Source organism: Halichoeres trimaculatus, unplaced genomic scaffold (genome assembly GCF_033239565.1).
Source record: "Halichoeres trimaculatus isolate MK-OKI-2021-1 unplaced genomic scaffold, fHalTri1.1 fHalTri1_scaffold_20, whole genome shotgun sequence".
Taxonomy (NCBI): domain Eukaryota; kingdom Metazoa; phylum Chordata; class Actinopteri; order Labriformes; family Labridae; genus Halichoeres; species Halichoeres trimaculatus.
This window is the reverse complement of record NW_027437198.1, coordinates 9161016-9233104: the sequence shown is the minus strand read 5'-3', so window position 1 is coordinate 9233104 and position 72089 is coordinate 9161016. Positions and strand designations below refer to the sequence as shown.

At 40.9% G+C, this 72089-nt stretch overlaps 2 protein-coding genes across 2 annotated transcripts; one reads left to right on the top strand and one right to left on the bottom strand.

Moving 5' to 3' along the window:
• The first annotated feature begins 11814 nt into the window (after positions 1 to 11814).
• LOC141809342 (proline-rich protein 15-like protein B) lies at positions 11815 to 12632 on the top strand. Its single transcript, XM_074696328.1, has 2 exons — positions 11815 to 11889; positions 12251 to 12632. Exons 1-2 carry the CDS (start codon positions 11882 to 11884, stop codon positions 12630 to 12632), a joined length of 390 nt encoding a protein of 129 aa, XP_074552429.1. The 5' UTR covers positions 11815 to 11881.
• Positions 12633 to 15239: 2607 nt separating this feature from the next.
• On the bottom strand, positions 15240 to 70735 carry igf2bp1 (insulin-like growth factor 2 mRNA binding protein 1). The gene is made up of 15 exons (XM_074696955.1): positions 70013 to 70735; positions 68884 to 68941; positions 32135 to 32183; positions 28862 to 28913; positions 28651 to 28714; positions 27148 to 27441; positions 26905 to 27039; positions 26590 to 26712; positions 25175 to 25310; positions 24952 to 25059; positions 24729 to 24845; positions 24546 to 24620; positions 24284 to 24415; positions 23987 to 24100; positions 15240 to 21877 (listed from the first exon to the last, which is right to left on the bottom strand). The coding sequence occupies exons 1-15, from the start codon at positions 70185 to 70187 to the stop codon at positions 21737 to 21739; spliced, it is 1773 nt and encodes a 590-aa protein (XP_074553056.1). The 5' UTR covers positions 70188 to 70735; the 3' UTR covers positions 15240 to 21736.
• Between the last annotated feature and the right edge of the window lie 1354 nt (positions 70736 to 72089).

The window sequence follows — 72089 nt, the reverse complement described above, 5'->3', positions numbered from 1 at the left end:
CGAACAGGCAGTCTTCACCTTAATCTTCATAATGGAAGCTAAAGAGGACTAATGATAGCGTCTCTCTCCTCCTCCCCGTCCTCCCTCCACCCTCTTTCTCCTTCCATGTTTCCACTCCTCCATCCTTAACCCCCTGACTCTCTCTGCCTCTCCATCTCCATTCCTCCATCCTCTCTCCTCCAGCACAGCCAGGCGTTACCACGGTGACAAATGGATCCTGGGATTCTGCAGCGTGGCTTTGTGTGTTTAGTAATATATCGGGTGGATTTAAGCTATAAGCAGGGTGTGGAGCTCATGTGTTACTATATCTTTATCTGCATAGGCATGCATGCATATGAAGACATGTATGTGTGTGTGAGGGTGTGAGGGTGTGCATATGTGTGCGTGTGTGTAAAGGCTGTAGCTCTGTGACAGTGACTGATAGCACGGCGTGGTAAACGATGCAGAACTTTCTTTAATAGCAGATACAAGAGGTGGTTAAAAATCCAGCCTAATGGAGAAATATGACAAAGATAGAAGGAGGGAGGGGGAGGGAGGAGAGGGGGGAGTGAGAAAAAAAGATGGGAAGGAGAATCACGCAAGGGAAGGGGCAGCAGAGGAAAGGATTAGCAGGAGGGGAAACAGAGGAGAAAGATCAGAGCAGCATCTTCCGGTTTAAGGCCCTGTTTACACAACAACATTTCATCTGAAAACGCTAAAACGCAGTGAAAACAATCTGCGTTCACACGGAAACGCTGAGGGACTGAAAGCACTGTAGTAAGCATGCTAGGCCTGTAGTCGACGCTATAACTGTCCTGTCCAGAAGCCGCTTTTGGGAGATCTCAACCAAAGTAGAGTTGGGCCTGTCATCGGGTGTATTAGTAAAAACCAAAAAATGGACATCCGCTTGCTCGACTAGAGGTGAGGTCTCCACAAAAACTGCTCCCCCTGGTGGCTGGCTGCAGTATAGGTTAAAAAATCCAGCTTTCCAGTCATTTCAGATGGGCTGTGGACAAACTTTAAAAAATGAAAACTCCTCGTAGAAATGTTTCTCACGTCTGATTATTGTGGTGAATTGAAGATATCATTTGGCTGCCTTGTATTCAAGTCCTATTTTTTTTTCAGAATAATTTTGTTTTCATTAGTTATACAAGGTTAAAAACAAGGCTTTAGGTAAGGTTTAACGATGATTGACAGCTGCTGTTCTCATGTATTTTTTTCGTGGATTGTAAAATATGTCTGGAGGTAGAGTCTAGAAGTGAATCTACGAAAGAAAGAAAAAAAAAATGTAATATTTTTGTCACCCAGCTCCACTCAGATTCTTCCAGAATCCCTCATTGTCTCTACTGCACAGACTCTGCCCTTACGAAACAAAAATATATGTACCAATATATTTTTTGAAATGTATTGTAATATATTGTAAAATATACAAATGATTGCCGCTTTCCATATATTGCAATATATTGGAAAATATAAATACTAAATCTCATATATGGGAATATATGACCTAATATATGACAAGATATTTTCCAATATGCTGCAATATATTTTTCTTTCGTAAGGGTGGCTGCACAACTGCTATAATGGCTGCGCCTGTGACGGTGGAATTTTGGCTTCAAACCCCTACAGCCACACTGTCCACTCTTTAAACAGTCTATGGTAAAAACTAAGAGCAAAAGTGGAGCAACAGATGTACATTTTGTAAAAACAGTCAGCAGATTGAGCAGCACAAGCACAACACAGTAGTTCATGGTGATCGTTACAACGGTACTGTTGTCCTCTTGTATACGCTCGCTCGCAGTGGAGTGTGACGTCAGTACTTCCACTGAAAAAGCCGGCTTACTGTTTACAAAGCAATGGTGTAGCAGGCAGCGTTTCAGAAAAATCCCACTCTGGGGGCCGTTTTCAAAAGTTTGCGTTTTAGGTCGGCTAAAACGCTGTTTCTGTGTAAATGCACGGCTAAAATGCATCAAAACTTTTGCGTTTTACCCTAAAACCGTTGTTGTGTAAACGGCCCCTCAGAATATGAAACGATGTATAAGTGCTAAAATCTGCTGTTTCTTGAGTGACTGCTTGAGGCTGGCTCTTGTTGTTCTGGAAGTCACATACACACTAAGCCAAAAAAAGACGTTATTTTCAAAGCAGAAATTAACCTAGCTACAGCCTGGTTCAAAAAAACATCTCCTGTCTGGATCGCTAATTTCACCATCGGCACCGGCACACACTGTACAGGGGGAATTTTTTTCTAACTCGGCCGTTTAGAAGATATTAAGAGTACGAGCTCACCCAATGAGAGGCACAGTTCAGCTCACGTGACTAACAAGCACTCTACTCAAAGCCCCCTCACTTACGATAGCCAATTTGCTTCAAAAATCTGTTTCAGAAACCTATGGGTAACCTTAGGGAGATTACTACGTCCATCAAATATACAGTCTATGGAAAAGATGGAGGACGTGTGTTCTTGGGGTAAATTTGTATCAGATTCAAAAGTGTAAAAAGCTGCAAACAAAAATCCCCAAAATTGGGACATTGTATAAAATTTCAGTAAAAACAGTAATGAAAGTAATAACATATCAAATGCTAAAATTGAGCATAAGCATGGATTCAGTCAACATTCTCACTTGGAGATGTAATTGTTTCCACAGAGTAACTTCTATCTGGCAGTATGGCTCTGAGATACAGTTAAACATGATGTTTTTAAGATCCAGCAGGTGTTGAACAGGCAGTTTATCAGAATCACCACAAGGGGGCGATGTTTGACAAACAAACTTCACCTCATCAGGTGATACAGAGAGAGCAACAGATTTTCAAATCAGGATACCTTTATTTTCTCATCTTTGTTTTCTGCCTTATTCCATTATTTCCTTCACTGCCTCTCTTTTAGTCTTTTTTTAAATGTTGTTTTCTTCTCCTCTGTTCCATTTTTCATTTAAACGTCTACGGCAGACATACCAACCTCTGATTCATCACTTGATTTAATTACAGTCTCTCACAGGTTTTAGTTTTGGTGAATACTGCTGTCTCTCTTCATGCTGTTATCTCCGTCTGTAAATCCTTTTCCAGGTTCATTTTAATAATACATGATAAATACAAAGAGCAAAGAGCGGCCCACCTTCTGTCCTGACATTTAGATCAGAGGTTATTTCAGTGATTTGGTTATAGAAACAAGGACACGTTGATTAAGATCACAGTCGTACTATTGTTCCTGATTTGCATTAAGCTTTTTTTTTATCAGCACATCTCGCAGCTTTGACTCCAGCAGAGACCGAATCAGCAGACAGTGAGTCCCTGCTCAGCTTACTGTTGGAATTCCTGTTGTTTGGTTCAGACAGTGATTCAGTCATGGGTTTTAGTAAACAAATATCTATTAGAAAAAAGAGTTGTTGGGTAAGCTGTTCACAGTTTTCAGGGTCTCTGACGGTCAACTTGCCTGGTCAATCACACTTTCTGGACATGATCCATTCTCTCTTTCAGTCCTGATTGGTCTCTTGAGGTAAAACGGTGCCCTCTAGTGGCCCAGAGGTATACATGATCATCAACCAATCACACATTGCACCTTGATTTTTGTTTTAAAAGTATAAATTTTCCGCCTTCACTTGACACTGTAATGACTCTCCTGTTTTTGCTTCTCATCACATCACTGCACAACACTGTCAAATCAAAGAGTCACGAACTCCCACAAGGCATCAGTTCAGTTTCATGGGGACGACCTCCCTTGGATATCACCCTGTGTTGTTTTTCCAACTATAAAAGCAAGAGTGTTTGCAGAATGACATTTGAAGACGTGAAGCTCGGTTTCCAAATGTGGAGTTTGTGTGTTTCCATGCCACAGATATTAACTCTGTTACTCATTAGCTCCTGTCCTACTTCCTGAAACAGTCACAGAGATATGAATTCATACAGGACACAGGGCGGTTTACCCGGAGGCGCCGTCATTCATTTACAGCAGGAAAATCCCCGTGCGGAGACTGCAGGGTCAAAACGTTGCCAAAAAATAAGGCTGACAATCCATTCCAAGTCTTTGATGTACACCTGATTCTCAAAAAAATGGAATACACCAAAATTAAGATACTGAGAGCAAAGTTTTAAGGGTTATGTCTGGAGACATCTAAGACATTTCCTTACCCCTTTTAACTTTCTATCCTTAAAAAAAAAATTAAAAGAGAGAAAAATATCACTTTGCAGAATATGGGATATGGTACGACTGGTTGTTATTCTACCCCTCCCATAGATAATCTCATTTTCATGATAACCAGCTAATCATTAAGCCCTAAAAAGCTTCTTTTTTAAATTAAGTTAAATTAAGATAGCTGTATTATTGTTTACCTATTGTTCACCACACCCCTTTGACGAAAGCTGTGATTTTACCTCACAGAGCCAAGGAGTTGTTTGTCTACTCTTGCCTCCATCTTTCAGTTATTGTGCAGCTATAGTGTATTAAATGATTGTTCAAGTCTAATACCACAATTTTTCAACACAAAATGAACAAGTAAGAGAGGAAGTGGTAGACGTGCAAGTCTGCACCTTAAAAATGAAGATCTTACAAATGGGTTTGGCAGTTTTTGAAAGGTGATTTCTACCTCTGTGAGAAAAATCTCTGTCTCTGCAAGAATCAAGGCGCCGCCCTGTTGGCTATGGCTGCCTTTTGTACCAACTCTCTCTTCTCTGTCCGTTTCTTGTAATTTTTTGTCTCTTTTTCGTTATCTTTGTACTTGGAGTGGATCATTACTTTGTATGGTTCATTTGTTGGTCATAGACACCAAACTTTTTGCGGCTTCAATTATATTTTTACAAATTTTTCTCCTCTGGAGATCCTACATGTAACCATGGCTGCATTGTTTACATGTGAAATCAGCTGTTAGCAGCCTGTAGCATGTCAATGCTAACTGGTGAACTGGTGTAAGGCCTGATGTCTTCCCATAAGGTGAGGAGAAGGAGATGAGGACGACGTGCTGGTTCTCAGGTGTGAGCTAAGAAGTGACGACATGGACCTGTCCTTTCATCCATTGTTATTGGGAACTTAAGATCTATCTCCAATAAGATGGATGAGCTAGCCATGCTAACCCAGCAACAGAGGGAATACCAGAGGGCAGAGTAGCATCTTGCTATTCACAGACATGGCTAGCGGAGCTAACATCAGACACCAACACCACTTCCACATTGGAAGAGCTTCATCTGCTGTGAACAGACAGGATCCAGGAGACAGAGACTGAACAGACTGCTGAAGAAGCTCAGTCCTGGACCCTGTGGAGGTGGAGGCTGGCTGAACTGGACAGTGATGGACAAGCTGTCAGCATCTATTTTCTTATGGAGCTTTTTGCACTTTCTATACACTTTCTTACTTTTGTTTTCTTGATTGCTCCTGTGACTTCAATTTCGTTGTACTTGTTACAATGACAATAAAGTTCTATTCTATTCTATTCTATTCTATTCTATTCTATTCTTTCTCTCCTGTAATGTTTTCAGACACCGAGGTTAACAATCTGAGCCTGTCCAGGACAAAAACAAGAACTCAGAGGACAGATTTTCATCCAGCCAATCAGTTTCATGTCTACAAGTGCAGGAAATGTACTGAAAGCTGAAACTATTTGTATTTATAAGTTGTAAGAAAGTTTCAAACTAATACGACATTAAATAATATCTTATATACTTAATAATAATCACAATCATTTAGAGAGTGACTTCACGTAGTGTGAAGAAAAAAAGCTGCAACCAATCCTAAAACTAAGTACTCAGCACAGTGCGGTGTGTATGTGTGTGTTTCTGTGGGTCAGTGGGAGGAGCAAACCACAGCACAGGTGTAACACAGCACTAAAGAGGAGGAGGAGAAGACAAGAGGAAAAGAGGTGAAAGGATGAATCATTAGGAATCAGAGGGAAGGAGACCGTGCTGAGGACAAACAACTCTTCTCATTCACCAGTTCTGCTGTTACAGCCTCTTAACCCCGCAGAGGATTGGACCACTTCAAGAAATACACTGTATTAAGTTGAAAGTTACTGAAAAAAAGGAGGATAAAAGTGTTTTCATCACCTCATGACACTGCTGCATCTCCTTTGCCACCTCTGGTTGAGTTGTGATTTGGAGCAATGGATTATGGACTCTCCTCTGTGAAGAAACAGGGATTAAAAACTGTCAGGTGAGACATTGATTTCAGGAAGCTTATTATTAACCAACCTGCTGCAGGCCGGTGATACTTCTGAGGCCTAACACACGTCGCGAGGACGAGAGTGAAGAGGCCGGACATTGATCCTGAGACCTGCTGCTGAGAGGAAGCATCTGTTTGAAGCAGGTGAGTCTGTTTGTTGAACATTGTTGGCTTTTACTTATGCTTTCATTCCACTTTGCTTCAAACATTTTCCTTAAATCAAATTGTTTTTAGAAGTAATCCTGCTGGCCCTGTTTTTTTTGTACATTAATCTAGATACATCACTATTTTGCAGTTAAATTATTAACATCTGGTTCATATAAAGAAAGATTAGAAAGATTCCAGTAAGATATCTTTTCCTTATTGCCGTAATTGTAAAAAAAAAAAAAAATTACATTTTTGTGACAAGAAGTTCGGCTCTCAGGAGGATTCAATTGTCAGATCACCTGTTTTATTATTTAAACCAGGTTTTGATTTGTGAAACTAAACTTGAGACTCTTGCTATAATTCATACATTCATTCCTGTTCTTATTTTTATCAACACTGTAAAATGCTTAAAGCTTAAATATTAATGTGTTTAATTATCAATGATTCAAAGTTCCTGTAAGGCTGAGCTGTCTTCTTATCCATCCTGTCTCTGTTTTGTGGTGTATTAACATGAACAGCAGGACAGTGTAACATATGATTAACCTCCTCCAGGGCATCTCTGTTGAGTACATCCTGTAAGTCCAGTAGCTGAATATGCCCTGAGCTTTCTTCAGCTATCCACCAAAATAACAAGTAATGCATGCTCAAATAAATCTACTATTACACTCATGATGCAGCTTGATGTGAACACAGACCCAAGGCCACACAGCGAGTAAATCTCCAATTCAAGAACTATACTAATCTACATGACACATAAACAAGTCAACAGGTAAATCAACCACCAGAAGGACAAAAAGTATGACTCATGTTTTTGAGGGAATCGTCAGGGAGGAAACACTCTCAAGCTTTTATAGATACTTTCACGTGCTGACCCAGCAGTTTGAGCTCTAACAAGGTGTGGTGTGAAACATTTACAGTATCAGGTGCATCCACAATAAAAAAACAATAAACTCTGTCCCTAATAAACATATCAAATGTCTTACTGTAACCAGAGCTGCTGTTTCTGAACACGTTTCCAGGCAGAAGTGTGACAGTGCAGGAACATTATGACTCCTCAGGTACAAACACTCAGGAAGACAATGGCCTTTCGGGTTTGAGTAGAAAATGACTCCTCACCCAGTCTCACCCCCTCCTTTTCATGTGAACTGGAGGAATCTGAGAGGTCTTGTTTCAGTCCGTGTCTGCAGAAACTAACCTCTCTGACATGATGTGAAGCAGACAGAACGCTCACTTTATCAGATCTTCCCCTCCTGTCCTGCAGCCTGAACATTTCATCTGTTAGTCTGTTTTGTCATCATTGTTGCCGTGAGTGTTCTCTCTAACCTGTGATGTCCTCAGATTTTTTTTGTTGCATGTGATTCAAAGCTGTCATTTGGACATGAAACCCCCGATCTCTATGGGCTCCAGGCTTGACTTATCGGCCTAAAGTAGGGGAGACCGGGGATGGTTGTAACGCTTTCAGTTTGGCCAATCAGAAATGAGCTGTGATGTCATCAGTACAGTCCATGCCCATTAGGGATGGTTACCAAATTAGGTACTTTTATGGGTACCAACCGAATTACCGAAGTACCATGTTGCTAAATGCATCATTGCGACTGTGAAGGAATGGAAGAGTAGGCAACTTTCCGTACTGAACATGGACACAGTATTGCAAGTTTATATTGAGAAATAAAGGTGTTAAATTGAAAAACTGAGATATTATTATTAAATAAATTATCTATTACCACATAAACACACACAAAAACACTGAAAATTTGTACCGTTGAGTACCAGTACCGATTGCCAGGTACCGGGCATTGGTACCGGATCGACTCAAATGTAAAAGAAACCCATCCCTTGTGTCCATGCATAAGTTGAGCTCACTGGTCAAGCCCCATGTTTCAGAGATGAAAACTGTCTGTTCTGTAGCTAAAAAAAAAAAAATTGAGTTAAGAAAACAAAAATTTTCATCACAAATATTTTTTGAGTAGTGTCAATTGTGTTGAAGATATAATTGTTCCACTTACATAAGCTCAAGTAGTAGCTTCTGTAGTTTAATTTGATGCATTGGATTAGTGATAGCTTTGAAGCTAAATGCTAAAAACAGTTAGCTTCTTAAAGGCTGCCTGACACGGGAGCGTTGTAACTGTTCCCAAGCCTGCTGACACAGAAGATGCAGACTCTTCAGACAATAAATTGTCTGCATTGTCTGCTTGGAGCACTTTGATAACTCACGGCTAAGAGAGGTATGGATCAGATTTTAGCACTGTAGATTTCTGTGCCCATGAAGACAGCACCAAAGGCAAGGACAGCTACATTTGGCACAACTGTCTTACTAAACATATGGAGAATGTTTATGTAGTTAATAGTTACTAAGTACTTCTGCACCTTAACTGCATCAGTTCAACTGTTAAAAGACTTTCGGTACTTACTAAGTACTGAGTGAAGCTTTGCAGCTCACTGTTCAAAAGTGGTGTGTTGATTGTTCCACAGATCTCCAAGTGTTCAATTGCTTTTTCACATGTAACGGTTTCAGGCTACAAAACACACAACAGACCAAGTTTATACTTTATTCTTCTTTTTTTTTTTTACGTGATCTCGATCCACACGTGTACGTCTCATTTCTAAACACAGACAATTCTTAAGCATTTTATTTTATGGGTTACATTGTAAAAAAAAAAATGCCTCCTAAACGCTGGCTTCTCCTTCAACCAATGGCAAAGTATCTTTACTACACCTGGGCCTGCTGCAGCTTGCTCACTTTACTTGAATGACTTGAGAGCAGCCGCATTTAACATCCTCTATTTTTCCCCAGCTATCTTAAGCTGCGTTTCCACCAAGCAGTACGAGTCGGTTCAGTACGGTTTGGGACGGTTTGGGACAGTAAAGTCTCATCCCGTTTGCGTTTCCACAGCAAACTGTGCCCTCTCATGGTGGGCAGCGTGTAAGCCGCATGCCGGAAGCCACAGCTGGTAAACAATAGCGTGACGCCGTAGCAGCTTACCCCGCGATTAAATCCAACAAAGAAGAAAACACGACACAGTAAACAAAGAGCACGGATGGAAGACATGCAGCATTTCGTCCTCTCTGTGATTTTCATGTAACTCTCTGTTACAAAGTGCAATCAAGCTTCATTTCAGGGAAGACTGTGTGCCGCCAGGAGAAATGCAGCCGCTGTCGGGGTGAGTGACGATTCTTTTGACCAATCAACCGTCTGCAGTGTGTTGCTCCACCTCCCGAGAGCGGATCGGTTCAGTCTGGCACCCATACGAAAGGGTCCCAAAAAAGTGGGACGGCTCGTCTCGGTTTTTAGGGATCCATCCCGGGATGAGTCTGCCGCTAAAAGCGCACCGTACCGAGACGAACCGACCCGGACTGCTTGGTGGAAACGCGGCTTTAGCTTAGCAGATACAGTTTCTAGAGGTGTCCCAGTCCGATATTGATATCAGATATTGGTCCGATATCAGAAAAAAAACAAGTATCTGTATCGTATCGGAATGCATCTAAAGTCTCCGATATAAGCAGTTTCTGTTACCCATTGGTTAATAATAAATGGGTCAGTTTTTTCTCATACCTACTGTTGCTGACTACTGTTCTTTGTTTGAATAATATCACTTAATCAAGCCTTTTCTAACATGGCAGACATACTACAGAATAACTAATAAAAGTTTGCATTTTTAATGCTGATATCGTATCGGATTAATATCGGTATCGGCCAATACTCAATGATGCAGTATCAGTATCGGTATCGTATCAGAAATGAAAATGTAATATCGGGACATCCCTAACAGTTTCCCAAGAACACTCTGGTTCAGGATTTCTGCTTTATGTTTTACCTAAGAAGCACAGTAAAATTCAACATGTTATATCTCCTAATGTACCAAAAACAAAAGAGAAAACTTAGCACTGGCTTGATGTTATCGTACAAGGTAAACTGCATTGATAAGCTAGCGGTAAGCATACCTCATTACAACTTAGGTTTTAAACTTTCATTGCAGGAGCAAATCACAGTTAGTCTTCATGTACAATACTGACGACTCCAAATGTCAAAATTAGGGATGGGTACCGAATGAGGCACTTTTATAGGTACCGACAGAATTCTGTCTGTAGTACCAAGTACCAGTTCATGTAAAATCAAAAGATGTTTAGGTACCCAAATGCATCCTTGTGACTGTTAGGGTGTGGAAGAGCAGGTGATTTTCCATACTGGACATGAACACAGCATTTCAAGTTAATATATTGGGAAATAAATGTGTTAAATTAAATAACTTTGATATTTTTTCATCACACAAATTAATATTTATTACCATATAAACAGACAAAAAGTACCAAAAATTGGTACTGATGAGTACTGATACCGATTGCCACGTAATGGGTATTTGTACCGTATTGTTTCAAATGTGAAATGTACCAATCCTGAGTCTAAATACTAACAGGGAAAATGTTTTAAAAACAATAAGATAGAAGAAAAGTTACTGCAAGCTCTTGGCGGACTGCATAACTACAACTCAAAGCAGACACAAGATGGCTTACTTTGGTCAATAACATAACAAAGTAACACAATGATTTCAGATGACTTAAGATTTTTCCTTTTTATTTTATTTTTTTATGTCCAGAGATATATAGATTATTTGGGCAATTTCATATTTATTCATCAATAAACTCAATTAAATGTTGACACAGAAAACCTGTAAAGCTACTTTCTGTTCACACAAAATCCACAGGTGGAATTGATAAGGGAACCAATAAGGAATCATGTTGAGAAGCGGATTTGATCATTATTACTTTTTGTAGTTTTACAAGTTTATGGTTCATCTTTGTTATTCGTTAAAGTGCTTCCATTCATCAATTAGTGTGGATTGTTTAAAGCATAATAATTCAATTGTTACATCCATCCTCAGGTAGTATAACAACTCACCCTGGTACTGGGTTAGGTTATACCAACATACCTCTGTGTAATTGGCACCAATTTACAAAACCTGTGATGGTGTTGTCGATGTCCAACCAACGTTATTTTACAGCAGACAAATATGCATACCACATGTCAAAATTTGAGATCACTGGCTCAAAGAACCACTTAGTTAAACTTGCTTAAACAAAAAGTGTTACTATCATCCCTAGTCTCCCCTACTGTAAGATCTCTGTGGACTATGACTGACTTTATGAAAGTCACTCTTTCCCTGTGTGCAAAAGTGAAACCATAAGTGCCCTAATGCCATGCTCCTTTTATTAACTAAAACACACATAAATCAATAACTTGATGATTCTTTTGTTGTGTTTGTTACATTCTGCCCTCTGTCATAGCTGTCCATGGTCTTTTCTATTTGTTAATTTTAAAATGATAAAATTCATTTTTTTTTTCTGATTCTGCAGACACACCACCACTAGAGCGATCAGTAGTCTTAGCTAAATGATTGGTTTTAAGAACTTCAGCTCCAACTTTTTTTCTAATTTTCCCATAGACAAGCAAAACTTTTAAAAATAATCTCATGAGTTTGAGTTTTGTTTCTGCACCACCAGTATCAAACCAGCCGCTCCCCCTCCACCCTTCCTCTGAGGGAAGTCAAACACAGAGAGCTGCTGAAGTCGATACTCGCCGTCACATCAAAGTAGCTAACAAGTAGATTCGACATGAAAAGGTACAAAGAGAGCAGAACAATAATCAGTAAACCGAGATCACATCTTTATGAGACACAGAAACAATAAAACAATGTGCTTCAGTTTCTGTTTGCTCAGCTGCTTTTAGACCAGGCCTCAGGGCCTCCAGGTGATCAGGAGCTGACCTGCTGCGTGTTTGCACGCGAGGTCAGAGTTTAACCAGGTGACAGTGCTCCTACAGGCTGTGGTGGGAGCTGATACTCAAGCTGTTCTGGCTGTTGCCAGACAATCATTTCTGCAATACATGTGCTTTACTGAAAACAAAAAGGGGTTTGTTTGGTGGGGACTTAACGCTGTGTGTGATCAGTTTAAGGTGCACCAACCTCTCTCTGCTCTCCTCAGGTCTCCATCCATCATGGCCGACCCCGCTCCCGGCTGGTGGAAGCTCACCTTCCTGAGGAGGAAGAAGTCACAGCCCAAAGTCCTGTATGAAATCCCCGCAGAGTTCGTCTCAAACGCCTCCGCTGCTCATTCCGGGTCAGGCACGGCGTCAGGGTCCGTCCACTCAGAGGACACAGGGCACGACCCACAGCTGGACCTGGACGCCCGGTTAGAGAGGATTGTGGATAAGACCACAGCCAGCAGGGGGCGCCATGTGAAGGTGTCTCACTCTGGGAGGTTTAAGGAGAAGAAAAAGGTGCGGGCAACTCTGACGGAGAACCCTCAGGTGTTTGTAGGGGAAGCGGTGAGAGATGAGAACCTGAGGGACACGAGCAAGACATGATGTCTGAACTTTGAATACCCAAAGAAATTCATACAGACTGCTCCTTTAGTTGTGGATCACAAATTAAGCTGTGAAGTTAAGAAATGCTGACAGGATGGAGAGACTGACAAGGAGCACCTGTAGTCCACTGTGTAGTAAAACCTTGAAACTTAAACTCAAACCAGGACTTCCCACCCACCATAGAGGAAAATTGATATTTTCAACTTTAACTCACCTAATGTGTAAAAACAATTCCAAGGGTCAGAATGAAAAATGCCTTACAGGTTGTGCCAAAGATACAGAGTATTGTACAGAATTTCTGCTGTTCTTTTGTTAAACCATGATTCACAAAGTTTGCCAAACCAAGTGAGAACAACTATTATTTCCAGGAAATAAAAAAAAGCATTGTAAAAGTGCAACAAACCACACCATAAGAAACAAAAACTTTTACTACAGCTTTGCTGATCCTAAAGCTCTAAGTGAAACTCTTTCTAAAGATTGAATGTTTTATTTAGGTCTGCATTATCCTTTTAAAGACACAGAATTATGGGAGTAGTTACTATAATTGTCCACAAGAGGGAGTTGTGGAAACTAATAAAGTTGAGGATTTACTGAAGAGTGATGTGTCAGCCAGCAGAGGGCAGCATTGCTTTTGGAAGAAAAAAACATCATCTCTTGTACATTCACTGCTTTTCTTTTTTTTTCTTTTTCTTTTTTTTTTCAAAGCAGCTAAAAAAAAAATCCTCTTTGACAAAAAGCGAATATTATTTTAAAAATTTAAGACTTTACTTTTCATCAAAATCCACAAACACACAACAGACTGTCTCATTAAATCTATTTTGTTTTTGTTGACTTTATGTAAAATGTAATTTTTTCTGTTGCTCAGATCCTGACACAGTGTATCATGTAAACCTGAAATCCAAAGATGGGAAAAAGTTGAGAAACATTTGATGGAAATCCATGTAAATTATTTTTATATGAATAAAAAGTCTGATTTAAAGCGTAAAAGAAATGTTCCTGCTGTTCTACTTTGTTTTCTCTTTATAGCAACACCTGCATAAAACCCTGTGACAGTGGATCATGGATGGATTGATCAATGGAGACCAGCACAGAGCTGCTGTGGTCAGTTTGGACCACAGGGGGGCGCCATCACCTAATCTTCAAACTAAGTTGAAGTCTTAGTTTGGAAACCCAGTGGGCCTTTAATACTTAAAAAAAAAAACCTTTATCACATTTTATTTAACAAACTCAGAGATGTAATCCTGCTAGACCCTCTGAAAACCGATTATTTTAAGGCTGAATTATGAAACACAAAACAGGAGTTGAATTGATTCCCTGAATGTAGGGTCAGCACCACCCAGAAAACAGAAACTGAACTGTTTGTTTTTACTGAAAATTTGCTTTATAATGCAAAGTGAAACTGATGTTATTGTTTTAAGGGAGTGCTCTACTTCAAGTAAGATTTCTTTGAATGTGAACAACTAAAGATTCTCATGAGTATTCTTAAAGGTGCCGCATTAATAGGATGAATTGCTATGAGTTAGTAAATTTATGTATGTTCTGGGTACACTGCAGGGTCTGAATTGCTAAGACTACATACAGGGATAAATACAGTTGTCTGGATCTGAATCTAATTTTTTTTTTTTTTTACGGTAGGGTCTGAAGGATTTAAAAACAGAATGTCAACTCTTACAGGAATAATCCTGCTCAATCATCACCTCTGAGCCTCTATACATGTGTGTCAGTGTCTGTGACTGCTTCAACCCCCTCAGCCTACTTGATGATGTTCTGGTTGTATTGGGTTGAAGAGGAGACGTGGTTACATCAGCCAATCACGGCACGCCCAGAGTGCAGGTGAATTTGCGTGTTGATGGCGAGTGGAAAAAGCAATTTGGAGCAGCTACAATACTGGAAGCTTGGCTCGACTTTCACTCACCGTCAGGCACTTGATAGCGGCATAGACGAAAAGCAACAAGAGTTGACTTCCTGCTAACCAACCAGGTATGTGTCAAATACCCGTGATTAGCTTGTGCTAACATGCCAAGCTAGGTGCATGGCTGTTGAGTCTTTCCCACAAAGAAACAAGATGCTACAGGTGGTTGCTCGGCTAGTGTGTGTGTTTACATAGTTGCAGTTGGAGGCTGTGGCTCTGGTCCAGAGAGGAGGAGCCCAGTTTGAACGCTGTGTTAACTAACAAGTAACAAAAATTCCTGCATGCCCTACCTTTACGCAAAGAAAAGGAAATCCAAAAAGTAGCTCATAGACTTTGGAAACTTCTTGCTACTTCAGTTTTAGTGTTGAGACAGTATTTGATTTGTAGCTACTCTGTCAGTACTTTGTGAGACTGTCATTTTCACTGGGCATCTTCATGACACTGAATATGCAAAGACATAAATATTAACCTTTAAAATACACAAGAGGGTGTAAGGAGGCTGCAGATGTTCCATTAAGTGGAAATGTTTGAGAAATTCACTATTTATTTTACAAATATGGTTGATTCAAGACAAAATGCCACACTCAAAGAAAAGTCTGAAAGAGGCTGGAAGAAAAAAAGTGACACAGAAAGACGAGGAGGAGGCGACAGTTTCCGTTTTCTCATCTTTAATAACACATTCATATCTATGCTCTGTTTTGTTTACAAGAAGTTTAAAACAAGTGTTGATGAGGACTAAAGGAATCAGGCAGGTAGAGGGTGAAAGTCCATATATTGTAAAGACCAAGAGCGCCACCTGGTGGAAGGAGGAACACGCCTCACATCTGGAGAATGAAGAACCTTGTCTCAGCAAACAGAATATCTTTATCTCTCGGTTTGTTTGCTGAGCTCAGGTCAGATGAGCGAGCTCCCTCCTCCCACCCGCAGCTCCACAGTCACTAAAAACAACAACAGGTCCTTTTGCTTTTCAAACGACTCATCAGAAGTGAAAATAGATCATTGATCAGTGAAGAAGGTCCTCGCAGGGCGCTCTAACTCATGTAGGCTTTTTCACAGAGAGAAAGAAAATGCTAAATGCACCCAAACACAAGAGATACAATCTGCTGTCATAAAAAGAGAGAAAATAATCAACCGAAATCAAACATGAAGAAGAGTTTTGAAGTTACAAAGTGTAAGTTGAATGAAATGAACACAAAGAAAAATGCAAATTGGATAAAGAAATCTCATTTATGTTGGGTTTTTAAAGAAGAAAATTAAACACAGGTGGTAAGTTTCTGTCTCCCACTTTAAGATTCAAATTCATAATCTTCTGAAATATAAACTAAGAATGGAGAAAGAAAAAAATCATCTTTGGAAGAAGTAAAAGTTTTTCCTTTAATAGACTATCCACTACAGTATATGGAGATGCCGCTACCCAGTTATTCATTTACCTATATTTCTTTCGAGCAACTTTTTTTTTTTGTCATTTTTGTGTCCTTTTCCAAAAAAAAAAATTACCATTTACCTATTTTTTCCCAAGAGGTAGATCAACAAAACAATTACATGGTTACAGGTGTCGTGCCCCTTGATTCAGGAGGTGAAACCACATGGAGGGGAGATGGAGCAGCGGGGCAGAGCTGGAGGATTGTGGGTAATTTTTAGACGCAGGTGTAACTAGAAATGATAAACGGCGGTGTTAGACTCTGATTCACAGTGAGGAGTTGATGTCAGCGAAACATGTGAGAGAAGCTGTTTTCAGAGCAGATTTCAACACCTGGTCATTTTAGTTCAACAGTGGATCCTCGCCCGGCTGCCCACGCCACAATGTGTCAGAGTTTTTTTGTCTTTTTGTCATTTTTCTTATTTACTCATTTATTTTTACAGTCCCGTCTCTAAGCACGAGAGGTACAAATTTGAAAAACTGAAAATAAAGTTGAAGAGTGGAAACTAAAAACAAAGAGCGGTGAGAGTAACATCGAGTGTCCGTCTTTTCTCCGACCGACTGTTTGCTCTTGTCTGTTTGTCGTTAAAGGAAATAAAAGAAACAATCTTCTGGCTGAGTTTGCTTTTTCTTTTGAGGTAGCGTTCCTAGTTATGTGACAAGAGGTCTGTTTGTTTCATCCTCCGTAGATTTTCTCGTTAAATTTCTAATTTGTCGAGACGTGGGGGTTCACGACAAGAGCTGTGAGTCCGTCTGTCTCTCCGTCTGTCAGCACTGAGCTACGTCATGAGCTTTGCCGCCACAAACAAGAAGCCAGGCTGGATACGTTTACCCGAAAACCCTTCCATTCTTTAAATACGAGAACAACACGAGTCAGTTTACGCCTCATTTGCTGCTTCTGTGACCTGGGTACAATGTCAGGTTGATGTTTTAGCGCCTTTCAGCTTATTGTTTTGGTTTCACAGCCACAGCTTTAAGTTTTTAGGAAACTGTCCAGCAGCTAGCTTTAACAAACTCCCAGGTGTTGGAGGAGACCCAAACTTGGAGCAAAGGCCGGTTTTGGGGGCTTTGGCGAACAAATTGTCAAGTAGTTTGGCAAATGACAACAAATAGGGGATCATTAGCTGCCTTTTCATGTAGTTTTTAGACGTTGCGTTCCAGGTTTGTGTTATAGCCAAGAAGCACCTGCGGTTTTAATTAGTGGAACTAGTGCGGAACCTGCAGTTCCTCAAGTGTCCACTAGTAGCTAGCAGCAAAAGCTGATCACAAACCTAATCAGAGAACTGTCTGGGCTTGTTTCCGACTCACAACAGCGCAATGAATTCTGAAAAAACAGGATCTTACTTTAATTTAATGACAACAAGCTGAAAGGCTAAAACAACGACATCATGATTAGTTTGTGAATCTGACTTCAAGACCAAAAAGCCTTTAAAATGTGCAGGTTTTCCTCGCTCAGCAGATAAACAGACTCAAACTGACTCGTGTGCTCTTTTCAACAGTCTTGAAATGAGTTGTTTCAACATGAACGTTTAATGCATAAATTTAAGTTTGTGGAAACTTTTTCTTTTCACCGTGTAGCTCTCACACCGACAGACTCTGCCCTGGCTGTGAAAACACATTTATCACAAAAGTTGCATAAAAGCAGGACAGAGGGTTCAGTCTGGGGCACAGACGATGTGCATCTGATGAGCATCAGATCAAATGTGTGTATGAAAGAGTTTCTGTCCGGGTCAGGAGGCCGTTCATGCAGCTGCAGAGCTGCAGAAAGAGACAGAATGGTGTGTGTGTGTGTGTCTGTCTTTATCATGTGTGGAGACACAACGAGCAGAAAACGCCTCTACTGTCTCTACTGTACGTACAAAAACAAGACGAGAAGCTTGAGATGTCACCGCCTCAACATATCTTCAGAGCTTTCCTGTGAGTGTCACAGGTGTTAACTCGAGCCCTCTCCTGTGTGTTTGGCACAGTGACTGTCATGTACTGAGCTACATGTTAGTGAGTGTTTAGTAGCTGTTTTGTTAATAGATTTGTGCATTCAAAAATAATAATATTAATAATAAAACAGAATCAACTATTTCAGAGTCAGAACATCAATTGTAAAAAAAAAAAAAAAGAAAAAAAAGAAAAGAAAAAAAAGGTGGTTAATGTAGGAAAATCGAAAGTTCTTGAACAGAAGTGAGCGAAACGAACACGATGGAGACCAGCGCAAGAGAGGGCGAGGGACTGTGACGTTCCCGCCCGCTCGAAAAAATGAAATGATCTTTTCTTTTACGATAAAACAAAATCAATCATCTCCCTCTCCTCCTGGAGCACAGTCCGGAGGATAGAGGAGAAATAAAAGTGTTTAGTGGAAGGACATCCCTCCTTCCTCCTTCCTCCTCCTCCTCCTCTTCCCTTCACTCCTCACCTTTTCTTCATTAAGAACTGCATCAGGTGTTACAGGAGGCTCAGTCATTTTTTACAGCTGGACGTTGTCCACATATTTCATCAATTAGTGCAACAGTACGTCCAAGATGTCACGTCCAAATAAAGCTTGCTGTATTGTCAAAACTCAATAAAAACCAAACAAAAGAAATGAATCCTAACAGATCCGCAGGCTGAAGAATGAATCCTAAATGTCTTGGTGGTTGTGAACTGAGCTCTATGGTTTGGAAAAAGATGGAAACTTGACACAGGTTTGTTTGAGCTGTGAAGTCTCCACCTCTGGACAAAAAATGGAAGCACAGACACCGTGGAATAGATTTATCCTGTTTGATGGTGAGCTGGTGGGAACGTCGGCGCACGTTAAAAAGATTATCTGGCAGTGACCTTCAGTGACTTGGAGCAATCTTTCCTCTCTCAACGGCTTTTCCCACTTTGATTTTTCAGCTTTTTTCTCCAAAAATACAAAAGTATGGTGATCACCTTTTCAACATTGTATGTACAGGTTTAATCTATCACTCAGATGTGTTGATGTTGTTTTAAACTCTTCTTCTTGCTCCCATTTTTTTTCGACAGGTTTTAACTCTTCCCTCCTCGGTCAGATGGAACCCAAACAGAGGGCCATAGCTTCTCGTCCTACTTTTTTCTGCTTTTTTTTTTTTAAGTTTCACCCAAACCACATCCCCTGACAAAAATGAACATTTAAAACCAGTGAACACACACACCAACACACACACACACACTCTCCTTCACACACACACTCTCCTTCACACACAGCCAGCGCACATGTAGCCAACAGGGAGCGTCTGAGGTGTCGTGGTCAGTGCACAGGTAATAAATATTCACATTCAGAGTAGTCAGAGCTAGTTCAGGTGTGTGTATGTATGTGTCTGTGTGTGTGTGTGTGTGTGTGTGTGTGTGTGTGTAGGTAGAATGCACTCTCTGGTCACACTTTTCTGCGTTCAGCACGACTCTGATCTGACGAGTTCCCAACCTTGAGGTGAGATGAGTAAAGAAAGACACGCTGGAACTGTAGCGTGTGTCCTTGGTGGTTGAGAACCCTAACCTCTTGAACACTTAAAGCCCTCTTATAGAGTTTGGCGCTTAATGATGATGTCATCAAGTTAGGCAGGAAAGGGAGGGGCCTCAGAGCACAGGGTGGGAGAGTAGCATGGATGTGTTATAAGAGAAGGGTGCGTTCAATCTGCGTGCATCAATTTTGCATCAGCATTTTTGGGTTTTATAACACACCCACAGTCAGAGGCTCAGTTTAAAGTGCCCCACCATGCTACATGTTCATCACCGTGCACTCTTCAATCCCCCCTCTCTCCACTTCACTCCCCCCATTGGCCAATAAACAATGGCTGCTCCAATCACACGTCAGGAAGACAGAGCATGTCCACCTTCACAAGGCAAAATGGAACTCCACCCATTTCCTCTCCGGACCAGCACTTTACGTCTACTCGTCATCCTGAGCTCATTCAACCATCAACACACCAAAATTTAAAGAAAAAAAGAAAGAAAAGAAAGAAAAAAAAACAGAAAAAAATCACCAAAGCAACAAGACAATACCTAAAAAAAAATACTTTTTCTTTAAAAAAATAAAAAATATTCAGGACTATCAGCTCTTCTTTTCTTTTTTCTTCTCATATAAAACACCAGCAAGCAAAAAAAAGTTAGGAATACTGAGGTAACTTTACCCTGAGGTAGGTTTTTTCCTTTTCATTACTTCTCTAATCTGTTCTAATCTTGGCGAGCGTCCAGGCAAAGACCCCGCCCCTCATTATCATACGCAGGCGGGGTCTGGAGGCTCCGCCCACAGGCCTTTGGCAGATTGGGAGAGAGAACGAGGAAGCCACTCCCCTTCAGTCTGATTTTACCTTCGCTGAGCTCAAGGCAAGGAGCTTTGGAAGACTTTGCTTTTTTTGGTTCTCACGCTCGAACGAGGCCAGTCAGATGACCTTCTTACTAACGCCAGCATCAGCGGCCATGTTTGTCCACTGGAGCAAAGATGACCTGGATGCACGGAGGGTCTCTTTGACCTCAGCTCCTCTGAGGAGACTGGCCTCGAGTGTCCGGCACTGAGAGAAGGCAATGAACAGAAAGTCTTAGACACACCTTGTCCGTCTGTCATTGCAGGACTCATTCATACAGGTGTAGCAAAACCTCACACCTGACTCGCTGCCTTCAATACATTCACCCGAGGGGCCGGGCTAACTCACATATCATATATATATAATATATATAAAATATGCCATTTAAGGTGCGGGTCGCTTGCCAGCTAGCATAGCTGCCGGCAGTTTTATAAAGTTGTAGTTTTATAAAGGTTTCACTCGTGTTAGCTAAGCCACTGCAATAGAACTGCAGGACCAGCTGCGACCTCGCGCTCCTTACTGTCTCTTGCTGTGTCTGCCACCACACGGCTAAACGTGGAGGGGTAGCTCAGTGCCTCCCCAGCCCCCGCCTCTTTGTAGGCTACATTATGCTACGTGTCATAGACAAGGGACTGGGAGATAAACAGAAGACCCCTTCATAAAAAAGGCAAGGCGGTCAGACACAGCATTTCTTAACATTTACATGAAGATTATATATTTACAACCTCATATTTTCTCCTTTTTTTCTTTTTCTAACCGCTCCGCTACTCGGAGGAGTCTTTAAAGAGCAGTGTTAACATCTGCGGCCCCTCTGCAAGACTTTCATTGGCCAGGAGGGTCAGGGGTGGGCGGGGCTAGAGCCTGACCCGTGACCTTTCCCTCCTGAGCCGCTGCAGCAGTTTCCCTGCTCCCTCTCCCGGCTCCACCTCACTGCATTTCTATCAATAATAGCTCTGAATAAAACATTTCTATACATATATCTCTATGTTTAAAAAACCACCCTTAAAATATAGGACTGAGTGCAGATGGCTGGAGAGGTCTGTAGGGGGCGACAGAGGAACAAACGGGCCCTGCTGGTGTGTTAGGTGTGAACAGACTCCTTCCCTCACACCTGACCAACTCACACCAGGAGGACTCCACCCCTCCCTCTCTCCATCCCTCCTTTCCTCCATCCCTCCATCCTCAATCAGTCTTTCTTCTGGCCTGGCATCTGGTGTCTGTTCTCTTTTTATCTCTTTTTTTATTCATTTCATCTTTTTGATTTTATCTTCTCCTCTGTTTCTCTCTAATCTCCAATCTCTCCGTCTCTCTCTGGCTATCGGGCGTACTCCCTCCCTCTTTAATTTCTCTCCCTGTCTACCGCTGGGTCCGTGTGTCGCTCTCCTGTATCCGTCCGTTGGTCTATCCGTCCGCGCATGTGTCTGTCTGTGTGTCTGTCCGTCATGCCCCTCAGCATGTGAAGAGGGTACGGGGACCCTCACTTCCTCCGAGGCTGGTTTTCCTGACTGAGTCCCATCTCTGTGAAGCCTCCGGGATTAGAGCCAGGGCTCATGCCCATCCCGCCTTTCTGTGGTTGCTTGACCTGGGTCAGGATGTCCCGGATCTTCCTCTGAGCCAACTGGAGGACAAAGAGCAGAAGAGAAAGATTTTGTTTAAAGAGGGAGGATCTGTGGCTAAAAATAAAGCTTTCAAACAAGCAGCACCAAAAACTAAAAACAGAGCAGGCAGGTGCTGAGGAGGAAAGACAGATAAGAGATATGAAACCCAAACTACAATGACGGTTTACTTTAAATCCACCAAACAGACACAACTGGGACTCCAGGGTGTTTTGTTCTATTTTTGGACCTCTCACTAAGAAGGAGACAGGACAGTGGACAGAGCAGGAAACTGGGGCCTGACATGTGGAAACGAGGCCTCATGATGAAACCTGAGCTGCCTGCTAAAGTAGTGGTCCTAGACCTTTTTTCTGCCATGAACCAGTTTAAGGTCAGATAATATTTTCATGAACTGGCTCTTCTTCTGTCTCCTCACTGGCTCTTCTACCCTGCCTAAAGAAACTTTCCAAATATGTTTGTTTTTTGTCCATTTTGCTAGCTTGGGGATTTGGTGTCAAGACTGAGTCATAGACGGGTATGACAGAGAGAATCTGGTCAGTTTTTAAAATAGAACATCCTTCAGATCAAACTGAAATAATTTAAGTTGAGTATTTTTTATGTGCAGCCCAGCACCAATTGACCCATGGACTGGTGCCAACTGGGACCTCCAGGGACTCCTTCTGCAGCCAAGCCTCCTGTACTGAAAAACTAAGTTCTTGCAACAGTGCAAAAAAACTGCAATTCCTCAAATGTCCACTTGAGGCTGGCTGCAAAAATGAGTCAATCCACATTCGGTCTCTTTAAGTCTATAGCCGCGTTTCCACCAAGCAGTCCAGTTCAGTTCAGTACGGTTTGGCACGGTTTGGCACGGTTTGGTACAGTTAAGCCTGATCCCGTTCGCGTTTCCACAGCAAAACTGTGACCTCTTGTGGTAGGCAGTGTGTAAGCCGGATGCCGAAAGCCGCAGCTGTTAAACAGTAGTGTGACGGCGTAGCAGCGCACACAGTTTACTCGCTAATAAATCCAACAAAGAAGAAAAACGCGACACAGTAAACAAAGAGCAAAGTTGGAAGACAACATCTCGTCCTCTCTGTGATTGGCATGTAGCTCTTTGGTACAGAGTGCAATCAAGCTTTGTTTCATAGAAGTCTGTGTGCCATGAGGAGAAATACAGCCGCTGTCGGGGTAAGTGATGACTCTTTTGACCAATCAATGGTCTGCAGTGTGTTGCTCCACCTTCCGAGAGCAAATAGGTTCAGTCTGGCACCCATACGGAGGGGTCCCAAAAAGTGTGACGACTTGTCTTGGCTGTCTTGTCAAATCAAGTTCCACGTCTTACGTCACAAGTCTAAGTCAAGTCTCAAGTCCGTAAAAAATATGTCATCAGCTGCTATCCAGTCTACTAAGAATACTTAACAGCTATATTTATGAAAAGCATTCAAAGCATTCACTGTATTATTATCACTCCTATCTATTAGCATATCATTATCAGTGCTGATTGGTTGTTTGTTATATGATCACTTTAAACAGGTCAATTCAGTGCAATATGAAGAAAAAACACAAGATATGCTTTCCTTTAAAGGAAACTGTATTCTCCCAACATAAACATAGTTACAGAAGATCTTGTCCCCTATTGTGCAGGCTCAGTGGGACCATAAAAAAGACAAATATAGAAAATGTACTCCTTTTGTTGGTGCCATCCTGTTGGAAGTTTTTATAACCAAATGTAATGACAAATGGTACAGCAGCAACAGGCAGCAGTCTGCTGCCTGGTTACCATGGTTATAATGAAAAAAAGGAAGGATTCACATTAAGCTTGTCGCAGTGTCCTCAATCCTAATAAGCCAAAAAAGAAAACTCCATGATTGTTCACGAGTCCCAAACCACGAGTCGAGTCTGAAGTCTTTTGAGCAAGAGTTCAAGTCAAGTCTTAAGTCTCTGTGTGCGCGACTTGAGTAACAGTCACAAACTCAAGTGCCCGTCTGTGGTGAAGAGTCTTGAATCGCAACAGCCCTCCACAGGGTTTATTTACTCTGTCCCTGAAACCTGGTCCTAGTTGTTGTATCCCAGCATGCTTTGCAAGGTTAAGTGACTGCTTGTTAGTACTACCATCATTTTAAAGTTTAACCCACCTGGCTGGCGTAGAAATGTCCGTTGATCTTGACGATGACCTGATCGTTCTCATCGGGTGTCTGTTCTCGTGGGACGACCACCTCAGCTGCCGTCAGGTTCTGCAGTTCGTTCACCTGCGCACACACACACACGCACACACACGTTCTGGTTACTTCAGGAAGAAGAGTGCAGGCTGCAGACCAAAGAGCCTGACACAAAATGATCTGTTCACTGGTTTTTGATACATGTCAAAATAAGAGGAGTGTCCGTCTCTTTGTTGCTGTGTTAGATACACATATGGGTCTATTTATGCTCACCGTCTTGCCGCCCTTGCCGATGACTCTTCCTGCAGCAGCAGCAGCCATCTTGATGTGAGTCTCCAGTTTGACCTCCTCCTTGGGCCCAAAGAAGTTCTCCTCCTTCAGCTTGCCATAGATTCTGCCTTGAGCCTGCAGGAGGGAGGTAAAAAGGAAAACAAAGTTTAAACCCTCTGAAAGTAGACCTTTTACTGTTTGCATCATCTTGTTTGAATTTATCAAAGCAAGGAAGAAATCAATGCTTTGAATGTTCATGCGTTACCTTAAACTGAGCCTCGGGGGGTCCGGTCACGATCACCATCCTCATGGTGCTGTCTGGACTCTCAGCGGGGGCGATCTGCAGGAGAACAAACAAGCATCATGTAGAAAACCTTCAGTCAGAGGATACTTGGAAGATATTTTAGTGGATTTGTGTGGTACAAAATGATTTTCCTCTCAAACACACCTTGATGGAGGCCCCAGCGAAGCGGCTCAGCTGTTTGATGTGTTGTCCTTTCTTTCCGATGATGGCCCCCACCGACTGAGCTGGGATGTAAACATGGACCGTCTCCTGCTCTGGAGGCTGAACACACCAAACAGTAAACTATGGTCATTTCTACGAGACTAATAGATCAGAAGGAGAAAGTAGTGATCAGTTGAAAAGAATGAAAAACAAAGGAGATTCTCACCCCATATGGGCCACAAGGGTTTCCAGGTGGAGGTGGAGGCATGTTGGAAGAGGGCGAGAACAGGCCGAGGGATCCCAGGTTTAACCCAGGGATCAGGTGAGTCTGTTGCTGCAGAGAAGAGGACGAGGAGGACGAGTCAGGATCAATCTCATCTTTTATACAAACAGAGACCTCATCTGTCTCCACTTCTCTGTTTCAAACACAAGGACTTCATCTGACTCACGCTCATGGCGGCGATGTCATTGTCGTAGGCCTCTCTGATCTTCTTCATCACCTCGACCTCGGCCAAACAGCACGCCTCGATGATTCCTTTAACGGTGATGGTTCTCTCTGGGTTGTACAGCGTCAGGTCCTGCAGACTGCACAGCACAGAGGTTGAGAGGTTACACGTGCACAAAGAAAACCAGTTCTTCAATCTATCAATCAATCGTCAGCCTGTCCTCGAAGAGTTCTTGGTTTTCTCTTAATTCACCATTACAGAAAGAGTCCCTGCAGAGAAAGGCCTTAATCCAAAGACAGAGGTGGTTTTAATAAGTCAGCAAAACCTTGTTGATAAAATCATTAATTTTCATTCTGGGTGTTGCAGATCTATCCCTGCTTAAGTCTTCAAATGTGTTTGTGCTGCTGTTGTTTACACAGATATCGTGTCACATCTGACCTAGCTATTCAAAACACCACAAACAAACAAACTAACCGTTCAAATCAGAAGTACACTGCAAAAAAACCCTGAAATCTTATCTAGTTTTTTTTCTTGTTTTTAGAAAAAAATGTCTTTTAAGACTTAATATCAGCCCTTTTCATCTGAAAAAGTCTTATTTTAACTTCCTTGAAATGTGCTTGTCAAAATTAGAATTATGTCTTAATACAAGCAAATTTTTCTGACTCCACTTGCAGATTTATTTACTTGTTACAGGCAGTCAAGATCTCATTTTTGTCTTTAGATAACTTGAAATTAAGGATGTTCAATACCACTTTTTATCCAGACTGATACCAGTACAACTACTCCCTCTTGAATACTCACAGATAACGAGTACTTTTGATACATAAAATTTTAATTAGTAGTGACAGATCATTTTGATCAAAGCCAGCACAGTCTCTCTGCCATTAAGTCCAAATAAAATACAAACAACTCTGGGTTTAGAATTAAAAAAAAAAAAATCAAAGTGCGCAATAAAACTAACAACCGTCAGAGTTCAAGTATTTTTTTAAAGTGAGCTGAAGTTCAAAGTAAAACAGTTTAACAGTTAACTCTCCCCGGTTCATTCATGTTGCCTGAACAGGACCTGACGCAGATTTGCCGCGGTGTTAAACCGCAGCATTTAGCAGCATCTAATGGTGAGGAGGACTTGCCTGATGTAAGATTTTCTTGCCTAGAGTATCTGCTGCTGGTATCTGCAGCCTTCACGAGTACGATACCTTGAAAAAGAGGTTTGTATCGGCCTGATACCAATACCTGGTATCAGTACTCGCCCATCCCTACTTGAAATAAGACACTTTTCTGGAGTAGACAGGTGAATGTGGCTCATATTAAGTCTAAAACTGAATATAAGACAAAAACACTTGATAATATTTGAGATATTTGCAGTGTAGAAATGCAGCTAAATGTCAATCATGTTTCTGTGTGTGTGTGTCTCTTACGGTGAGATAGTGATCTTGGTGTCTGTGTCCTGTTCGACTTTCTTCAGGTTGCGTCCCTCCTTCCCGATCAGGCGTCCCACAAAGTTGTTGTGAGCCAGAATCTTCAGAGGGACTTCATCAGCACTGACGTGAAAACAAAAACAGTTACTGTTTGGTGAAAAGTGTTTCAACATGCGTCTGTTGTGTTTCAGTGACTAGGTCCATCAGAATTCTTCCTGCCAGCAGGGGGAGCTCTAAACCTTTTGGCTTCAGGGCTATAACACTAATAAAGGCTTCAGTTTTTTAAAACAAAACAAAACTGATTGTTGAACCTACGTCTTGGTGTCTTTGGCCTCCTGGTGCATGATCTCCAGGATCATGCGGCAGGCAGCGGAGCAGCCTTCAGGGGTGGAGTGGATACTGATCGGCTTCTCTGCAGCTCCTGCGTTCTCCTTACGATGAACGTCGATCCTGCAGAAGCAAAAGAAACAATCAGAGTGTCTTCATGACTTCATCACACACCTCCTGGGTCGAGCTGTGTGTGTGTGTGTGTTGTGTGTGTCAGAGTGACACACTCACTTGCTCTGTGTCTGTTTGGTGATGTTCCTGATGGTGGCGCCCTCCTTCCCGATGATGGCGCCGACATACTGCGTGGGCACCAGCAGTCTCAGGGGGATGTCAGCGTGTGGAGGTTTAGGAGGCATCCCAGAGCTTGGGGACCCTCCACGGGGGCCACCTCGGGAGCCGTACCCAGGGCGCCGGCCGTTATCAGGCCCTCGCTGGCCTCCCTCCATCTCTGAGCTCTCATCGGGGATGTAGGAGACTCGCAGGGCATTGTTCTCAAACTGGTAGCCATTCAGCTTCTGGATCGCTCTGGGAGGTAAACACAGAAAGGAAAACATGTCAGCGTGATGGAGGACCAAGTCATAGCCCTGGATTTAAAATATCTTTGGTTCAGTCCGACTTTTAGTTTTTCTGGTAACTGAGCACTCTGAAGGTAAAGCAATCAGCTTTGGACACTAAAACAAATAGACGCCATTAAGGGAATTGCTGGAATTTGTTTAGGCTTATAAAACATTAGGTGCAAGATACACTTTGATTATTAAGTCTTTGAATAGATGCAAACCTTTTAAATACTGTTAAAAAAAGAGATGAGTTGCAGGCAATGCTCAAATTTTAAGTTGTAGTTTCATTAAACGACCACTAGATATCACCCATGGACTGTAGAAAACACAATCTGTGATCTATCATTTCTGAGAGAGAAGCTCGACTTCTAGTTATTAACTCCACCAAGGACAGAGATCTTTACCTCTTGCCATGGAGGGGCAAGAGCCCAAAACTCCACCAGCTGATTTCACTAATTAGTCCCTGCTCTCTGCTTGAAGGTAAGGTAACCAGTGAAATCGGCTGGTAAAGTTTTTGGTTGCAGCCTCTTGGCTCTCCCTGGCACGAGTTTGAGATCAAGGAGGTTATGTTTTTTGGAAAGTTTGTTTGTTTGTCTTTGAACAACATAAGTCAAAAAGTAAAAAAATGAATCTTGTTGAATTTTTCTGGAAATGTTCAAAATGGGATAAGTAAGAAGTGATTAAATTTTGGAGGTGATCTGGATCACCGTCTGGATCCAGTACTTTTTTAAAAGGATTCTTTATCATTGTGAGATAGGGCCGTTTTCACCATATGTGTATATAACTCCACCATTAATGGTCAGATTGCTTTGCAAATCAATACAAGACAAGGTCACCATAATTTCTGACAGATGTAAAAGTACTATCCAGATCCTGGCAATATTCTGGATACTAAGATCCAGAATATGAAACATGTTCTGGGTCATCATAATTTTCAATGCTGTCAGGAAACAAATTATCGTACAAACCTGCAACTAACACCAAATTGTAGCAGACAGTCTGCTGAAAGAGAGTATAACATTAAAGTAGGACTAAAGTGTTGGTGACAATCATAATATGCTTGGTGGAGGTCTGCGCTCTCTGAATGCTTTCCTAGTTTGTTATTTTCTTGTTTGAACAGTGACTTTATCAATAAAACAAATCAAGCAGGATGTTAATCCTGGATGTGTGAACTTACTGTCTGGCGTGCTCCCTGGATCCATATGTGACGTTCACCACTGCAGTCTCACTTTCTGTGTTCACTGAGAGGATCAGAAAAAAACATTCAGACACAGATCATGGAGGTTTGACCCTCTGTGAAGACTTTACTCAACTCTGTCAAGACTCTGACCCCTCTGAAGAGGTTTCAGTGTTTTCTGATTTGACAATGAGGATGGAAGATGTCTTACCTTGTTCACAGTTCTCTACAGTTCCACACTGAGCCAAGAGACCATCCAACACCTGAGGAAGGAAAGAGACAGAGAGATGTTAATTCATGAGGGGAACGACCAAAAAGCCTGAAACAAACACCCTCTAAAATGATTTCCACATTAAAGGCTGGTTCTGCTTTTTTTACAGTAATGTTCACACATTTTTTTTATCACATTATGAGAGACTAAAGAGGGAAGAGAAACCTGCTCATTGGACTTTTAGATCATGGCTGAGGGAATTGTTAAAGGAAGGAGGAAACACTATTCATCAAAGGTGATGATGAAGAGCAGTGTGCAGGTTTCTCTTTCTGCGGTCAGAAAGATTTGGGATTGCAGGAGAAGTTTTCTGATCCTTTTTAGAGCAGATTGTTTAATCTTATCACAGAGCAGATCTCTGCAGAGATACACCTTTTTCAGGAGTAAGATCTTTTCTCCTCACGCTGCTTAAACTCCAATCTTTGACATCTAGTCAGATCTATCTCATCAGCTTGACATCAGCACAAAAAGTTTTTTCTGAACTAATTTCTTTCTCTCTTTGACTCTGACATGTCCGTGTCCTCCTCACAGTCAGCGCTTCATGTATCTGACAGTTACTCATTCATCTCACAGACCCTCAGGATGTTTCTGTGAGATGTCTCCCTCGTGTGGACACAGACGGTATGAGCAGAGCAGCGGAGACAATCTGGGACACACACTCACACACACTTATGGAGCCACTCCCACAGGCAGGAGCTTGCCAAAAGGAGCCAGGGAGTGTGTGCCACACCCTCACTGAACAATAACGGTACACACTGCACAGAGCTGAGTGATCCTCCCATCTTTAGATCCAGATTAAAGAATGAACAGAATAAAACTAACAGACAAGGAGGAGAAACCGACAGAGAAGTGATTCTCCCTGAGAGTTTGAAGTGAAATAACATTTAAATAAAGCTAAATGTTCAAGATGGTTTCAGAGGTGGACGTGCTGTGTCTGTTTTGCCAACATTAATCTGCCCTGCAGGAAAAACTGTTTTAATTATTCATTCCATCTGTTTAAGCTTTTTTCCGTTACACAGCTTACAGCCTCCATGAAACGGCATTATTCTGTCAAAAAGAAACACTAATTTAGGTTTTTTACATTTCAGAATTTGAACTTAGTGACGAGAATCCACAAACTGACTCTGAGAAATCTCTCTAGATCAAAACAAAAAGTAGAAACACAAAGAAAGTCTGTAATAAAATTGTCAATGAGTGCCTAATTTTATTTTTTACCTTTCTAATCTTCAGAATCTGACTAGCATGAAACTCCTGACACCCAGGACAAACACTTGATATCTGTATTATATTTGATCCAAACTGAAATGTTCCTCAAGAATGATCACCCATGATCCAGAAGTGGTGTGTCTGTGTGCCTCTCTCTGTCTGTATTTTATGATTTTTTCTCTCTGATGTTGATTATCTGTAGATGGCTTTGCAGTGTCTGTGACAGAGGGCAGAGCAGAGACACGCAGCAGGAAGATTAGATATAGATTCTGAGAGAGTTACACCCACTTGGGCATGTCATTTTTTGCTCTGTCCCCTCACTTTTCCCATCACAAAGGTGTGAAAAGATTCAAAATACAAAGCAGATTGATTATTTTGTTTTGGTTTTGATAATTAAAACAATGCTTTGATATTGAAAATCTCTTTTAAAAGAGTGTCCTGGCTAAGATCAGCAGGAGCAAGTTCTCACAAACTTACAGACACAAAAACAATTTCCAACACATCCTGCTTTAAATAACAAAGCCATCGAACATCAACAACCCGAGAAACCTTTCTCCAGCTCCTTTAATCTTCTTTTGAAAACATTTAGAGACCCAAAGCCTCTTGCAGCAGATTTCAGCTTACTTTAAAAAAAAGTCATATTGCCCGCAAAGCATTAACATATGTCAGGAAATTTCCTGACAATCTTTAAATGCTTCATATTCCAAAAATCTGCAGGGCTTAAAATCATGTAAATAATGTTTTTATACTTCTAATTTAATTACTTTTATTCCTGATTAATTCATTCAGTGCTCTAGTGAAGTAGAAATCCTGCAGTCAAATCTGACTACTGCTCCCAGAGCTGATCAAATTTTGGTCACGTTTTCAAACTAAAGCAAAGCACTATAAACCACAACAAACATCTCACACCAGAAAAAAAAAAGTTTTCAGCTTTTAGTTTTTATTCCAGATCATTTTGATCATACTGTGTGCAGTCTGTGATTTCAGTGTTATATTAATACATTAAATATTTTGTAGTTTGTTCATAGATCTTACTCCGATATTTTGATTTCCTGTCAAACATGAATCATGGTGTTAATTCTATTTCTATTGTTTATTATTATTTTTTTTAGAAAGAAAAACTCCAGCTTTGATTTTCAGATTTTCAGCCTGGCTAACTAATCTTGCTTTGGTGCCTTTTTTTAGCCTCTTTCTCTAACGTGCTGTTTTTATCTTATTTTCAGTAGGAGATGTCATTTTAGACGTAATATGAGCCACATTCACCTGACTAGTCCAGAAAAAATGTCTTATTTCAAGTTATTTAAAGACAAAAATGAGGTCTAAATTGCTTGAAACAAGTAAAAAAAATCTGCCTTGGGAACAAGACAAAAGTTTCTTGTATAAAGCCATTATCTGTATTAAGTGAATTTTCCAACAAATTTTTCTTGTTCCATTGGCAGATTTTCTTTAACTTATTACAAGCAATTCAGACCACATTTTTGTCTTTAAATAACTTAAAAACAAGACAATGTGGCTCATATCAAGTGTAATAGACAATTTTCACTTAAATAAGACAAAAACACCTGACAAGATTTCAGTTCTTTTATTATGTAGTGTATTATGATGTCACAGCCTGTATGATGTGGTCGTCCAATCAGCTTCATCTGCTCATTAAGTCTCTGTTATTGCTGCAGAGTCGACGAAACTACAGCGATTAGCAAACAACAATCGATGGGTTGGAGCGCACAACAGTTAGCACATAATGAGATCAATGAGTGACTATTAGAGGATGTTTATTTGTAATCACTGAGCTCCTGTTAGATTCATCTTTCACTCAAAGCTCAGAGTGGGTTTGACTTATTAAATCAATCCACTCATAGATTTATTAAAGTTTACACCCACACAGAAATTAGCCAGTGAAACAAATGGATGACAGTAATGGTACAGTATCTGGGAGTGCGTGAGTGTGTGTGTGTGTGTGTGTGTAGTGCAGACATGGACTGTATCAAACAAGAAGAAAAGGGAACTGACCTCCCACTGCAGGTGAGGTGGGATGTTTCTGATCTGCAGTTTCCTGGTCCTGGGGAGACAAGAGGAAGAGAACAAGGAGGTTAGAAACTTCAGAAATCTAAAGAACAGAAACTTTGTGTCTGACAGAAAGAAGTAACAACCCTAGCATGACATATTTGCAGCAATACACACCACCCTGTGTGTGTGTGTGTTTGTGCGTGTGTGTCGGTGTGTTAGGCTGAGGGTTTTAGGGATAAAGGCGAGCGGGAGGAAGAGGAGGCCTCTGAATGAAGCCTGAACGTGTCCTGAGAGACAAACAGGAGCAGATTAGAAGAGAGTCTGTTTGATGAGACTTCATCTGATACTAAATCGAAACACTGAATTCAAACTGCATCAGCTCTGACGCATTCAGCTTCACACACATGTTCAGCGAACCACACACACACACACACACTGACCCATTGCTACTTAGCCAAAATATAACACTGTCTCTTTCTTTTCTTGTTTTTTGGCAGCAGCTAAAAAGGCAAAACTTACGAACTCAGCTCATGTCTAATTTTTAATTGGATTATTATAACATGAAACAGCCACATGAGCAGAATTGCTGCTTCAGCTCCTCAACTCTTCCATTTTTTTCCACTCCCCACATTTCCCATCTCTCTCTCGCAGCTCGTATAAATAAACGCAAAAACATACAAATTTAATAACAATAATTAAATATTACAAGTAATTTTATGCATTAACTTGGATACACATCATGCTAAAAGAAATATTTTAACCTAAAGTTAAACAGTGACTCTTAACTGAAAAGCCACCCAGATGTTTAATTCATATCAGCATAAAATGTGTTTCTGTGTTTCAGGTGTAGCAGTTGAAAATATAGATAGATACTTCATTTATCTAAATATGACCAACATATAAGCGTGTGAGCTCTGAAGTTTTATAAATTCATTATAAACATTTGTGCAAAAGGCCAAACAAGGTTGGCTGAACACTTCATCAAAAACTTTATTTTAGCGTCTGCTTGGATTTATAACTCAGCTTTAAGTTCAAATATATTTTTAGAAATGCACTTTTTAAAAATGTGTCCCCTGTGTACAGATGGAGTAGTTTGGATCCAGCTAATGAGACGAGATTTCCGTCTTTCTCTGGAAGCTGTGTCTCAAATCCCTGCGGTGTGTCGACCACGAGGTCCTGATTCCTCTGAAACACCATCTGCACCAACACGTCTCTAGACCTGGACCAGCGTCCTCATAGAGCCGACGCGTTTTTGGAAGCTGCACAGATTCCAAATCTGACTCCCTGAGAGGACGTGGGCGACAGAGTTTTTTCCAACAACTACAAACTACTCCGAACATCTACAGAGCATCATGACTGGTGCTCTGTAGCTCTAGGAAGACATCCTGCTCCACCAAACAACACAAGTCTGGTCCACTTTGATACCGGAGCGTTTCAAAGTTTTACCACTGGGGGCAGCATTGATCTGAACCCCCTCTGAGGCTGTGTTAATCTTTGATTTCATCTTTTATTCTCCTTTTTAATCCACTTCTTTAACGGCATGGGACAAAATCAATCATGGAGGCGCCACCTGATCAGCGACCTTTGACCTTAAGTCATTTTGCCTGCATTGAAATGTAGATACATATGCAACAGTGCAGCGCTCCATCTCAACCACTCATTACCGTCTTACGGCTCCTTATCCAACCCCCCACCCCTGCCCCACCCCAGCATCAATGGATCTTGGCTCCAACAACAACCAACCCCCACCTATTAACCCCATCCACACCCCCCAGGAGGCTGCAGCATGCATGAATAGTCTTTTGTGATCCAGAATACCTGACATCCCCCACTCCTAAACAAGGCCTTTGATCCTTGTCAATACTCGGCAACAATCACAGGCTCCTCCCCCAACGACAAAAACTCCACACTGCGACACGTAAAACTTCCACCACCAGAACCTCAGTGACCCCAACACACACACATATACACGTAAATAGTCATAATACACACCCCATCCCCCATCACGCCACCAACGGTGAACTTGTTTGACCCGCCTGATGCCGCCTATAGCCTCCCTGATTGGCTGGAACTATGGCAACAAGTCAGGAATGGGCAGGCAGATGGGCGACACAACAACACACTTCACATTTGCTTACACACTGATTCACTCATGCAACATTTTCTCCTCTTACATCAGGTTTCACTTCGGGTAAGTCGTCATGTTGGGCCTCAAAAAGCGGCACATCGAGCTAATCGCCAAAAGTTAAAATTAAAAAAATAAAACAGACTTATCCTGACATGGAAGGAATTTTTAAAAAGGGTGAACAATTCTGTAAAAAAAAAGCTTTATGATAAGAAAAAATATTTAAATTGCTAGAGTTTGAGAAAGTATGACAACATACTTCATGCACCAATCAGAATCAAGAAGGGGCGGGACTTCCAAAATCAATTTGTCAAGACTTTTGTACAGATACAGACTATTATATATTTTGTTTTTAGAGTCAATATCCAAAATGCCAAAGTAAAACTAAACAAAAAGAGATCAATTAATACAATGTTAAAAATAGATCTAAGCTCCTAACAAAAGATAGAAATCTTTTCAGACACCTTTATGTCACAAAAAAACGTCTGAAGACAAACATAAAAACCAGATTCCCTCAGCTGTGAAGGTATTTATCCCACACTCAGCTCCAACAAAAGACCAGAGAGAAGTGAAAAAGAAAAATAAGCATGAGATTGAAAGAGAGTTTGGTCCTGAAGGAGGAGGTGGAGAAGAGAAAGGCTTTGCTCCCAGGAGAGGTCAAAGGGCGAGGGTTAGAGCCTCTCAGACCAGACAGAGGGGCCCAGAGACCACAGGGAGGCGGGTCTGAGTGTGAGAGTGACGGGCAGCGTGATACACTTTCAACACCAGGGACTAAACAATGCAGAAGTTTGATCTTTCAAGAAGGATAAAAATTGATGGAGAAGGATCTGAAATAACCAGAAACAGCTGCTAAAACTGGTTAAAACTGAACAGAACTGACGCTGAAACAAAGCACATACAAACACTGATCCAACTGTAAGCTACACAAGTGCTCATCGATACATCCCAAAGCCTTTCATCCAGAGTTTCACTTCACTGAGCATTAGCTGCTCTCAAGCAACCCAACCATTACACCAGAGAGATGAACTGTAAGCTCAGTGAAAGACGCTGCGTGGTTAAAGGTGTCACCAGTGATCGTCTCCGTCTCTCAGCTGCTGCTTGATTTTTATAAACCCTTCAGAAAACATTTACACTGATACCTGAGAATAAGCTGATCACTCAGACTGTTGCCTCTAGGAACGCCTAGACGACAAGAAACATTTGAAAGATGTGCGGTGCAAAATATCAGTGACATTGTTTGGAATTCTAATGACAAAGTTAAAATTCATAAGATATCAAATATGAGAAATGCACTGGAAAAATTGAAATCTTAAGAAGTGTTTTTTTTCTTATTTTCAGTAGAAAATGTCTTTTTAGACATATAACAAGCCAAATTCACCTGACTAGTCCAGAAAAAGTGTCCTGTTTCAAGACTAAAATGAGGTCTGAATTGCTTAAAACAAGAAAAAAAAAATCTGCCGTTGTAACGACAAAAGTTTATTATAATATTTGCTTGAAGCTTGAATGATGCCTTAACACAAGTAACTTTTCTCTTGCTGCATTGGCAGATTTTTTTTTACTTGTTTCAAGCAATTCAGACCTCATTTTGGTCTTTAAACAACTTTAAACAAGACATTTTTCTAGACTAGTCAGGTGACCTTGGCTTGTTTTAAGTCCAAAAACACATTGTCTCCTGAAAATAAGACAAAGCTCGATAAGATTTTCATTTTTTGCAGCGTGATGCAAGATGGTATGAGCAAAAAATCATTTATTGTGGAAATGAAACTGAACAGTCATTTTTCAGCACACTGTTTGGCTTTCTTACAAATCTAACTGTGTTAACTTGTGTGCACAGATTCATCATTCAGATGAAGTTTTTTTTTTTTTTTTTCCCCGGGCCTTTCCTGTGCAGGGAATCTGCAGACACGTCTTTCCTTCTATTTGACATCAAACTCCAAAGAGAGCATCTCAGAAGTGGAGCGTCTTTCCTGCATGCCTGATTCATCTCATATCATTCATTTTTTCATTTCCTCTGTGTTCTTCTGCTTTCACCATGCTCTGTCTTGTTTGGTATCGATGCAGTGATAATGTGCAATTTGCGGAGATTTCTTCATTTTCCAAATTATCCATAATTACCGATGCTATTCCTGTGCCTGACTTCCTGCCTGCCCCCCCGGTCAAAAATAGAAAGGTGCAGGTTTTCAGAGCAGGAAGCGGGCTCTGAAACCCGCTGTGGTGCATCTGCAGGAGCAGGGACAGAGTCCCTCAGATGTTTGCAGCCAGGTTGCATCAGGAGCCTGTGAAACCACAGCTCGATGCATCCTTTACAAACTGTGCAGACGCACGTTTGACACCTTAACCTACATCGTGGCCCTTTAAATAAGCCATCAGCAAATAACTTGTGACGAATTCCTACTGAATATAAAACACATGCAGAGAAGAGAATGTCCAGTATTTCAACCCCCACAGCCCAGCCTGCTCTGACACGCTGCTAACTATGAAGCTACTGGGGCTACAGCAGCCCAGAGTGCATGGGGTTAATATTTTATAAGAGCTATCTAGCCAGCAGAAAATCTCAGATGAATTTTTTATTGCTAATGATGAAGAAAGGACGGACAAACACCAATATCCAGCCTGCTTACTAACCTCCCTACCTTCCAAATGCCTGTAATCATCTAATCCGGACCAGCTGTCTTTATATTAGACACCTCCACAGCTCCACCCTCTGACCCCTCCAGCCAACTCCACCTTCTTGGCACGGCTGAGGAGGACATTTCAGGAGGGAAATTAGACGCTGCATGAGTGGATATCAGTGGGGACAGAGTTGACGTCAGGTGAAGAGAAGAGAAGAGAAGAGAAGAGAAGAGAAGAGAAGAGAAGAGAAGAGAAGAGAAGAGAAGAGAAGAGAAGAGAAGAGAAGAGAAGAGAAGAGAAGAGAAGAGAAGAGAAGAGAGGAGAAGAGAAGAGAAGAGAGGGCAAAAACCTTCAGTTTGGTTTGAGTTAAGGTGACAGGTGCACAGTATCTCTCCAGCAGAGTCAGGAAACTCTGACTTAACTAGTTAAACTTCTTTTTAGGTGCTTTTGCAACTGATGGACTCAGGGCTAAACAAAATAAATATTTGCTCATAACTGTTAGAGGTGACGATACAAAAAACACGTTCCATTGAGGGACAATGTTTCCGTTCAGCAGCAGCCTTAGTTTTTACTTTTGTTTGTGTTAGTAGCTGCAGAAACTTTGTGCCAAATTTTATCTGAATATTAAAAACAAACAGTTTCTGGGAGTGAAAAGACAAGAACTGCTTAAGTTGGGCAAATTAAAATGGCAAATGCTTCACAGTTTCCGCAGCTAAACCTACATTAAACTATCAGTTTCTGTAAAACCAAGAACTTTATTTTCCTCCAGCATCTAATCCCTGTCATCTCTACACCTCTCCACTCCCTCCCCTGCAGTTTATTCAAAGCCTCCCTGAAGGCTGGAGACAAAGTTGCAGGAGATGTAACATTGCCTGAGAGCTTTAAATAGACGACGCAGGCAGGAGGAGGAAAACCGGAGACAGGAGGAGGAGGAGGTGCAGGGAAGGAGAAGTCACTGAAGCAGGAAGAGAGAATCCACACTGCTCATCAGTGGAGGAGAGTGTGGACCAGACTCAGAATGTGGAAGTGTGAGTGTGAGGAGAACGTGTGTGTTCAGGGGATAAATGTACAAACACACCTGGATGCTGCCCCAATCAGCTTACATCCATCTTACATGACCCTGACAGCTTCTCTGCACCTCCTGCTGTTACACCCTCACCTCCAAAAAATCTGAAACACACTTTCAACCAAAGGTACAAAATTCTGCTTTGTGCATGAAATGTATTTTCTTGCATGAGTATGAAACACCAGAGGACAGAGATGCTCTCCTTAGCAGTCATCTCTTTTGCTCTGATTGGTTCACATTTATGGGGGAAAGGTCATCTAGCTCTGCTGCAATCTCATTGGTCCACAAATACCCCTTCTTAAGGTTGAATCTTATCCAATCAAAATTTAATAATGAAGCCACCAGGAGGGCTGACAGCTCTGCTGCTATCTGCAAATGCACTCAAGTATACAATATTCATGTGTATGAATCATGAATATCCTTCACTTGTGTTTTCTGTACTTCCTCTAACTTATTGTTGGTGCATTAAACTACATTTATGATTACTATTTTATAACATCTGCATAAATAAAAAAATATATAGGCCTAGAAAATGCAAGATTTCTACTGTGGCCTAATTAGAAAAGCTTTTGCACATTATGCAACTCTGCACATCTTACGTTTACATTTTATAAAAACTGATTTAGATATGACTTTGCATCTTCAGGTGATTTTACTTTATTTGACTTTATGTTTCACTTCAGGATCAGTTAATTGCACCTTCATGTCTGCCTTTATTACACAAAATTTGCATGAAGGTTACAATTTCATCAGTATTCAGAATTTCTTACAAACCCGTTCAGTAAACCGTAAGTCATAGTAATAATGATAACTATCGTTATTGTTATTCCCAGCGCCATCACATCAAGAAAATGTGCATTACGTAGGCTATAGCAGCTCTGTGAGAGGAAAAATGAAAACACACAGTTTTCGATTCCAAAAAACACACAAACGGTGGCACGTGGGGAAATAAAAAGAGTTGCGCGCAGGTAGAATCTCAATTTGTCCTGATTCCAGTGCGTCTCTACTACAGAATCACGTCACGCACCGTTTTAGACATTTAAACAGCGATATGTGCGTATTTACAACCGTGTTGGCGGTATGATGGACAGGGAGACCTCAGTCCTGGAATTCATTTAGAGAAAAGGAGAAGAGGAGGGGGTGCGACTGTGCGGGTCAAAGTTTAGCCTCTGTTCTCCTCTCTGACCCCGCCTGCTGCTGGCGAGGCAGGCCTCCATTTTGGAGCTGCGAGGTCTCCATTTTGAGACACACACACACACATACACACACACCGTCCTCAGACAACCTGTGTTCACCCTGTCACTTTATGACCTTTAAATCTTTTAAATATTCGAATAAACTTATCATGTCTTGTGAATCTACTGTACGGTTCATGTTCATGTTGTGACGCTGATACGCACGAGGAGCCGGAGCTGCCAGAAATTAGAGTTTTACGCACTGATGTTGTATTCAGCGCATTCAGTACTCAGAAATTTGTGCAAAATGACCCCTTCCCCTTTCTATAGAGTAATTTTATCAACTTATTACCAAAGCAACTATTTATTGTTTACAAGAAACAGAGAATGACCATTTGAATCCCATTTTACATGACGTATACATCACCTCCACCAGCTCTTCCCTCAGCACGCCTCGCCCCCTCCCCTCCTTTTACTCGCCATTTTGTGAAGCTCATAGCCATTTCACGTTGAGTCTACAGAGTTGGGCGGGGGAGCAGCAGGCCCACAGGAAGGCTGAGTGTGAGGCTGAGTGGGGAAACACGTCTGTAATGCCACGTCCGTGTAAAACTCTCCAAAGTGAACATTCAGCTCTAGGTGCACGGTTTAAATGTGAGTTCGTGATGTGTCAGAGATGAACAAGTCTGCGCCTCGAGTGTGTAACCCCGTGAGCTACGAGGGTCACATTTTATTCTCTAATGTAGATAAATGAAGGGTGAATGGAAAATGTGTCAAGGTGAATTTACATGTTGAGTGCCATCCAAAAACTTTAATTCAATATTAAACAAAGCCTGGGCGGACTAGTTTTTTTTTCCTCAACACAACTTTTCAACAAAGCAGAAAAATATTACAAGCCAGGCTTATTTTTATTTCTTAACATTCAAATTAAATTTTGAGAATTTCACCTTCCACTTTTATTTATTTATTTAACATGTCATGTCAAAAAGCTGTATGTCCCTTTGTGATGCAATGATTAATATTTGAATTATCTCGGATGTTTTCTTTCTCTACTCAAAGCCTTGAAAATTAAATTTATTGTTTATTTGAGGGTTTCACTGACACAATTTCGAATTTTGGGTAACTAGGGGAAATGTTTTATCACAATAAATTCATCTTTTGCGCACAGAAACCGGCCACCGTCCATCGCAAATCTGTTCCTTTTGAAATACTAAGGATTGCTGCCAAATTCAGAATAGATCCTAATTGCTGAGCTGAGCAAACTGATCTCATATTACAAAAAAAGACACGAATAATATCAGAACCTTGTTAAAACAGGAGGATTTAACGTTATAACGGCCACTGTAAAGTGTATGACAGAAAATCGTGATGTACAAATTATATGGTGTCCTTTGTAAAGCTGGGGTTTTCAATTTTGTTTTACAATGATGGCCCAAACATCAAAGATTGATGCTCTTTCAACCTCTGCTCCCTAAACAGGTGGAAGATCTTAATCTTGCATTTCGGCTGTTTCAGAGGCCGCTTCGAGGACATTTTCCGACCTCTGTGTCGTGTTTCTAAAATGTTTTCTATACAGACACAATGCGTGTGTGCAAATCCAGATTTTCTGGTGCATTTTATCTCCATCACTGTCAGCTCCTCTCTCCTCCCTCCTCTCATTCATACAGACATGTGAGAACCCGTAGGCAGCCATCTTGACCAACGCCCATTTACTACAATGAGAGAGCAGTCACATGACGGAGAACAGCACAGGAGAGGAGGAAAAAGAGGAGGAGGAGGGAAGACCACATGCGCCATTACATGTACATGGTGTGATGCAGGCGGTGAGTTTGCTGTGGGTGTGATCAGTCAGAGCCACAGCTCGATAAAACCTCCACGTCCACCCGTGGCATCTGTTTCACAGCTGACAGCACAACTGTGAGCAAAGTGATACATGCGAATAATATTTATAGAGATAAAGATAGAATCACTATAACGAGCAGCACAAGTGTTGTATATGATACTGGAGTCGCAGCTGCAGGCTGCTGCGTCCACGCGCTACAACGACAGGGACACACCTCCCTCCGTGCGCGCGCACAACACCTTTCTGACTTCTCTACCTCTGGAGGAGGGAGCTGACAGATTCATTTCAGGTTGTGCTACGGTTCAGAAATGATCTTCAAAAATCCCGAATGTATGTGTTTAGAAGAGAGCACACTCTGCTTTTGTTTCTGCGCGCCTTGCCTTTATGTTTAAAGGACAGGACACGAGCACGAGCACGTCTCTCCATTCACAAAGTGCGTAAAAACTACTCGGGAGTTACTGCGCGTTCAGGTGTTGTCGGACAAATGGGCTTCTGGCTGTGAGCCCGCCTATATGTAGATATAATCGGTCGGAAAGTCGGTGAAAAACGTATGCTTTCACACTCTTACATCAACGTCGAAAGCTTTTCTTATTTAACAGTTTCTGTTTGATCATATGTGAGTATAAGCTATTTACATCTATAAAAATAATACCTTAGAATAGTTCTTCAATGTTAATTTCCTCACTCTCAATGTAGGTGAATTAACCCTTGTTAGCGTCCCTGTGAAGTCGTTATGACTCAACTTGCAGCAAGGTATTTCATATCAAAGATCAATGAAGCTTCCTTTCCCAATGATTACTCTCTTGCTATAGGCACAGAATTAAAGTATTTTAAACAAGAAGCAACATTCGGGATATTTTCCTTTAACATTACAATTTCAGTTAGAAGTTTTTTTAAGGACAAAAAGGTCGAGGGTTGATAAACGTTGAAACAGCTTTTCAATGACATGTGGGGCTTATTCTACAAATCTGTAAGGATTTTTTTTTTCATTACAAAAAACGATTTTAATGCTTTTCTAGTCCTCTACAGTAGTTATAAGCAATTCACCCCCACTTTTATTTGGTAGCATTACACATAAAGACCTTAAGCTTGTGAACACACCGATGAAAGTCCCTCTTCTGAGCAGCACTTGAACGCAGCATTACTACGACGGTGAGCGGGGTGGGCGGGGCTCTCAGCCCTGAGATAGAGAGAGAAAAGGGGGAGGAGGGGTGATTCTATAGAATGTGTGCCATGAATGCGGGCTGACATATAGCTCTGGTTGGGGGTTTCTGTGTTTCACTGAAGCAGTAACGACAGAAAATTCTAGATTTTCTTTCCCGGTTCGAGCGAACAGTGTCGGGCTTCCCCTGCGCGCGCTCACCGGTTAAACCCCTGCGCTGTCTCCTGCACGCGGCAGGTAAAGGTAGATAAATAGAGGGGAAGTAAAGCTTTTGAAATGATCACTTTGTTTTAACAATATGAAGCAAGGAGTGAGGAATGAAAGCCGACTCCTGTGCTCTGCAGGAGGAGGAGACTTTTGTTTCTCACAGCCGACAAAGATGTGATGTGGCACCAAACTCCGACAGTTAAAGACAATAAAAATATCGACAAAGCGCCATTTTTGGGCAAAATTGAACAACTCAAGTCTTTTTCTTAACATTATGAAATGCTTTCAAAGATTTTGTTAAACGTGAGCAGAAAAAATTAAAGGAGAAGAGTGATTGTTGCTGAATTTAAACCGGCTTCATAAAACTAAAGCGTTCATGTTTGACTCCTCAAACTGAAGAACCCGATCAGAGAGTCTGCTCTCTCACATGCCCTTCATGAGAGGACAGCTTTAGCATACTTTATAAGATGCTGTTAATCCCTGATGGAAAATTTACAAGCGTTTTGTACCGAAATAAATCAAACGTACTTTCTAGATTAAAGCAACAAGGTGAGCAGTCATTTAAAAAAAGAATGGAAAAAAGTACAAAAACCATTACAGGAATAAAAACTTCTGCATGGAACAATAATTGATGGATGTTTGAACATTCAATCTTCACATTTCAGACCAAAGAAGAGATCACAGTAGTTTTTAAAACGAACATTCACAGGATTTTCCTGCTCTGAACAATCAAATAATCAAATGTTTTCTTTTAACACGACCTTTTTTTTTCCAAACACATTTTATCTGACAGTTTAAATGTATCCATGTGCAGTAATTAAGGCAGTAATGCTAACTGCACATTTGCAGACTACTGCTCTTCTATTTTACTGATCACTATGACAATTTTATTTGCTTCATGTTGCTTTTCTTTATTGCTGCTGTTTCTGGTTCACGTCACGTTGCATTGACTGAAATTTGAATGCTCTTTTTTTACCTGCTGCCGAGCCAATCAAAATATTTTATTCTATTAAAAACTCTTCTAATCTAGTGCAAAAACTACCATTTTCTTGCAAGACAGAGCCACAGCTCATTTCGCCTAATTGAGTTGCACATAGCCTCACACTTTCTGAAATCCAATTATAAGACTCAGGGGAAAAATGTAGTTTATGCACAGCAGAACAAACAGCACACCTGACACAGGTGTTATATATTAAACCATATTTTGGAAAAATAGGTTCCGTTTTTTTTCTTTTTTCTTAGTTTGTTTTCTTTAGTTGTGGTATTTTCCTGTGCCAATCTTTCCACCCTGCTTGGAAGACAAATTTCTACAGATTTGCACATCCTGATTGTGTTCTCCCCCCCTTTATTCATGCCTTTTTATTTATTTATTTATTTTTAACAAAAAAGACAAATAAAAAAAATTACAATAAATTGACTGCAGAGTATTCAGACATTTCTCAAACTTTTACGACTTTTCAAAGATTAAAAAAAATGAGATACCCTGTTTATTTAGTTTTTAGCCTCAATTACTACCAAAAAAATAGCTTGCAAAAAAATTAAGAATTGAAAGATTTTTTTAAGTGTGTAAAGACAAAAACTGTGTCTCAGATATTTGATTTCAAATTTTCAGTTTTCAAAGATAATCCTATTCTTGCTTTCTTTCAGAATTTAATTTACACAGAAGTCAGATTTTAAAAGGTTAGCCTACTGTTCTGTATTTTTATAGGCTAACAAGAAGAAAAAATGTAAACTCAAACTGATTACATTTGTAATTTTTTCAACATGGAATTGGTGTTTAAAGCTTTTTTTTTTAAGAGTTTCTGCACCAAGAAGAGTATACACTCAGTTTTGTTGATACAAAGACATCTAAAGGTTATTTTAGATAAATCAAATTTTAAAAAAATGTTCATTTAATCTGTTATAAAGCAACAGAGAGTCTTAAAACTCAGATTTTTGATGTTTGAGAAGCTGCAGGAAACAGAAGTGAGGAGGAAAAAGTTCATTTTTGTGCAGATTTTATTTTTAACACATCAGCTGATTTTACCTCCTGTGACGAGGTCAGGGCATTTTTGAGCTTCAAATTCAGGAAATGAGACAGAAAACTATTCTGCAGCTTAGAAAGTAGCCTAATGAAATTTGTTCAAGATTTAAAGCGTTGTGGTTTATTGAATTTTTGAAAGTAGTTCTGTTTTTAGGCTATGTCAGAATTTGTTTGAATTGAAGAAGAAAACTGCTCTTCAGATTCACACAGACATTTTCTGCAGAAGTATTTCATTTGGATTTATTTGAGTGCAAACAAAGTCAGATTTTTCTAACTTGATCACCCTCTGAAACATTTCTGAGCTTCACTGTTGTCAGAAAGCATCTTAAAGCTCCAATAAAAACGTTGTCAGGTTTCATTAAAACGTCTTTATCCCCTCACGCCTGACCGTCCCTCCTTGAAGACAATGGAGCTGCTGTCTTTCCTCGAAAGACGGAATAGAAAGCGAAAAGGGGGTGTCTCACAAAAAAAAGGGAGGAGGAGGAAGGAAGAAGGGAGGGAGGACAGGAGTGAGGAGAGGAGGGAGGAGTTCCTGCTTTGTCTGAGCGGGAGTCGCTGTGTGCGTACATGCGCGCGCGTGTGCGTGAATGTGACGTCAGCCTCTACTTTGTTTTGAATCGTTGAGGAACAGGGCGGGACCAAGGAGAGCCAATGAGAGAGCAGCAAGGAAAGGGGCCCGTCTCCACACACACACACACACACACACACACACACACACACACACACACACACACACACACACACACACACACACACACACACACACACACACACACACACACACACTGATGTGCAGTCTGAACAGCAGAGGGCCGCCTGAGTCACTCTGCTCTACTCTGTGACTTTAAACAAACTCACTCTGCATGTTTGAGGCTGGAGGAGCGGGTTTTAACTTTGAATCTATTCGGACACAAAAATGTGTTTACATCAGGTTTTCCTCAGTGGTTTTCTGAACATTCAGCCAAAAAATCTTCACATGCATTCAAAGTTTTACATGAACACAACTTCAACTGAAGTCTGTTCACAAATGTAACCAAACAAAGAGAAAACATTTTCTCTGTTCTGACTTTAGTTTTTGTGTGTTCGCCTCTGTTTTTCAAAGTATAGGCTACATTTTCCAGAGAACAAGGTCTACACAGGACATGTTTACAGTTGAACTTGTCTCCTTGTCCTCTAACTTTCTGTAAAGTCTATCTGTGGCCCATTAGGTTGCATTGTTTCTCTGTTTCTATATCTAAAGGTAATAGTTCATATTTAAAACACTGAATGTTGGAGATATGAAACACCTGAATTCAAAAACCCAGCAGCTCTTTTGTTGGTTAAATCTCCCCCCATCTTGGGGCGTGGTTTCAGTATTTTTAACCATTAATCAAAAAAAAAACTTTAAGTGTTATCCTGTGGAAGTGTGCAACTTTATAAAAACACAATTTTTTTTTCTGATTTCATGAGATGTGATGCTCTTTGTGTGGCAGTATTTGTGAAAAAACATCTGTTATAGCCATTCTAAATTTATTTAATCTCAAATCTCTGAAGCAGCCAATTCAGATCACTCTGCAACGTCCAGAAGATCAGACACCAGACCTATATCTAAGGAAAAAGTCCCACTGCGCCTATGCAAAGCCTACAAACACCAACAACACCAACAACACCAACAACACCATGTCATTTCAAGACACAAGTGTATCAAAAAAGCCACAAACCATAATGAAACACGCCCACACCATAAACACTGTGTGGTATTATTTCATTGCATGCAGACATTTCTGATGCCAGATGCTGTTATTCTGACTGGTCTGCGCCTCAACTCACGATCCATCAACTTAATCATTTTTATTCAGGGGGAGGTTTGATCTGCAGCCAGCATCAAGATCCAGAAAAGATTTGAAGCACAACAAATACAAATAGATAAAGAAATAAAAAAATATATAACAGCACTCCCAGACCAAAACTGGGACAGACACAGTTTGAAAGCATGAAGTCAGGCGGGGAGCTCTGAAGGCAATAGGCCAGATTAAAGGTGAGATTAATTCAAGTTATAAAATAAATACATTGATTAAAGAGGAATAAAATCTAAAAATAAAATAAGATCATAAATTCTGGATTCACACAATGTCACAGAGCAAAGCAAATCTTAAAGAAGCTCTGACACGCCTTCTCTTTGTCTCATCTTTGTGGATGTAAAAATCTACTCTCCCTCTTTAACAGTTTTTGGGATGTCACCTAGAAGTTACTCTGTAAAAAATTAGAGTACTACAGGGGAACCAACGTAAAGATCAGAGAGTTTGGAAAAGTTGTTCAAACTTCTTTGTGAAAAATGATGAAATTTGCAGCAAAGCTTTGACTAAATTTGAGGTAAACATTTCTTGTTAACAAAAGTAGCCATTTTCTTAGAGGCTGAAAACAAGAAATACAATTTGAACAACAACACAGTGACTCCTTAAATGGAGGACTGAAAACCTGCAATTTAATTGCATTTTTCTGTCATCAAAATCACACAAACTTTACACACTTTCAATTATAATAAAACTTTGGAAACAAAATGTAAAAAGGCTGAATTCAACATTTTGGATGCAAACATTTCAATCTCAAACATAGAGCTGTGTGAAACATACCACTTGATTTGGCTTTTCCCCATCAACAAACATACTGCCAGAAATATTTAAATTCAGAGAAACTGGATTTAAGGTTTGCTAAAAACAATTTAAAATAATAATTAAAAAAAATGAATTGTGCCCTCAAATTTCTCTTACAGAGTCCAAAAAGGTCAGCAGCTGAGTTCTTGAAGAAACTGCAGATGTGACTCTGGTTGAACTGTAACCTGGCGTAAGATGCTGTTCAACTTAAACCTTTAACACTGAACATCAACAAGAAAAAGTACAACTCCTCCTGAACACTAAACTAACACAAAATTCATGTTTAGAATTTAAGAAAACATATAACCTCTCTGCAGATCAGAGATAGAAATATTATCTCCTTATTTCCTGCATCTTTTTCCTCCTCCACTTCTCAGCATTTGATTTACTCCTGTGACAGATTTATTTTTAATAATTTGTTTTCATTTAACAGGAAAAAAAAATTAACAATTACAGTATCATCTAAGTGTTAGCCTGGGTGCTAATTTACTGCTTCATCTGCAACAAAAAATGATGAAAACAAAAATACAGGCTGAAAAAAAATGTATAGGTAAAGTGTACTGCTCTGATGATCTGAAAAACTCTCAGTTTGACGTTTTTCTCTGATAATAATCACAGTTTTGGCCTGTGCTGTAGCTAAAGCAGTTCGGCACACATGGCTGCACACTTTGCATTTTCTCTCAGATTTAACTGTTTTAAAAGTATCTTTTTGATTTTCTTTAAGACATGTACAGAGAGAAGTTCTGTTTTACAGACAGCTCTCAGACAAAAAAAAAAAAACTAGTCTAAATTACATCAACATCCACACACTGACGATAACAGAATCAGGGATGTTGCACACTTTAAAATGTGACTTATTTTGAAACTAAAACTTTTTAAAAATTAACACAGCAGAGTTTATTTTTCTGCTGCATGTCCTGTAAAAAAATCTTTGTTGTCAGTTGTCTGACAGGCTCATGTCATCCCAAGCAGCACAGAGATGCTTTGACCAAAACAGCATGAATATCTTTCTTACAGAGCAAGACAGACAAATTCCACAGCAGCCACTTATCCACCATGCATGACATTTTCAAATCTGTGACAGGAAGTGCTATTTCTGGCCGCAACTGGGTCTGAGAGGCTTTCCCCTTTTTCTGTGCAACTGGAGCATTTGATCCAACACCAAGATCACACACCTCTACATCTCAGCTCATCTCTCTGCTGTTTGTCTTTAAGGACATGTAGGGCTCAGTTTAACCAACATGCAGAGGATCCAGTCTGTAAATGTGCTCTCACTCTGTCAGTCAGAGGCTTCATCCTCCAACAAACATGTTTCTGAAGCCCCGATGTTTGATTCATTCCTCTGCTCGCTGCATGAGTGTCTCCATTTACATTTAGGAGTAAAACACACACACACACACACACTCAGGATATTCTGGAAGCTCCCACCCACACCACAATGCACAGCGATGTGACACCTCCCTCTACACACACACACACTCACACACACACACTAAGCTGCAGACCACGTGAGCCAGTGCAGTGGATGTGATATGGCACACCCCCGGCTAGCACACACCCACTTCAGAGGGAGATGGAGGGGGGAGGCAGAGCACATTACAGCCGTGGGGGGAGGGGACTCTCCATCTTCTTTTCCTCTGCAGCTCATACATGTCTGCATGTGTGTGCACGGGCGTGTGCATGTGTGTGCGCAGCCGCAGACGTGTGTCAGACATGTGACGCGCAGGCAGCGCCTCCATTTTAACTCTTTGAGAATCTCTGAGCAGGAAGAGAAGGAGAGAGCAGAGGATCATGGGAGGAAAGTTGAAGGATGCATGCAATGAGCTGAACAGTGAGATGACTGGAAATGGGTTTCAAAGCATCAAAAATGGTCCCTGATTAAAAAATAACCTGAGATTGATTTTAAAATATCCTTGCAGGATAGACCTGGTCAGATTTAGACATTTTTGTTTCAGAAGAAGATAATTTTTTTGCCCTAGATAACAGCTACTTTACCGCTCTGGTCATACCCTCACAGATGATATGGAGATGTGTGTCTAATTTATTAAAATCTGCTGTTGGAAAAGACAAGGATAACAGGAATAAACAGCAGATTGAGTTACAGTAGACTAGCAACTCCTGCCATTTAAGAATTACAGCTTTTGGCAATAAAATCTAGTGTTTTGTTTTGTTTTGTTTTTTAAAGGAAGTCGACCAGAAACAGCCTTTAACCCTTTAAATCCTCTCATTGTGTAAGTCCACCAGGACACATTCTTACACTTATACAGACTGTAGTGCCAAGTTTTGAGTATTTTATCTGCTTTACATTTATGTAACCCTTATTTTATATAATATCTGCTGACTCATGTCTCAACTACTACAATACATTACTTAAAAGTGCAATAATCCTAAAAACGAAAGGAAAATCATTTTGCTTTCTCCACATATATTTCAAATACAAAAGTAACATTTCTGTATCCATCAAATTTGTAAATGTAAAAAATGTGCACAGTATCCTTTGGGACCACAGAAGTTTATCTGGAGTCTGTACATAACTTGCTTTTTGAGATTTAGTCGATTTTTTTTAACCTGCCAGCTGTAAAATTGTTTGACCCGATCAGGTTTTTGCGGCACCTTATGTGTGTCAAAGATTTGTGAGTTGTGTGTCAGAGTGTTTTTGTTAAAAAAAGTAGGGGTGAAACTGTAGACTAAGTTCTTGATGTATTTTGCAGAAAAAAACTACAACTCCCAGGAAAACTATGTCACATCCCACAGGTAAGGCCATCAATGTGATGCATTTATTTCAACTAAAGAAGTTCTCTGGGTTTACAAAGCCATTACTACAACAAAAAAAGGCACTGAGATGTGATGAAGGTGTGAAATGTTAGTGTAACTCATGGCAAAGAGAATCATAGATCTATCTTATTTGTTTTTTAAAGCGCTCTGTTCAGCTTACAGACTTCATTTCCAAAAACTCTGCTTAAGAAGAATTGTGTTACTGGTCTATCTTCTTTCTCATTAGTTACTTCATTTGAGTTGGGTTTTTAAGCTCGAGTTTGGATCAAACATTGTTTTTAATCTACAAACTAGCAAACGTTGGATCAGCCACTCCTGTGTTTTGCTGTATGGATGATGAAAAGTGATGTTACAGGATGGTTTTCTGCAGTGTTGGATACGAACATCTGCAGTGACATAAAGCAGAGCAGGAATTTTTTGTTTGGTAAATATTACGTCTCATTACACACTTGGTGTGACATATAATGTCATGTCATGGAAAGAGGTTCATGTTTAGGAGGGAAATTCTGAAATGAAATAAAGTAAAGTAAAAGCTTTGGTATAATTCCCCATCTATCACCACACAAACACAAAACTGCACCTTACACTGTCATAAGAACTACACATGAGCCTGTGTTTGGACTCAGGTATGTGTCTGTTTTAATAAATCTCAAGCAACCCAGTCCATGTCCTGGATGTGTCTCGCGCAGACTGTTGGGTCTTTAATTCCACACAGACACCACGACTCTTCAACAGCCAAGCCTCAAGTGTTTCTGAACTTTGATCTCAAACACAACACGCACACACACTCAGGTGTAAACTGAGGTGATAAACAAAAACATGGAGACCATGTTCCTCTCAGTCTTTTCACTCTACACTCTTTTTTTTGACTCAGACTGCAGATTTTCCTCTCGTCTTGTTTCCTGTGAAAGTGCAGCTGGTGCAGCTGATGCACCTCTCGCTCCTGAGAAGTGAAAACGAGCTTCAGACAGACGGACGGACAAACTGAAACCAAACCAGAGCAGAGCAGACTCACTCGGTCAGTGAGTCATCAGAAAACTCTACAGGGCTGTTTTGGACAGAATAAACTCATAATTCTGTGTCTAAATATAAAACTCCCCCTCCTACTGTTTGAGTGTAATTACGGCTGTTAATATTTTCTTCTCCTGTGTGCACACATTGGCAGAAATCTGAGGCTCGGTGCCTCGCTGAAAATACATTTACATGTGGGCAGTAAAACCAGAGACAGCTTCATAATCTGTTTAAACCCATTTACTTTAACTTCAAACTTTTAAGGCAGAAGAAATCTGAAATCTCTTCTTGATTCTTCTAATTTCCTTCTTTACATTGACTTAAACTACATCCTTTGACTACATCTAGCTTCTTTGTTGCTACTAAAGCTTTATTTACACATGCAGAAGACTCCAGAAAATGAACTATTTGAGCTGCATGTGTGAGCAAACAGTTGAAATTTCCAGAAAGAACAGATTGTACTCTCTGTGATACATGTGTGAACAACATCTTTGGGCAAAGAACTCAGGCTTTAATTTGTCAGGAAGAAGAGAAATGAGACAACGCACCGGACAAATGGACAGAGAAAATAAACTGAAACAAAAAAATTCAGACAAGTCTTGTTGCACACACAGACATACTCACAGAGGAACCAGGAAAACGAGCAGGAAGTTCTGTACACAAACCAAGTGTAGAAAATGCTTTCAGCCAATCAGAACTTAAGAAGAAACAACGGCCATCCAATCAGAATCCAGAATTCTCTATAGGCTCCTTAATCTCCAGTTTCTTTCTCATTACAGCAGAAAAAATGTCAAGAATTTAGGTCCAAGGTGCACCACTCGCCCCACCCCTTTACACACACACACACACACACACACACACACACACACACACACACACACACACACACACACACACACAGTGTGTAGTGTGGTGTTTACCAAGCAAAGGGAGAGCTAGAGGGTCAAAGGTCATAACGAACAAAGAAACAGTGGAAAAAAAGGAGGGTACAAAAAGAAAGCGAAACACGAGAGTCTATCAGGGTTTCTATAAAAGATTAAATTAATAGAATTTCAAATATATAAAACATTTATTTATTTAATTTATTTACCATCAAAAAGTAGATTTTCACTTCCTAAATATATTTGTTTTGTAGTTTTGCGATTGCACGTTGTTTAGAGTCTTTGGAAAATTAAAGTTAGCATTTCAAAAACATTTTTTGATAGATAACTAAAAAATTTCGCATAAAGCTTTTAACATCCAGAAAATATTTTATATTTTTCTGTCTCCTGAAACAGAAAAAATAAGATGCTTGATTTATAATTGCTAAAATTTCTTTCTAAATCCTCTCCTGTTTGATTTTTTTTTTCACAGGATACAAAAATATTGAAAGTTGATTCCTTTACAAAGGCACAAAGGCAGAATTAAAAGGTTTTAGTCCCAAATTCAAGTACAGAATTATAGAAAAAAAAGACACTTCACCATTTCCTGTAGTAAAATAAAACAAAATCAAAGCTGCCAGCAGCGTTTCACAGGATTTCTCCCACCACACATGGAAGTGGATCAAGTCAAGGTGTGGAGCAGCTGGAGGTCTTGTTGCAGCTGTGATGTCTTCATTCAGGAAAAAAAAAGTCAAAACAGCTCTGACCTTTAGTGTGTCCACTGCATCCCAAAGCTCTTAAATAAGATTACCTCAGGCCAGGTTCAAACCAGAACTAGCTTTGGTTCTGCTGTGTCACAGAGCATCTCAAAGCTCTTAATGCTGATCAGGAGAATCGAGGAGAGAAGATGTCAGGGAAGTGTCTGAACGGTCTGTTAGGGTCATAACAAAGGTAGGATCTCTGTTCAAATAAGACAGGGAGGTAAAAATCAGACATGCACTTAAAAAAGTGCAGTTTTTTCAGAAAAATAGGTGTGACCTCGTGGTTGAGGCACATACTCAAAACACGAAGACTGCCATCTTCATTGCAGCAACTCTCTGTTGCATGTCCTCTCCACCACTCTCCCTCTTCAGCTGTCCTCTCCGATTAAAGCAAAAAGACCTCAAAATAAAAAACTAAATAAATAAAACGGACCAGCTTTGACTTGTACAGTTTAATCTTCTTCTGATCTGATCCATCTGTGCAGCTGTCAAAGACGACTTTTATTTGTTCTTATCTCCAGCATGATCCTCAACATATTTGTTTGCTCTGAAACATTCAAAGACATTAAATAAATAATAGTTTTATCTGCACCGTAAATTATGTAATTGTGTGAATTATTTAACTTGGAGTGTTTTATGTGCGTAAACACAATCCATGGGATGATTCAGGTCTTTACTGCGGCTCAATCACGCTCAAATAAAAACAAACAGGATGAAAAGAGGCGAGAAATCCCTCAAACCACTCTGACAGCTGCTGAAAAATCAACAGGGAGAGACGAGATTTCCTCAGCTCTGCTTTTTACACAGTTACAGCTTAAGACACATTAAAGAACAGTTATCTCCAGTCAAAGTGTTGTTACAAGAAATCATGGCTCAACACCAGCCAATTAAAACAGAGAGTTCTAAAACAGTCCCGCCTTTCTCTAGATCAAGCCAATCACGATGCAGGATCTTCAGCACTAACTGGTTCTTTTGTTTGTCGGGGGTCTGAGGCAGATTTGTAATGATGCACAGGAATACAGACAGAGAGATGTAAAGAAACAAGAGTTAAGTCAAAGACAGAGAGCATCAGTGCAAAAAGAAATCTGCAGCTCAGCATTTTGCAAACTGAACAATTGTTTTAAAGTATCAGGCAACGTTTTACATGTTGATTATGAGAAAGATCCTGACAGCTCTCTGGATTTACTGAAAATAATATTTAGCTGCAAAATTTCCTGGATGTATTTAAATTCAAGCTGACTTCCTCTAATTCTTTGGAAACAGCCACGTGTTGACTGGTCAAACGTTATCGAGGGATGACACCCTGAGTTTTTTTTAACTTTGTTTAATGCAACAACTTTCTTTTAAAAAAAATCTTCCAAAGAAGTGAGGCTCTCAATCTCAATCTGAAGAACAGAAGTGTGTTCACTTTCTCTGAAACTCTCAATAACCTGACTTCAAATTACCTGACTGAAAAACATCCTTCATACAAAAACTGACATGAAGTTAGGATTTCAAAAACTCTAAAAGGGAAAAGGGAGTGTCAAATAAAGGTAAAACATTAATCAGAATATTTATTTCCAGATATCTGTTTGTTTGTCATGTTGCATTTTTGACTTATTTTTCACTCTTTGGAGAGGTGTGAATGTTGTGTTGTTTTGTGTTGTGTCTCTTTCCTGCCATGGCACAGAAAACGTCTGGATGAAAAAAGGTCTTTGTAAACTTAAAAAGGAAAGGTTTTCAAAATCTAAAAGATGAAATGTTTGAGGGGTTTTTCTGTTCTGTCTCTGTATGAACTCTTCATTTCAATAAATCAGAACAGCTGCATTGTAAAAATCAAGGTCTCTTATTGGAGCCTCTGGATTGGAATTTCAAAATAAAATGCCAGTCCTTGGAGTTTCACCTCTTCAGGTTGAAACATTTTCGCCCGGGTGCTTCAGCTGACCCTGACACATTTATTCATGTGGGGCTCAGAGAGCTCTCCATGCTCCAGTTCAAATTAGGATTTGATGTTAACCTTCTGAATGTCAGTGTGTCAAGCTTCAAGTTTCAGTCAGTTGTTATCAAACATATTTTTAAGTTCATTCTGGGGATCTTAAGCTTTTATTTAGAGGACTGGACCGCAGATGGAGCAGGAAACTAAGGTGCAGAGTTGGAAACCTGAGCCACTCTCTGAGGATTATAGTCAATGTACATGGGGCGCATAACTTCACAATGCAAAAGTTGCACTAAAGGGAAAAATTTTCAAATAATTCTGGATAATTTAAGATTGATGTTTTGAAAAAGGAAGTGACTCCAGTTTTTCTTGGAGCTGCCCTCCAACCTGTTTCTCAATCTGAGCCCAAATAAATATAACTGAGATGCTGCCTGAAATAAAAACACATCAGCTGTAATTTTTTAACCAGGGGGTGGGATAAAAATGTTTTTTTTTCTACAGAAAATTATATTAATTCATGAGATATACTATCGTAATTTTAGTTTATATGTGCACTCTTATTTTGACATACTCAGAGCAGACAAAGCATTGTGTCACAAAGCTCTCCAAAATAAAACTTCAAATTTAGGTACATTCATTTACTGATAGGGACATCTGTGGTTTTACGTGTGTTTTTTAATCCCTTTACTTTTCTGCTCTTCTAAATAAAACCTGAGACAAAGTTAGATTTAAAAAAAAATGGTTTAATTGGAAAAGATTTTTTTTATTTTAACAAAATAAAAGCCCCAAAAGGTGTTTAAAAAATGTCTTTCTCTGAGTGACGTAAGTGCCTGCTCTCTCATGCACATGTTGCACTTTTTTCCTTTAACACACTCACATGTATGTATGTGTATATATACATTTTATATATGTGCAGCAGGGCCCCATCCACCACCCTGGCCCCACCCCCGGGCCCCAACAACCCTCCACACCACCCCTCCTCTTTTTTCTTTCTTTCTCCATTTCTTGCTCTTTCTGTCTTCCCCCTCGCTGCTCATGCTCCAAATGTATGGCCGCTGCAGTGTGTGTGCATGTGTGTGTGTTTTATCAGATTTGCGTTTGTAATCATAAGTGTATGAGTGTGAGTGTGTGTGTGTGTGTGTGGTGTGTGTGTGGTGTGTGTCCATGATGTATATTTTAGGTGAACACAGAGGAGGGAGAAAGAAGCAGACAGAAAGATGGAGATAGTTTGAAGCAGAGAGAAGAAACAATCAGAGAGATGGGGTGGTTGAGGAGGGGGAGGGGAGGAAAGGGGGAAAGGGAGGGGGGGTCTTCTTAAAGAGACAGGACGCTCTTACCCCTTCACCTACATAAGGCCTCCCTGTATCTCCTCTGTCCTCTCTTCTCTCCTGCTCCTCTGTGGTCACTTCTCTCCACATTTTACAGCCTCTGTTTTTTCTCCCTCCATCACTTTCTTCAGTTTGTATAAAATTAAAGATAGAAACCTGATTCTCTCTCTTAGCTCCCTTTGTTTTTGAGGTTTGGTGTTACACTTCCTATCCTAAATTTATTCAGTAAATAACTGAGCCCAGTGTATCCTACATGTCCCATGACTGCCATCTTTCAAACTCTGCTGCTGCACTGACACCACTTTGCATCACAAGACATCATCCTGCAGATCCTCACACACTTTATTCAACTGCTTTCTCTGAGTAAGTTCATTTAATTCACGCCAGAAGAAAAAAATGCCAATTTTTGTATTTAATCTGGGTTAAAGATGGGTATCATGGCTTGAAAACCGAAACAGATTTTCTGAACATCTTACGATGCAACTTTATGCAACTGTGATCACCTCCCTCAACATGAGAGCATGCACAGCCACCGAGAGAAAAAAACAAGTGCTAAACTCTTGAAAAATTTCCAGAACATTCCTGTGGATTGGCTGCAATCAGCCAAAATTTCCACCAAACTTTGTCCAGATTTTTTTCTGCCAGCTCCTCAGAAAAAAAACCTGCAGGAAGGGCTGAGCTGGTGTGAGAGCACTGCAGGAAAAATTTACAAGTGAGGCGGAGCTGACCATATTTTCATCATGCAATGAACGCTAACCCAGAGGGGCGACTCGTAACAGGAAGGAATAAAACTGTCCGAGTCTGAAGAAGGAGGATTTCAACACAAGAACAGTTAAGACTTAAAGAGTCCGCCTCTGGCTCACCTGAGGGGAAAGCTCACACTTTGCTGGACGTGTGTGAACAGACAAGTCGAGGGAATTTCAGGAGTTATGTAAAAAAATAAATGCACTTTGACTAAAGATCTATACATTAGAGTAGAAATACAGAGAAAATATGAAAGGTGGAAATTTAAATCACTTCTCCAGCTTTAAGGGATTAATGTTTTGCCAGCTCCTGAAGCTAATATTAACATTTTTACCTGAATCTGCAGAGTTAAAAATCAGGCTGAAAATAAAGCATTTACTTTTTTAAATGAAGACTATTTCTTTGGAGGAGTTTCTCTTGTGCAGTCCACTGAACTGTCTTAAACTGTATGTCATAAAACCTGAGAGCTCCAACAGCTTCAGCATGTCTTCTTCGCCTTCTCTATTCCAGCCCCTCAAACACACACACACACACACACACACACACACACACACACACACACACACACACACACACACACACACACACACACACACACACACACACGCACACACACACACACACACACACATAGATGGGAGGGAGAAGAGTGTGTTTCTGTGAGCTGCATAATCCAGCATCAGCACCGAACACCTGCTAAAGCAGCAGCCAGCAGTAGTAGCATCCAAATCAATAAAAGAGTAAATAAAGTGAAGAGAAAAATGAGATTACCCATGGTGCATTTCAGAGCTCGATGTGCAGAAACCGGTCTGCAGCTTGGTCGTGTTGTCTCTTTATGTTGCTGTCATAATGTTTGAATGAATGTGATATAAAACATGTAGACTACCTCAGATTATTTCACTCATCCTTACAATGAAGCAGGTTAATTGTTTACTTTACGAAACCTTTAAAAATAGAAAAAGGGACTAATATTTTCCTACAGCCTGTAAGATAAATATACCAAAAGATATAAATGCACATTTTCTTTTTGTAAAGGAGAATCTTTAAAGTGACAAAGAGCACCGTTTGTTCCATGAGTTTGTAGAAATTGTTGAATCACTGAGAGGTCTTGAGTTCATGTCCTACGGTCTGCCTGAGATAGATCAGGAGTGATTCTGCGTCTTTCAGGGATTAAAGTTCCTCTTTGTGTTTTCACAAACCCTGTATCCTGTTACTGCTTGTCTCTTCTTTTGAAGTTTTAACCACATGTTCCTCATCCACTTGTTTGACTTCATTTGCAGAGGCTTGCCGCTAGTTTGAATTTCTGTGATCATGCAAAACGAAACACAATTAGTTTTGCATGGTTGAAAAGATACTTCAAGCGCTTTTCTCCTTTTTTCTGTTTAAAGAACTGAAAGTAAAAACAACTTTGGGCTGCAGCCATGTCGTATTTTACATTTTTTGTCAAATCATAGAGAAAGAAGGTGATTGAATGACGTCATCTCACCTTTGGAGAGTTGTGTTAATGAACAAGGACCTAGAGGACACTTAGATTTAACATCAAGTACCAAACTAAAAACCAGTCTGTCTCTGGTTGGATCTAAACATTACACTGCAAAAAAACAGAAATCTTATCAAGTGTTTTTGTCTTATTTTCAGTAGAAAATGTCCTTTTAGACTTGAAACAAGCCAAATTCACCTGACTAGTCCAGAAAAACGTCTTGTTTCAAGTTGTTGAAAGACCAAAATGAGGTCTGAATTGCTTTAAACAATTTTAGAAAAAAATCTGCCAACAGAACAAGAGAAAAGTTACTTGTATGAAGACATTAGTATTTTTTTCTTATTCCATTGGCAGATTTTTTCTAATTGTTTAAAGCAATTCAGACAAGGGCTGGGCGATTATGGTAAAAATAAGAATCCCGATTATTTTAAGTGATATTGAAATCACAATTAATATACACAATTATTCATTTATTCAAAAACTTCAGTACTCATTTAACCATAACTTTAAAGAACCAGCAAGTGGCACATACAGTAGTATTAATACGTCACACGCACTCGCTGTGGCTGCACATGGAACACAGCAGAGCTATGAAGCACAGGAACTTGCATACATCTACACTGTGTGGCATATTAATTGTTTGTCTTTGATTACATTGTTTTTATGATTGTCAGATGGCAATATTGAAATCACCATTAAAATCCGATTAATTGTCCAGCCCTAATTCAGACCTCATTTTGGTCTTTAAACAACTTGAAACAAGAATTTTTTTCTGAACTGGTCAGGTGAATGTGGCTTTTTTTAAGTCTAAATTTCATTTTCTACTGAAAATAAGACAAAAACACTTGACAAAATTTCCACTTTTCCAGTGTACCGTAATATCTGAAATATGAGTTTCACCAGAATTTCATAATCTCAGGAAGATGAGATTTAAACTCACTTCCTGTTTGCTAAACTTGATGCAGTTTCTTTGCAGCTCTTTCCTAGCTGAACTCACTTTACAGAAACATCCATTTCTGGGGTAAAGCTCACCTAAAGTGGCTCTCACCCTCCCTCCTCTTCTAACCTGAGAGCCTGCATATCAGATGTAGAAAACTGGTCAGGTGGGAAAAACAGGTATTAAAGGGATGCTTTGGTTCACTTCTACGCCTGTATATGTATGAATGGACATGGAGCAAGATGCTAACTGAGATGCTAATACAGGGTTGTAGCATTATCACGATAAAAGGAGCAGCACAACATCCTCACAGTGAGGTAAAGAGGGTAACCCAACAGTTAGCATGACATAGCATGTTTGTGAAATAATAACAAAGATGTGGTAAGGGCTGAATTTGTTGTATGGTAGCATTCCTGCTTCAGGATATGAATATCAGATAATGTGATAAATACCAAACATTAAAAGGAGCATATTAGCGCTAGCTTAGTTTTCTATGCAACAGGTAACATGATCACAGGAAGTGAAGTGAAGCACATTCAGATTTTAAAGTTTATTCCTGCCTGTGCTTTTAGTTTGGGTTACTGGTTTTATTTGATCATATCTTGCAGCTTCTTTATTTATTTGATAAAATAAATAAATAAATAAATAAATAAATAAATATAAAATAAAAAAATTAAAATAATTCAAATAAAAATATTTAAAATAATAAAATAAAAAATAAAATAAAAAATGAAATATATTTTTTATTTTTAACGTAAAAATAAATGAATAAATAAATTTAAAAACAGACGGTCACTGTTTTTTTCCCTGCAGCTCCAGCCTGAAGTAACAGGTCGTTTGCAGAACTCTTCTCTAAAATCAGCCCAAAAACACAAACTGTAAGTATAAAACACTGGTGCAACAACACCTGCATGAGTCCCTCAAACTGTGCTCTGGATTTTGTTCTTCACTCTTTCAGTCCGTACACTCTGCAGGAAGGATTACATTAGCTTCCAATGACTCACTGAACCTGACTTTAAAATATCCAGACTCATTCTTTCACTCTCCTCAGGCCACACAAAGATCTTTTGTTGGAGCTGAAACAAAACCAGCTGCAAAGGAACAATCCAGCACATCTCTTTCACTTTGTCTCCCGTGTTTGATAAATGGAGATTTGATGCTAATGTGGAACAAAAACTGCTGCAAAGATGCAGAGCAACAAGAAAATCACAGCTCAGATATCAGCGCTAACTCTGACGTCAAATTTCAAACACATGCATGAATGTTTCTCCCTCCGTCCCTTCATCTCTCCGTCTCTTTCTCTCAGTCTGTCGCTCTGTAAAACACTGGAATGGTGCAGAGAAGATGGCAACACGCCAGGAGCGGGAGGGAGGGAGTAAAAGGGAGGGAAAACAAGGGAGACGGGGAGAGAAGTGGACATACTGTACCAGAGAGGGAGAGAAGAAAACAACGAGAGAATCAAAGTATGACCAGAGAGAGGAGGGAGGAGGAGGAGGAGGAGAAGGGAGGGAGGGAGGAGGAGGGGGAGGACCCATCACCTCCTCTCCTGTCTGCACACAGCGACCGCCTCCCTCTCCCCCTCCCTCCCTGCTTGGAGGTGCCGCTGCCAGACGATTGGTCGCACCCCCCTGGATCCCTCCGCCTACTTTCCCCCTCCTCTTCCTCCTCCTCCTCCTCCCCCTCGCCAGCCATGAGAGGCGAGGACGATGAGCCCTGGCGTGCTTCTCCTTCTTCCCCAACTCTCCCTCTTTCTTTCTCCCTCTTTTACTGCTGCACACACACACATTCACACACACAGCTCCTCACATGCATCATACATTCTGAGTGCATTTAAAGCTGCAACACACTCCACATTGCAGGGATTGAAAAGAAGGAGCACGGCTGCAACAGAAAGAGGCAACAAAAGGAACCTGAAATGAGAGGACAGAGGATGATGGAAGCAGCACTGTGCATCACGCTGAGTGAGAGTCATGAGGATGTGAGCACGATTATCATCCAAAACATGAGTCAGGGACAAGGAAACATGTCTGTGGATCTGTTTTTTTTAACATGTAAGATGTTTGCACAAGTGATTATGTGTAAGTTCAAGCTGAAGCTGCTCGAGCACAAGGACACAACTTCATAATAACCCAAGACGACCTGCAGAGACTTGAGTTGACCTGGAAGCTACAATTTGATGCTGAAGAATCTGAGGAGAAAGTACCGCTGCTTCAGGGACCGTCTGTCCTCAAACTAAGGAGAGGATTTTACACGACAAGGTTTGCAGGTCTGGGATTTTTTAAAGCAGTTTCACAACAATCTGCTTGTTTTGTTCAGTATGCGCCCCATGTACAGAGCTATCGCTAGCATCAGGTTTGCTGAATTTGAGGTCTCCAAGAGCTCTCAACACTCAGCTCACGCTCGTTCTCCGTCTGCATCAAGTCACCAGAAACCTTACAACCAATCAGCTTTGATCTCATGGTGATGCAGCCTCTGGGAGCAACTCCGACTTTCAAAGCTAGCGTTGAAGTTAGCAAAAAAAGGACATCAGATCAGAGAAGTGCTTGCACACAGGTTTCTAGTTTGACTTATTTAAACATAATGTTCATCAGGTGATCACTGACAGGTGTAAGGGTCGCATTAGGTCCACGGTTTTTATGCTTTCAGCCAAAGCCTGCAGATGCATGACGCACAGAAAAATGCTTTGAACTATTAATTTTAGCTTGAATACTCCCAGAAACTGATCCCATGCCTTTAGATTAAGTATGAGTGTGGAGACTCTTTAATTTGTGTCAACCTTATCTGATCTTGCAATTATAAGGCTCAATTATATTTTCAAACATGTTTGAATCTGTTTTGCACCGCGTTTCACAGGTTGAATGTTTCCTGTCGTGCTTTCTCTTCTCAGACTCATTTAAATCCCAATCTTGGGTTTCAACTCAACTTCTCATACTCTCTGCAGCAGATCACCTACAGTGCATGCAGTGTGCATACATACAGCAAATCCTACTGTTCTCTATAAATGGACTTTAACCATCTGTTAGCAGCCACAGTGTCATAAAAATGGGAACATTGATTCAAAGAGTTATCCTTAGAGGATCAAAATGCTGAAACTACAACTGGAAATCCAGAGATTCACTTCTTGCGCGTACACGACTTAAAAAGAATCAGGCATACCAAACAGTCAGGGTAAAACTGGTTGGATTTGAACTCTTCCTCCACAATAAACCAAATCTGAGTAAAGTGGTTCAGAGAGATGTGGATATTGGAAACAAAGAGTCACATCTGCATCCAGCCATGATGCAGGAAACAAAAAAAAAACCTCCCACACGTCATTTTCTGCACAAGCAAATGGAAAATACTGATACACACCCTGAATTTCCTCCTGAATTTTCAGACTAGTCTGAATCTCAGCGTGCACATGTCCAATGGCAGGTGAGAAAAAGCCTAATGAGTCTGAAATTATGTCAGCTAGTGCTCTGCTTTGAAACAAACGGGTGTCATTTAAGCGCAAGGAAGCAGACTGTGGAAAATTTCTACTTTCTGCTGCAAAAAAGCAAAGAGAGACCCCCAGTTACCGTCTTCAGAGGGTTTGCTCTCAGGAGGTTAACTGAGAAACTTTGTTACTCCAGTTTTCTATTTTTATGAGGAGAAATTGTTTCTCTTTAACTTCAGCTCTTTGGGGTGAGGTGTGGAGCTAAGATCTCAACCTGACCTGTTCCCCAACAAGACGATCAGAACTTGGACCAACAACTTCAACACTTACAAATAAATTCCATCTCAGTTTGCCAACAGATGACATCAAAATCACATATGAGCACATGTGTATCGCCTGGAGCATCCCTGAGGAGCTAAGGATGGAGAGGAGAGACATGTGAAGGCACCTCCTGCACATCTTTCCTCCTGCCTTCAACTCCCTGCTCTCTGGACGTACAGAGAATCACCATCTGAAGAAATCATCGTTTATTTCATTTCTTGTTTTTTTTTTTTTGTCTGATTGGAGACATGGGTAAGTTAGAGTCAGAAATGAAGATAAACGGATCAGACAGCATGATTTGTGGAGTGTGTGGTTGGTGCAGCAGCTTGTATACGCAGTCGTGGTCAGAGATTCTGGTTTTATGAGGCTAGATGCTCCTTTGACTTTCCAGTATGAGTTTCCATAAGCAGGTCTCACACACACAGACTCACTTCTGAAAATGCACATAAACAAAACTTTGCTACATGTGAATGGACACATTTGTTGATATAACTGTACTTTTTTTTTTTTTTTTTTTTTTTAAGCAATCTGCCCTTGATACTCCTCAAAGATGGTTGTTAACACATGTCCACAATAAAGAGCTACACTGTGATGCAGTTTTTACATTCATATCAATGCTACAACTACACCAGACAGAAAAAATGTTACTATCTTGAAAATTATTCTCCTTCCTGAGCCTATGTTTTTTTTAAATCATGTTACATCTCACTCTTTTGGGATTAATTATTTAAAAGTCATAGTTTTTCTTGTGGGGAATTTTCTTGCTGTGTTTTGAGTTCTTCAGCAAATTTCAGCTGATAAGAAAAGTCCAGGTAAAGTCAGGATCAATTCTTTGGCTTGTTGCGTTCACACATGCAGCTCAAGGTGGAAATTTCTGGACATTTTTCTGGATTTTTGCGCATGTGTGAATACAGCTCATGAGCGCTGTATGAGGATGTGTCATGGCAGCAGTCCGGAAGTCTTTTAGCGTTTGACTGACTTTAATATAGAATGACCCGCTACACATGATTTAAAGATAGAGGAATGAACAGAATGGACGTTTGTGAGGCAGGTGTAAAAGAGCACCAGGTGTACATTGAAAATCTGTCTGTGTTTGTGTCCTGATCAAGATATCTGTGCATCCTTTTACCCGTGTCTCCTGTATGTGTGAATTTACAGATTTACTGACTGGATGTCTTTATAAATTCAAATTAAAACTCTTCTTCTCTCTCCTGCAGGACATGAGATGACTGCCTCCTCGTCTTATCGGATTAAACGTAGGTTTGCTTTATTTGAAGCTCGAGTTGGACACCTCAGAGGATGCAGAGAAGGTTTATTAATTTTGAAACTAGCGACTACAGATTTCATGGAGCTCCATCAAAGCTAGCGGTCAAATGCTTTCTGTTTATGGATCTGTAGCCCAGACGTCAATTATGACCATAAGGAAAGGAAATGTAATACAGAAGCAGAAGATAAATGATAAAATTACAGAGTAAGAACCAGACGTTTGGTTTGAGAGGATTCTTAAACAGCAGCATGCTCCAGTTTGCAGAAAACTCTCCTCATGTTTCCTTTGGTTTTATCAAATCTGCCGTTTATTGAGGACAGAAGAGGAAGGATGCTCAGATGGTGATAGATGTGTCAGAAAAAAACACTTTAAAGCTCCCTGTGCTCACAAAAACCGCCAGAAGAGTAACAAACAAGCAGGTTACTCAATACGCACATTTCTTACTCAACAGAATTATCTCTGCTTCTCATTTCAAGAGCTGAACGGAGACGGGGGTGAAAACTGTGTCAACATGAATGTGACAGAACCACAGGCTGATGTAAAGACATCTGTGCGCTGCGAGGATGTACAGGCATTAAGAAAGGGCTGATTCACACACAGACACACACAGTCATGCATGCAACAGTGACATTTAGCATCAAACACAGGCTCCTCAGATCTGCTCTGGATTTTTTTAAATAAAACATGGTTTTGTCTGAGCGGGCAGGAATTGTTAACGGGAACACACAAGGATTAACACACAAGACGAGGTTGCATAAGACAACTGAACACCAACGCCTTTCTTCTTCATGTTTAAGATGAGGTAATGATAAATCTATCTTTGGTTTGGATCAGGTTGGATCATTTTTGTCTTAAATCACACGTTTTTTTGGATGAGGTCTGGTGGAATAATCATGAGCTCCTGTTCAGATCACACACACACACATGAGGATCCCCAAATTCCCCAGAATTTCACACCAAGGCTGAGATTAGCTCCAAAATGTGGCACAAACACTTCTGTAAAAACAAATGTTACGCTCACCCAACATCTTTACCATTAAAAATATTCAGTCCGGATCAAAACTGCAGCTACAGAACAAGGCTTTTAAAAATTCATTCTGTGGTTAAAAACTCAGTACACGCTGAACTTCTGCCCTACATTTACTTCCACATCATTCCCACCGACTTCCCTGACATAAGCATTTCACCAACAACAGTGGAAACTTGAAAAATAAAGGCACAAGAATGATTTTGTCTTTTTTATATTTTTCTGCTCAAGTTGGAAAAAAAAATCTCAGGTGAAAGCGAATAACTGCGCCAAATAAAGACATAAAAGCCATGTTTAAAATGTTACATAAGGTCTATATGAACTGAAAAATATTATTTCTGTTTGCCAAAAATGTTCAGTCCCACACAGTGACCCTGCTGGAGCTCAACTGTACTGAAACTTTAGTCCAAGAGAGGAAAACAAAGACTGAATAGAAGCTTTATGGAGGGTGTTTGCTTTAAACAGCCACTAAACAATGGCATCAAGTCAAAGAAGGGTGATAAAAAATATTATGTTAGGAAAAACTAACTGGATCCTCACTGATTGGTCCATAAATATGGAAAATTTGATATGCAGAAGGACAAATACAAGCTTTCGATCAACTTTTTGTGCAAGTGTAGATTTTGTACTAAAAAAACAAGCTTTTTTAGCCATTTGACAAAGTTCTAAACAGTAAACAAACCATGATAAATCCCTGGACATAATACTCTACATCCATGGCTTTAAATGTGCAAAATCTACCTTATGGAGCATGCTCAGGTTAAACTCTTTCAAAGTGCAACCATAAACTCCAAAACTGTGAATTCCTGCATCTCCTGAACAGCTCACACACACACTACAAAACTCAGCCAGCAGTAGCACAGAAAGGGTGTGTGAGCTACCATGCAGAATCTGGAAAATTACAAATTTGGGGACTGATGACAAAATGCAACCTCAGTTTAATTTTTTAAACATCAGATCTGGGTCATGAAGGTAGTGAAGATTTTTTCTGAATCATTGTTTTTTGAGTTTTTTCAGTGTGATGTTTACAATCAAGCATGCCCTTATTTGCAATATTACCTCAAATTCATTTTTAGCTGAGTTTTTCTTTTGGTTGTACTTTTGCAGACATAGATAATGTCCATGTTTTTGTATGAAATTAAAAATGCACACACTCTTCAGGTGCATGTTTGCTGGTTTCCGTCGTCAGGCTCAGAACAAGCGGGCAGAGATTTTGGTGCTGTTCTCCTCTCCCTCTCGCTCTCTGCAGGAATTCTATACATTTTTCTCTCCAGAGAGGAAGGCTTGTTCCCTCTGTGACCCCCCCTCCTCCTTACCCTCTCTGCCTCATACATACACACACACACACAATCCGACCCCCACTCCTGCACCTCCTCCCACTCCCCCCATCTCCTCCCCTCCACGACCACTCCTGCTGACCTCAGCCTGACACACATTTCAGTCAACTTCATGATGAATATTACGACTGTCTCTGTAATTTTAAACCCGTTCAGTCTCCATCTTGCAGCGCTCACTTGAGATCCACGCAGACACACACAGGCACAGTGGCCGTGGTCAGGGGGTCAGAGGCGGCCACGGGCGGCGCCCCCTGTAGCATATACGGGGTTTCAGCACAATCACTTATAGGACAGAAAAATACAGAACCAAACCTTAGAAGTCCCCTTACAGAAGTGACCCCTCCCCCTCAAAGAAAGGGCTCGTTCCTTGTGAATGTGCGCCCCTCCCCACGCGAACACACCTCCACACAGGATCCATGTCAGAGACAAACTGCATGAGAGCAACTATCTGCTCCATATAACGTTACTGCGTGTTTCCAACAGATAGCAGACTGCCCCCAACACACATGAAAAACGGGGGCAGACTGTACGTAGGGGCAGAGAGAAAGACGGGTTCATGCTCAGATTATATTTATTTTACTGAATATTACGCACCGTTCATACACTGAGCGTATTTCTGTGATATATTAACGCTCAATGATAAAAACGTAAACACAGTTTTTAGAAATACCAATGTTAATAATATTTCAAGATGATTCTTTTTTATTTGTTTCATCTTAAACATCATATAGATTTAGTTGCTTAAGGTTTTAAATTGTAGCGCAATAATCTGAGACGTAATTTGGATAATTGGGCTCCCGCTGGCTCAACAAATGACCGGCCATTTTAAGAAAGGCTTCCCAAAAACTGCCTCCACTGATTCTGATCCGCCCACACATGTTTATTACCACACTGAGACGGTTTGACCGGTACATAAAACCAGCAGTGTCCCTACAGGACGCACAGGGCCGCTGAGGAGACCCGGAACACCACACAGTGTAAAAAAAAAAATAGCAGCAGCCTGTGCACTCACTTCGAGCTTCGCCATTTTGCCCTCACAGCCTGACGTGGAGTGACTCTGAGCTGCGTGGGCGCACCACGTGTTCTTGAGCCATAGTAGGCCTCAGTTCGCCCACAGTGGCCCCCTTTCGCCCCTCGCAAATCACCTTTACCATGAAGTCTGAGAGATGTTAGCTCAGAGAAGGTGTGTGTCACAGAAACACACTACTACAGGAGAGTGCACAGGCCCGCTGGGGGTGCTTAGAGACAGCACAGCCCGCTGCAGCCATGTTGGTTCCCCACATGCGTGGAGAGCGACACGAATGTGCAGATTTGCAATAAGTGAGGTCCAGATTCACTGATTTACACTTTGCACAGTAGTCCACCATTACATGGACACAAAATGGGGAATCAGTGCAACATCTCTGCGTCGTTTACGCTCGTGGCGAAACACGGGCGCACCAACTGTAGCTTTAATTCAAAAATTTCACCAAATTTGCGCCAAACCAGCCCACAAAGTAATTTTGCAAACACATTAGTTTATTCAAAGTCAATAATAAATCATCAGGAGGCTTTCTTATCTCACTTGTCCTTATATTGTGAATTACGCATACATGTAATGGCGGAACATGAAGGACTGTGCTCACCTCGTATCTGTGCCAAAGGTTACAGCCATGAATAATGGTATATACACAGATTCCATAATACTGTTAAATCAGGTCAAGTCTGACTCTGAGCACAGGGCAGCTGATCGACGACAGAACCCAGTTTAATCCACAGACTGGTGTCTGAGCCACAGGTTAGTTTTTCTATTCAGAACTGTAGACTCAAGATTAAACAAATGCCAGTGTCACAGTGTAAATATTAAAAATACGTCCTTTGAAATGGAGCCTAGAGGAGAAATGTTACACATGAAAAAAGAATTAGGACAAAAGTTCAAATTCTTATAGGATTTCAGCAGGGCAAAAAAAACTTGTGCTGAATTATAATAAGAAAATACAGAATTCTGTTAAAATTATACACATGGTCTTTTTGGCAAAAGATATAAAAAGCTAGAATAAATCATCAATAGTGTGTTTGATGTAAATCTATCATGGCGAATGTAGGTGATGTAATTTTTTTGTGAATTAAATAAACGTGTTGAGTGTGAACTGAGCAGCCGACGTATATATTCTAAATAGTGAAGTAATTTATATAAAATATGTGCATGATATGTGTCTTATGAAGCCTGAACACTTAAAACTCGTCCACACGACATTCACGTTGCTAAAACGACACACGTCCCTTTGTGTTTGTAAATTGTTGAATAAATGTAAAATCAGATTGCACATGGGACTGTGACAGGTGCTTGCAGCATTGTGTGAGAAAAATTGCAAAAATTATCTAAACATGCTCAAAGGCTCTCCCCCAACCAACAACAGCATTTTTCAAATGAGCACAAGTGGGCTGCACAGCACGGCAGCAGAGAGCAAAGCTGTCACAGTTCAGTTTCACAGCAATGGCCGACAAAGTTGAGGCTCCGCACATTCACCCAACAACCAAACACCACGAACACAAGCAACAGAAAGCTGTTCCCACAAACCAGACACAGGTGTGTGTGCTACAGAGTGACACTCAATTCATACAGACCAGAAAAAAAATTGACTTGGTTATAAATCAATGAAAGAAAGGCCTGGACAAGGTGATGCAACACAAAAAGAGGGTTTCGGGGAAGGGGGAGCAGGGGGTAAAGTGCAGATGACTGTTTAGTACCTTTGCTTCTTGGGGACGGAGTACTCGACCTCAATACGTTTCCCCTGAAGTTCTTTACCTGAAAAGACAAAAACACGGGGTTCATATCACACGATGCTACATGCTAGCTGTTTACTAGCATGCAGGCCTGTGGAGAGAGGAGCTATGCTGTGTTATTGGAACAAAGCTAAAGTGGAAACCCCTTAAAGTTTAGTTCATGTGTTGGAAAAGAAACCATACCACCCTTGCCTGGGGTTGAGGGTTCAAAAGGCCTGTGCAGGACTGAACAGTTTGGGTTCAAGTGGGCTGTGTGTGCGTTTATTTCCGTTTTTAGCCAATTCACCACGTAAATGTCATATTTCATTGAATATAGTTGCTCACAGACACTGCTAGTGTGTGCTCAGTGTATTGGTAGTGTTAAGTTGGGTTTCATGCAGGAGAAGACAGGCATGGCGACCTTGCCTCCTCACGTTACAAATATGGCAAATGGTGAGAAATATGCTACATGTAAATCAGAAAGGCGCAGGATATACAGTTCTGTGTATCCACTCATCGATAATTCTGGGTCTTGTTCGTCTGTGGCATGTTTCTGGTTTAAAAACAAGGTAAGATATTTCTATCTTTGTCATAGTGGGCAGCCGGCTTAAAGGGGGAGGGGAGCCAGCGAGGCTTCTGTGTATATCACACTCAATCCAATGCTAGGCGTCAAAATGTCACTCACATGCAAATATCAGCCTAAAACACACGCACTGGAATCACTGCATGGTTCGGCGTGAAAATGCAGCATTTCTTTTTATTTTAAATGCTACTATTGTGTCGTAGTAACTAATCCACTAGCTGGGGCATAACGGTATAGCTTTACGTTTACACTGCGTGTGTCCCTCCCCCCTGCAAAAGTTGAATGGCTCCCCAGGGCGTACAGCTCTCCACACAGCATGCAGCTGCTATAAACATAACAATTGTTCTTATAAATTTTTATTCCGCATGTTCACACAGAAGCCTCGGTGGTGGACGGGGAATGAATCTGGGGCACACCGCCGAAGGTGTGCATGCAGCCGCGGCTCTACACCGGCGACCACCGCTCCCTTAGAATGAATGAAACTAAAGGTGGAAGGGGCTCTTTGGCGGTCAGAAGACCACCTTAACTCACCAGAAATGATCTCGATGGCCCTCATGGCACACTGATCATCAGGACAATCCACAAATGCATAGCCGGTTTTCATGAGAAACTGTCCGGTGAACGGGATCTTGTGGTCGTCAAAGGTTTTTCCTAAGTCCTCGGCAGTCACGTTGTCGCTTAGATTCCCAATGTACAGCTTGTTCATGTTGGAACAGTTTGTCCAAGTCCCGAAAAAAAAGAAAAGAAAAAACAAAGCCCAGAATTTCTCAGATCGAAGCCAGCAAAAGTTTCTCCCGTGAATCCGCTATTAGCGCAACAAGATATTGACACACTTGCTACACTAACAGAAAGTGGACACACGATAAACGGCAAAAATGATTTTGAGAAGATAATTCGGAACTAAGAAAATGTTAATTCTTTTGCGCAACTAAAGTGAAAAATGAGTTTTAAAATTGTAAAACCAGATGATGTGGTTGAATTTAAATCCAGTTGTATATGTAGAGCGGGAGGAGAAGAAATCCGTGGAGTTGCGGCGGCTCCAGCAGAGTAAAGCAGCAGCCTGTGGCCTCTGTCTCGCGCTGTGCGGGAGGTGCGGTGTACTGGGTGGATTATTTGGTGATGGGTCTGTGGTGGAAGAGTGGGAAAAACTATGGCGGGATCAGGTCGGGAAAATGTTTTCCTCTCTCTCCGCCTCTCTCTCTAGTTTTCTACTCTTCGCCTTTCAGTGGTCCGCCTGCTGCCGGCAGAGGGGTGACGCCGCCCCTCCACCGACTCCAATTCACCGTTATTTCTTTTTTTTTTTTTTTTTTTTTTTTCAGAGGAAACCACGTGGTTTGTTTGGAGTAGGTTAGAGAGGAGGAAGAGAAGGGGAGGGGCATTCCCCTCTCATCCTAGGGTATTCACCAGATGAGCGCATGTACATGTGCACGCGCGTGGGTACACCGGTAGAGACCCCTGATTCCGTACTGTATTTGTGCCGTGCGTCTTTTATGCAACGCGACATCGCCACGCATGCGCCTCACCAATATCTGCTCGTGCAGGCGAAGATTGGTCTATATGAGACTGTACGTGACACACATAGATTGCTAGCTCAAATCTGAGAGCAGGGAAGTTTGTCTACGTGGGGATTTTTCTTTTTAAAATCATTTAGCTTTACGTCCAGTGTACAGAGCTGCTGGGGGCTTTGGTGAAGTAGAAAGTTAATTTAAATAAAACCCCGCCCACTTATTCTATAGCCCAACACCCCCGCCTATCCGCCGCCCCCTCCTCTGGGGGAGTATGGTGCGTGGTGGAGAAGTTAGTCATGTCATGATGTTACATAAATGACCTATAGTGAACCTCAGGGTGTTTGGAACTGGGAACAAAAGGTCCGGGGCCCCATTTGCCTCAGGGGCCTCGAGGGTAGTGCTACTGGAACCTGCGGAAACCCTCCACTCACTGCTGCCCACAGCCACAGCTCCCATTAACTGAAACAATGAATCAAACATGGCGGCGACGCAGCGCAACAACAGCCAGGCGGGAGTTGACACCGCCCTCGCTTTCTTTTGGACATTAAACGTAAAAGTGGTTGTTGTGCTCGATGCGTAAGGTCACGGCTTTCAGCAGGCCACACCGAGCCGTGAACGCCCCACCCCAGCTCTCCGTTGGCTTCTGTTTTATCATATTTGTGAGAGGGGGCGCAGAGGAAGTGACAGAATGGCGCAGTCGCCGGGATACTGCACCACACAGTCCGCGCACCCCTCTGCGTGGAAAGAGACTTCTCAAAATGGAGGCAGAGACTGACACATAGGCCTGGCTCTCCTGCTCACACACCGACTGTGTGTGTGGCGTGTGCCAATAACTCATAATCTGGTGCAAATTTCGACAATTATGGTTTTTATTTCCAAATGGGCCTATATCCATTCCTCCATGTGATGGAGGCGGCTCAGACTTTGATGCCACACTAAACCCATACGCCCACAGCCAACGTGGCACTGTGGTGTAACTGCCTGGTTAGAAAATGGCTCCTCTGCACAAAATGGATCCAAACCGTCAAACTGTTGACGCTCTGTTCCCACATCGTGGGTGAATCCACTCAAAATGCCGTGTTGTACCAAAACTACTTCCC

What these genes read in the sequence shown, in the direction of transcription:
- igf2bp1 (XM_074696955.1), bottom strand. Translation starts at nt 70,187, where the DNA reads ATGAACAAGCTGTACATTGGGAATCTAAGCGACAACGTGACTGCCGAG. An exon ending in ACCAAACAGACACAGAGCAA is followed by an intron (nt 27,040 to 27,147) that starts GTGAGTGTGTCA and finishes TTGCTTCTGCAG; the next exon opens with GATCGACGTTCATCGTAAGG. An exon ending in TCGCTGGGGCCTCCATCAAG is followed by an intron (nt 24,621 to 24,728) that starts GTGTGTTTGAGA and finishes GTTCTCCTGCAG; the next exon opens with ATCGCCCCCGCTGAGAGTCC.